The 72,089-nt window shown below is 36.6% G+C and overlaps 2 protein-coding genes across 2 annotated transcripts; both read right to left on the bottom strand.

The window, feature by feature from the left end:
- Window positions 1-21,861: 21,861 nt before the first annotated feature.
- Window positions 21,862-23,943, bottom strand: LOC141634314 (uncharacterized). The gene is made up of 4 exons (XM_074446539.1): window positions 23,668-23,943; window positions 23,510-23,585; window positions 22,556-22,654; window positions 21,862-22,436 (listed from the first exon to the last, which is right to left on the bottom strand). Exons 1-4 carry the CDS (start codon window positions 23,781-23,783, stop codon window positions 22,329-22,331), a joined length of 399 nt encoding a protein of 132 aa, XP_074302640.1. The 5' UTR covers window positions 23,784-23,943; the 3' UTR covers window positions 21,862-22,328.
- An 876-nt stretch (window positions 23,944-24,819) lies between these two features.
- On the bottom strand, window positions 24,820-26,438 carry LOC141634315 (uncharacterized). The gene is made up of 5 exons (XM_074446540.1): window positions 26,255-26,438; window positions 26,060-26,111; window positions 25,904-25,965; window positions 25,164-25,231; window positions 24,820-25,083 (listed from the first exon to the last, which is right to left on the bottom strand). Exons 1-5 carry the CDS (start codon window positions 26,351-26,353, stop codon window positions 24,990-24,992), a joined length of 375 nt encoding a protein of 124 aa, XP_074302641.1. The 5' UTR covers window positions 26,354-26,438; the 3' UTR covers window positions 24,820-24,989.
- Window positions 26,439-72,089: the final 45,651 nt, after the last annotated feature.

A 72,089-nucleotide genomic window follows, 5' to 3' on the forward strand; every position in this document is an offset into this window, starting at 1 on the left:
TTTTAGCATTAAATATGGTGATGGTGAATTAACAGATGGATGGATCTCTTACTTCACTTCCAGAGTAAAGATGGAAATGAAACGGTTTTGACCTGAATTTGTTCCATCTGATCTCGTGTTGTATGTGCAATGTGATTTTAGGATTTAATTCGTGCGTTTCTGTTTGTGTATGCGTGAGCTTGATTAGTGGGTGGTTATAATATAACACAAAATCTCATTAAAGACGGGTAATATTCGTCACAAGTTTATGACGGATACGGTTTACTCTCATAAAATGTCCATTGAAAGGTGAGTGGGAAGCACAGGGGGGTGCCCCACCTTGTCCCCTCTCCCTTTTTGTGAGAGGTCACAAGCTTGTGACGGGATTAGTCCGTCACAAGTAAGACTAGCTGATAATATAATATCCGCTTGTAATTTATTTGAAATATTAAAAATATTACTCCCTCCTATTCTACATAAGTGTCTCATTGTTAATTTCCGTCTATTCACAATAATGTCCCATTGTCTATTTTTGGTAAATTTTTATACTTATTTTAATCATTTCAACCCCACAACAATACCCACCTCAACACAAAACAATACTTATTTTAATCACTCCAGTCACAATAATACCCACAATACTTTTCTCTCTCTCTCTCTCTACAATTATCTCACTCCACCACAATACTTTACATTATTTAACTTCTTTCCTTAATCCCCGTGCCAAGCCCACAATGAGACTATTATCCAGAATAAGAGGGAGTATTAGATACGTTAATTATGATATTAGATACATTAAATACATCTCGTAAAAAGCGTATCTAGGATATAAAAAAGTGTATCTATATACTTAAAAAGTGTATATAGATTTCAGGTAAAATGTGCATCTAGGATAGAAAAAAAGTGTATTTACCTTCTTAAAAAGTGTATATAGAATTCAGGTAAAAAACATACCTAGGATATTTTAAAGTGAATCTGAGCTTTGGAAAAAAAAAGTGTTCCTAGTATATATATTTCAATGTATATAGTGCGTTCTCACCGAGTGGTCGTTCTCACCGGATCCTATATCTATATATATATAGTTGAGATCTTGTGAGTTTGGTTCCCTATGGTGAGTTTGTACTCACAAATTTGCACCGTTGAATGTGATGAAATCAACGGCTTGCATTAATTACCATAACTAAAAGCCAAAAAAATAGACCCCACGCTAAAAAAAGAAGCCCAAAACTAAACAAAATTGCTATATCACGCCCCCTGTTTTACTTGTTACGCCCCCTACTTTTTCATTTATTCCTATTTTACCCTTGGAGTATGTAACTAATTAAAGTAAAAAAATATTTCCCGTTTTTTAGTTTATGATTTTCAGAGACGGGTTTTACAAAATTATAATCGGAGACGTTTTTTAAATTATTGTTTTATAATTATTTGATTTTGGTAATATATTTTACAATAACTAATAATTATAGGGTGGTGCTCATTCATGGACACGTTTTACTCTTTCATGGACGTAAATGACCATAATACCCCTTTTATTTAAATGATTTTCGTTCTAATACCCTTCTTTCATTCTCCCTCTCTATCTTCTTCATCTACTCTTTTCTCACTCTAACTACCACCATCCAACCACCACTACCCGTCAGCCACCACCCTCACTGCCGCCTCCCTTGCGCCCCCGGTTGGTCTTGACGACCTCCTAAGAGCGGCCATCAGACGGTTTCACAGATCCGCCTCTCGCTACATATATCCCCTTCCCTAACACCATTGAAACATCATGTGCTACCACCGAGACGACGAATCATGAATAACACTTCCGGAGCACCCGAAACTGTACTCATCGTCCACCCCTTACCATACCACCACAAAACAATTAACAAAATTGAAAAAAAAAAGGAAAAAGAAAAAACGAATCACTTGAACTACAATGGCTGAACACTACTCTTGGATATACGGCTTAATTTTTTACTGATTTGTAACTCAAAATCCTCAGTGTATTAGTACATACTTCATGATAAACCAGTAAATCTAATTTATTGATAACGGTTTAAACAAACCCTAATTTAATTAATGTAAATCAATTTCTTATTTTAATATAATAAAATTAATAAAATTGAGAATTAGAATTATTACTTGATCGATACGAGAATTAGCATTCACAATTGTGTAATTTGACGGATTTGATTAATGTTGTGGATTTGATTAATTTTGTAAGGGGGAGAGTTAGAGAGAGTTTTTTTTGTCTTGTTTCTAGGTAAAGGACATAGTGGGGAAAAATAATGAAAAAAGTCCATGAAAAGAGTAAAACCTGTTCATGAATGAGCAACTACTTTACTATAATTATATTATAGTAAATGATTTTTGTTGAACTTTTCATTTTTGATTTAATTATCGCTTTGTCGTAACTGAGTTTGGGGCAATTTTTAGAGTAATTAATTTAATATGTACCCGGTCTTAAAAAGACGTATTTTCCACCAACTATTGCATTTAATTAAAATTTCACTATTCAAAAAAAAAAAAAAAAGTGGCCTTGTCTTGTGAATTACAAGACGCGGCCATGGCGGTGTCATGTGAATTACAAGACGGTGCCATGGCCATGTCGTGTGGTTTACACGACAGAACCATGGGTGTGTCATGTGGTTTACATGACAGGTCCATGGCCATGTCTTGTAAGCCACATGACAGTGCCATGGCCGTCTCTTGTAATTCACACATGTCCTTGGTCATGTCTTATAATCCACATGACGGGTCCTTGGCTGTGTCTTGTAAGCTACATGACGAGGCCAATTTTCGTATTTTTTTAAATCGTGTTATGTGTGCCGCTAAATTTTATTTTATTTTTTAAATCTTGTAATCATTATTCTTGAAACGATATAATTTTTTCATTCATTCATTCTAGACGATTTTTTTGTAACGATTTAATATCGTTTTGAATGAATGAGTACGATTTAATTTTATTTAATTTTGTAAAAAACCATCTCAAAAAATCATAAAATAAAAAACTAGAAATATTTTACATAACTAAATACGTAGTTTAAGGGCAAAATAGAAATAAATGAAAAAATAAGGGACGTAACAAGTAAAACAAGGGGCGTGATATAGCAAATCTCAAACTAACAAAATCTAAGACATCACTTCATCAATCATCCAATGTCATATCTCTCCTGATCATGAACGTAATGAGTTAACCAAATGTTCTCCAATCATCACTATCTTTGTACGTTCAAGGAAAAAAATATACGAGTACAATCTTAGAAAATTACGGAGTACTATTTACTAATATGCAGCATTTAAAAATTATAAATATGATATAAGGGATGTAAATAGGTTAACCTGATTAAAGTATGTAACATTATCTACTAAGAATAATGAACAATTTAAATTTTAAAGAAGTTTTCTTAAATTAGGTGTTGAAAGTCGTAAAACAAATGCTAAAAACATGAAAAGGCATATTAGAAATAGGGTTTAAAGAAAAATAGAGTAAAGTAATATTTGATTGGTAATTTATTTGGGGAAGATGAGTAAATACTGAGATACCGTAAACGTTAATATAGAGAGAATAAAGAGTCTAGAATATTATTATCAGTAATTGTTAGTAATATTTACTGCTATAATTTAGGGATTTTGATTAAGGGAGTGTTTGGTTCGCGCGTAGGTATGGGTTTAGAATCAGGAATCATACCCGGGTGGTATGGGTTTGGAACTTGATTCTTCATACCATGTGTTTGTTTCAATTTCGGGTGGAATGAGATCGAACTTCATCAAAGTTAAAAAAATCTAAAATACAACATTGAAAATAATTATTTTTGATACTAAAAAATCATGAAAATGAAGAGTTAATCAAATAAATGTAAAAAAAATTTCATTTAAATTTTTTTCATGTTTTTTGGTTTTATTACTTGATACCCATGGGTATCAATCTCATACCCACCTCCCCCCTTGGGTATGAGAAACCCATACCTCATGGGTTTGAGGAATGGGTATGAAACCCCTATTTTTGCCAAACAAACACTTGGTATGGGTTTGGCTCATTCCAAACCCATACCTCATACCTTTATGAGTTGAACCAAACACCCCCTTAAATGAGTTTTTAAGTAGTTGAGGATATTTAGGATAGGAATAACTTTTACTAATTAATTAATTTAAAAGGCATTTTGAGTGGGGTATGGAAGGATGGTGAGTAAGTAGAGGCTGGAAAATGAGAATGTTTAAGGCTCTTGTTTTATTATTTTTTATAGATTATAGATTATTATGTTATGAGATTAAGAGATCTAATCTCAGCCCTTCATTTTTGTTTATCCAATGGCTGAGATTTGTGAACACAAACTCACCATAAGAGCCAAACTCGCGAGATCTAATGACGTTTTTGTATATATGATGTTTCTGTTTTTCGAGGTAACCCTTTAACTTTAATTTTTATAAAAATATAAGTAATCAAAAACTTATCAAGATTATACCATTAAATTCTTTATAAAAACAGCTTTTATATTATTATGGTTTTTATTATTGCTTTAAGTACACTATCATGGTGTAACAAAATGTTGCTTATATCGCCGTAAGCGCTCCGGAATATATTGATTAATTAACATCATAAAATAGGCGATATAAATTTGCTACACCATATGAAAATTCCTGGGTTTGCCCCTGCTGGCTACATATGGTTTCAACTGACCTCATTTTTAGCATATAAATCATTTTTGATGTATTAATCTCACGTATCATGCATGTCTTTAATTGGGCTCGACTCGACCAACTTACATAAGCTAAGAGAAAATTTTAAATTTGGTTTATATGATTTGAAGAGTTTTAAACTTATACGCATACGTGAATCTATATCATACCTCATTTTTTAGCATATAAATCATTTTTTGATGTATTAATCTCCATATCATGCTTATCTTTAATTGAGCTCGGCTCGACCAACTTACATAAGCTAAGAAAAAATCTCAAATGGTTTATATAATTTGAAGAGTTTTAAACTTATACGCATACGTGAGTCTATATCATACCTGTCCCTTATTCAAACACTGAGTTAAATCATAATTCCATGTAATATTTGACTCGTTACATTAGTGGCGGAGCCAGGATTTGAGATTAGGGGGCGAAAGTTTTAGGGGGGGCGGATGAGTAATAATATAAGGTACACTCAAAAAAATTGGAAAATTTAACTAAAAACTTCGAATTCAACCGCAGGGGGGGGGGGGATCCCTTCTAGCTGCCCCTAATTCCACCACTGGTTACATATATTATATATAGGCCAAAGTGAAATCCAACAATGTTCGGCCGAACGTCGATATAACGCTATTTCTCTTTTTCCTAACAACAATCTAGCAAGTCCTTATGGCAGTCACACGTTTAAATGGACTCCAACTAATCATCACCATTTCACTTGGCAAAATTAACACCCCTATGAGAGAAGCTGAGATTGAGTAGTTATGCCCTCATCTAATCTCTAATCGACAAATATATGCAGATTAATATATTTTATTTAATTGACTCTCAAAAGTTGTTACTCCCTCTGTTCCAGTGATATATTTATACTTCCTTTATTTTTTCCTCTCAAAATTAAACAAAGTGTAAATATATCACTGCAGTCTGCAATAGAGGGAGTACTATTTATTTGATTTTGACGTCTATCTATATTATTAAAGGAAACTTTTTTCGAACGATTATAGAGACCCCAACTATTTGAAACTACCTAAACTAATTTTTTAATAAAAATATATCCCACAAGAATTACAAAAGATATATTGATTAATATATTTGAAGAGAAAATATATCACTTCATTGTTATAAACCAATCGTAGGATAAGTGTAGAGACAATGAACTTCTATTAACATTACCATTACCATGTAAAATTAAAATCACATCCAAACACTACTAATAACTTATTGTCCAAAAATGCAAAATATTTGGTGTATATATAGCCTGCAAAGAATCACTTCCCATTAACCTTTGGATGCCCCATCCCAATAAATTTATTTTGCATTAATTTTGTGAACCCGATACACTTTTATCCTATGAGATCTAATTTCGTGCTTTTTATTTTTATTTTACAGGAAACAATAACGAGAAGTCAATTTTTTTTTGGAAAGTCATTTGAAGACAATGAATTGATTCATTGCAACATCAACGATAAATTACTACGGACTCGGTAGTGTCTTACTATGATAATAATGATATTAATGGAAGTCATTAACTAACCTCCGTATTTAGTTTGATTGATGGTTTTGAATGTGTACTTCAAACTATATGTGGCCATTGACCTTTCTGATCTGATTAATACATACGTACGTTTCTTTACAGGACTGAAATAGTCAAGCAGTAATGCATAATATCAACAATAATTTCGTCTTCACGAGTTATACTTGTGCAACTTCACCTCTCCGCGAAGTCCGAAGGTGTTCGTCAAAATATTGGTAGCACTTGATAAATGATAAGTAAGACTTTATGAGCTCTTTAATTTTAGAGCTCCATTGCTAGCGTGTAGTTTGTGACGTACTCGGAATTTTTTAAATTTTTTAACATTGCGACTTTCGATTTTCAATATGTAAAGGATTTTTTTTAATATATTTGTTTAATCAATACATATATATAAAGCATAAACTTTTCGAGCGATATTAGAGAGTCCAACTTTTTTAAAATTTCTAACAAGAGTATATTTCGAAACAAATTTAATAAAATTATCCTAATAAATGTAGATTTCTTAATATTTTAAAAAATATCCTAATACAAGTAGATTAAATTTATATATTAGAGAGTCCAACTTTTTTAGAATTTCTAACAAGAGTAGATTTCGAAACAAATTTAATAAAATTATCCTAATAAATGTAGATTTCTTAATATTTTAATAAAATTATTCTAATACAAGTAGATTAAATTTATTTTAATAAGATTATTCTAATATAAGTAGGTGATACACAAATTACACAATGTAACCAATTATATGGTATATTAATAACATAAACATTATTCATATACTATATGTTAAATTTCATTAGTCATACTAACTGAAAAGTTTACTTAAACCTAAAAAAGGTGCTTAAAAGGTAATCGAAATTTAATTGATTAAGTAAAAAATGTTTGGCAAACTAACCGAAAGGTAGTTGTTTTTTCTGGTAAAATTATGCAAAGTAACATAATAAGTTCTCTATATTTAATATTATATATTGAAGGAATAAAAAAAAAAGGTAACTTTTTTCTCACTGACAAGCTTACAACAAAATTAAGATAAATGAAATTTTGGTCAAAAGCTTATTTCTTTGAAACAAAGCCTAAATATTAGATTTTTCATGATATCCCGACCTTCCTCACATTTAATTAATTACTTCTTGATGTTTTTTCTACCAATGTTTACTTGTTTTTGACTCTATTGTTAGGAGTGAATCTCAAGTTCTTTTTTTTTTAAATTTCATAATCTCCATTATAACTATTGGTTTAGAATAAATATTAGCAATAATTAAGCATTGTAACACAAGGTACATATATACTCCAAAATCATGAGGAATAGAATAAACAAGTAATTGGTTCAAAATAAATGTTAGCTTTCCACATAAAAGTAAAAATTATTGTTAGCTCTGCAATAAGAAAAAATAAATTTGATCAAAAAGGAAAATCTATCACAAGTGTCCAACTATATCGTATTTGTCTTGGATGTAGCGAATATATATAATTTTTTAGGCTCAAACTAAATTTTAAATCGAGCCAACCATGGGTGTTATATATGGGTAAAAATAATATCATAATTATTTGAGAAAGCTATAGAATAGACGAGTATATGACATTTAAATGGAACGAAACTATTTTAAGATCTCCCTAAGTTGAAGCGGTTATGGTTTTCTAGATTTTTACCTGTGACAAGTAGGGGCTATAATTTTTCTATTATATACGGGTAGGAGAAGGCCTATATCTGTCATGTCTTATCCCCCACATGACATCCTTGCTTTTAGGAGTCATTTTTTGTTTTCATTATGCGAGATTTGGTAGAGTATATTAGTTGGTGTAGACTTTAGGAGCAAGATTCATTATCTTTTAGGAATTTCACACTAAATGCATTACTTCATCCTTTTCACAATGATCTTCCATATTGCTTCTACACAATCGTCAATGCGGAAATTTGACCATGATTTTCGACATATTAATGGTCAAAGTTATAAAAGTTGACCTCTAAGAAACAAGGTGGAAGATGTTTAAGAAGGGAAGGGAGTATGATTTTTTTAATATAACTCCTCTACCAAGTGTGGTATGCCAGTTATGTTGTTGAGGAATGAACATTAACTCTGTAAGAAGATTATCTAACGGAATCTGGCTTATTATCAATCGCCTTGGAAAATTCATAGTAGAAGGGAAGATACTTACAGATTCAAAAGTCGGCAAAAGGTACTATATAGTAATGACTTCCTCGAATACAAAAATTCCTTTCGTTCATAAGGAGAGACAATATACGTTGAGACCATGCTACGTAGACGTGACAAATAGATAAGGTCGACCCAAACTTGACCCAATTAAATCTGGTGTCGTGTCCGTGTTGATCCAGTTACATTAAAGGGTCATCAAGCCTCAATCCTAACCCGTTAATTTCGTGGCATGTTTTTGTGTCATGTCAATATTTGGAAAGTGCAGGTTTATTTATGTGAGGATCAAGAAAAGTTGGGATTAATTTAGTAAATAGGTTATTCGTGTTGGGTTCATGTGTAGAGTTCTCAACCCAAGCCTAGCCCAATTAAATCTCGTGTCGTGTTCGTGTCGACCCACTTGCATAGATGGCCGGGTCATTAAATGTCAACCCAAACTCGTTAATTTCATGTCGGATTCATGTCGTATTTTCGTGTCGTGTTATTATTTGTCGGCTCTAATGCTACGCCATGACAATAAACAAGAGTTAGGGACAGTCACTAAATCATGTTTAAAAACCAGTTCATATTAATGGCTAGCTTTATGTAGAAACATCAAGAATAACGTCGTCCGAGAGATTAAGGTTCTACATCGATGATAGAGACCAAATGTATCAAGGCCACAAGAAGGACATCGTTTAGAGAGAATTTTTCACAATTTACCAAATTAAGATGTCGTATTATATATTTTGCATGAAGTTTTTAAGGATAAGTAGTCAAAGACTATTTCGGTTAAAAATTGATGGTGCTAAAATAATAAGAACAGTAACTCTATAATCCAACTATATCTTTGAATGTTAGTATACAACTAATTTAGTTAAATATCAAACGCTACAACACTTTCGTTGCATTTTTAATTTGTTATAGGAGCTGATGATTAATCTGCCCTCATATAAATCACCCCCGAAATTTTGTTTGCTCCCATTTTTAGCATAGTTTGACTTTATGTAAATTTTAATAGTTATTTATCACCAGACTATGGTAACGTAAAATCACGTTTTCAGCGATGCCATAAAATATTTACTACTAACTGACATTATATATTATACTAACTTGATAACCCAACTATTTTTTTAAAAAAAAATGACATAAACTACTAACTGATATTATCACAGATTATACTACTAGGTGCCCGTGCATTCTATGTAATAGAATAATCAGAGGTATTTTGATTGTGTTTAAAGACTACTAATTCTATTGGAATTCAGTTCGGATTCGATTTTGCGAGATGTTTATGAGGAGTAAATACTCTTAATTGTAAATAGTCAAGGTAAAATTATGTTGTAAGAGATCTAACATTTCTCTCGCACTAAATATATGTAATTATGATACTTGCTATTTTTTTGTAACATCATTGAGTTTTACGTAATTGTAAAATAATTTGCAAAACTCATAAAGACATGTCTTCGTTATTAAGGGTTCATATTGGCGAGCTCCACCATGTTTATAAAAAGAGCGTTTTGTATTTAATTAAAAACTGATTGTGCCTGTAGGCTGTAACAATGAAAAAGCTAGCTACATACTAAGTACAATATGTTGGAGCTTGTGTCCTCCACAAATTAGTGTGATAACATTTGTAAATCTCTTACAGGTTCACAAGAGTATACTTCGTATATTTAATCAGTTGCTTAACGTTTACCTAATAACGGTTGGCTTGCTAGAAAGTTTGACGTTATTATCATACAGATGGCGGTGATCAACTGGTCCCTAAAGGTCACACCTATAGGATGTGTTTGACAAATGTGGTTATAGAAATATAATCACATTGATGCCCAATATGACTAAAAAGTTAGTCAATGTGTTGATGAGGTAATTATTTAATGAAAATTAAATAATATTAGTTGAGACGAATTAATCATCAATTAAATAAATTAAATATAATAAGTTATATTTAATTAAATGTATATAATGTTAGCTTGGACGAATTAATCTGTTAATTCGTAATTAAATATAATCAGTTATATTTAATATCAACAAGATGAATGTGTCATAGTGGTAATAGTGAGGGTACATAAACCAAGAGGTATTGGGTTTGATCCTCACTAGATGACAATTCAACACATATTATATATTTTTGGAAAGACCAAAAATAAGGAGCTGATAGTCCTTATTTCGGTCTGATGGCCGAAAATTAGGAAAGTATTATTCTTTCTTAATTAACTCGATAATTCGGTCAGTATAAAAAGAAAGGGAGAGAATTATTTTGATATTGTTCTTAGGCCAATTTTACTAGGACTGAAGGTTAATTCTAAATCCTTATACTTTGTTTATGTATTTTGTTTATGACCTTTAATCATCATTGTTAAATTCGTTATAATCCTTCTAGTTTAAGGGAAGTATACAGATTATTTCCCCACAAGTGGTATCAGAGCACTAGGCCACGATTTTAATCTTGACGATTTTCATAAATTTGTATGTGAACAATAGGATTTTCGAAAAAAGAAAAAAATTTTAGGGTTTCGAATTTTTTTTGTGGTTCGAAATTTTTTTTTTTTTTTTGCCTTTTTTTTGCCGTTTTTTTTCTTTCAGTTTGATGATATTTTTCCATTCTATTTTTCAGATTATAGTTTATAATCAGTTAAAATTATCATATGAAGAATTGGTAGTTTTTGATTTAATGCAGATTAAGTTAAAATTAAATGGGATCGTCATGTTTATGATAAAAAGATTATTTTTGCTATATAGTTTTTGGCATATAAATTAATCATGTATATTAATTCATATGCTAATCATGTTCTAATAGCAAAGGTAAACAATTTAGTCATCAAATTTTGTTTTAGGGCATATTGCCGCAAAAGAAAAAAAAAAGGAAGGACGGTTCTAGGGTTTGCCGTAGAGAAAAAAAAATTAATTTTGTTTTTTTTGGTAAACCGAGAAAGAGAAAAAAAACAGGAAAGTTTTGTTTTCTTGTTTTTTTTTTTTTGCCATATTGCTGAAAAAAAAATATGGTAAGTTTTTTTTGTTTTTTCCTAAATTGCCAAAAAAAAACAAAAAAAGGGAAGGCTGTTTTTTTTTCGGCCGTGTAGGAGCTGAAATAATAAAAAAAAAAATTGTTTTGTTGTTTATTTTCAGCCGAGACCAATTTTAATTGGTTTTTATTTTTTTTTATTTTGGCCAATTAGTTATTGTGAATCGGTTCCCAATTTAAAGATACCAAGTTATTTTAAAGCGGTTTAAAATTTAGACGGATAGAATTCATATTACAAGTTTAATATGGATTAAGTATGAAATTAATGTGATTAAATTGCGGAATTGTCACTTAATTTAATTTAAATAGGTGGTTTGGATAAATTAATCAACATAATTAATGTATTGTGTTATGTATGTTTAATTTATTTTAGTTGATGCTTTGAATTTTGTTGAATGAATCGAATGAATGAATTTTATTTACGTATTTATTTTTGCAATCGGTTGTAATTTGTAATACTTAGTGTGGCCTTAGTCAAATTATGTTTTCGTAATGAAGGAAACATGATTTCTTATGTAATTATGAGATCTCGAATCTCCTTTATTTTAATTTTGGATTTTTGAAATTAGAATGTAATTAATAGGTCAATTATGTAATTTTATTTATTGTAATTTCAAAGAAGACTAAAGATGGAGATTGAAGCTCACTCCCGCTACATGGATCAAGATGGAACATCAAGACAAGGTTCTCGGGTCCAAGATGGATTCCAAACTTGTATTTATTGTTCATTTTGATAGGATAGGCCACACTAGGACTTTTACTGTTTTTACGTTTTTTCATTCTTATTGCTTTTCATTCACATGTTAGTTTATGCATCATATTCCACCTAAAACCAAACCACCTACTACTAAAATGCATGAAAATTGACTCATATAGGTTGTATGTTAGTTTTCATGGACATGCAGATGTCACAGTCTATAAGCCATCACCTTAGTTTATTCATTCTCGCATGCTAGTTTTTAGTTCACTTAAAATGAATTAAAATAAAATTGATGGGATCTTCCTCTAAGACGGAAATTGAGATTAGTCTTTATAAGGGCAAACATCTATGAATCCCTTCTTCGTCGCTAGGCCTAATATGACCCCTTCTACGTTGGGTAAGTAGTTGTGTTGACTTAGTTTAGCTCAACAACATAGTCCGAAGAGTTTCTCGTGATTGTGATGGACTAAAGATAGAATTTACAGAAATTTATCGACCAATAATTCTAACGGTAGAATTAGCTAAAAGGTTAGCTTATCAATTTGCAGAGAATTGAGTCTTGGCACTACTACAGATACAGGCTATAACAACGGTCAAAAACCGTTGTTATATAAAAAAAGCGGACGTTGTTAAAGCGTCCGTTGTAGAAGGTTTTAACAACGGTTAGTTTTCTTAAGGAAACCGTTGTTAAAACTATTAACAATGGTTTTATGTATAAAAACCCGTTGTGGAAAGTGTGACTCAATTTTGGGGGGAAAGTTATAACAACGGGTTTTAATATACAAAACCGTTGTTATAACTAAAGACAACGGGTTGTTTTAAAATAACCGTTGTTGTTTGTTCTTAAAAAATAAAAAAATTAAATTAAATATTACTAGATGCATGCATAATTACGGCCTGTTAGAATTCCGATGCATGCATTATTACTGACATCACTGTACATATGAACGGATAATATGGAATGAGAAGGGTTAGTAATAAGATTTGAAGCAGCATTATTGAGAGATATGATGATGATTATGGCACAACTTCCTAACATATATATTAATTAAAAAGCAACTCAACCCACACATTGCTTAGTATAAATACATTGCATATCTCAACTAACATTTCCATTATCTCAATATATTCATCTCCAAACCCTAACTGCTAAAACAAACTCTACTTAATCTTTCAAAACAAACTCAAAAAACTCCAACAAAATGAATGATTTCATCCTTAAGACTCTTACCATGATCGAGAACAACAACAACTTCATCCGCCGGTTCCTCCATATTGAGGAAAGTTTCAGGAGCTACCTTGCGGATGCTCGATCCGCACTAAAGCACGCCAAAGAAGATGGCTTGACGGAACAGCAGCAGTTGCAGTTATATGACGATATAGCAACTGCTGAACGGAACCTCCAAATAGCCAAGGAGGAGAGGACGGATACGATAGAGCAGAATAAGATCCTCTATGAAAATATAAGAATTGCATTTTTACATATGTAATTTTTTTTTTAATTTATGTATTTATAAATTAATATATATATATATATATTAATTATGTTTATCTTACTTCTTCATCTTGCTTCTTCATTGTTTTACTAACTAATTATGCGAACAATACTTAAACAAATAACATAATGGTCGATACAAACACATACATGCAAAAGAAATAAATAGAAAAAGAAAATAATGACGATGAAACTAACAAAAGGACGGTGAGATTTACCTGATAAATACAGAAACGTAATAGACGATGAAATCACAAAGTGTGGCGAGAAGATAAAGCGACGATGAGAAAGAGAGAAAGAGAGAAAGAGAGAAAGAGAGAAAGAGAGAAAGAGAGTGTGTATGTGTTTTGTGTTTGTTTTTCTGATGTGTTTGTGTTTGTGTATTAATAAGGGTTGTGTTTTGTGGCTGCAGCAGACTTCTGTTTGTGTGGTTTATAGTATGGAAGGTATTGACAACGGTTATTAAACAACAACCGTTGTGAAATATGTTTTAACAACGGTTGTAAAAAACACCCGTTGTTAAATAAGTTTTAACAACGGTTTTCAAAAATAACCGTTGTTATTACTTTTCACTAACTTTGCGCCAATTTTGCGCCAAATTATTAACAACGGTTGTGCATGTGTGACCCGTTGTTAAAACTAATAACAACGGTTTTTATAACCATACCCGTTGTAATTTATTTTAGTAAAATTCGCGCCATACATTCTACAACGTCTATTGTGATTTTCGTGAATGATCGTTGTTAAAGGGGCGTTGTAGTTGCCTAGATTTGTAGTAGTGTAGGGTCATTTATATAATTCTTGAGGGAGGTCAATTGTATAAATGTTTTGAGTCTTCGCGTTATGACATTAGTTCATTAGACTTAAAATCAAAACGATGCACATGCTTATTATTTTTATTCTTCGTTCGCAGTGTAGAACACGTTTATTATCAATAATACTGTTACAACAAATGGCTGGAAATAACGCAATCCCAATGCCTAGTGCCACACTAGATCGTTCATCCTGGCTAAAAGTGTTCATGGACCAAATGAATCAGTCCACGCGACTGAAGAATGATGGGTCCAACTTTACGGACTGGGAGGCGGCACTACGCAATGCTGCCATTGCTGACGGTAAGCTCAGGTATTTAACTGAGCCAATACCGGTCAACCCAGGCCCAAATGCAGGAGTCAACGAGTCACTCGCTTATAGTGATTTCGTTATGGAAGCGGGTGCGATAAAGAACGTACTCATCTTTGCAATGGAAACCAATTTGCAGAGACGCTTCATTGCCCAAAGTGCAAACAAGATTTTCACCACGCTCACTAACGAGTTCTTAAAGGCACCGAGAATCGTTATATATGAGCATACCTGTCGCTTCTTTGATGCGAAACTCCAGAAGGGCCAACCAGTTAGCCCACACATTCTTCACATGATTGAGAATGTCGAGAAGCTAGAGACACTGAATTGTAGAATCAGTGAGAGCATTGTCATTGACCGAATGCTTCATTCTCTTCACGATGGTTTTGCCCTTTTCAGGGCGAACTACTACATGAATGACTTGAAAAAGAGTCCTCATGAGCTACACTCCCTTCTCGTACAGATCGAGAAGGATATGAAATTGAGTGGGAGCATGAAGCAGGATGTTCTCACGATTCACAACAAGAGTAAAGGTAAGGGCAAGACTCATGGCGACCTAGCTGTAGGTAAGCCAAAGTTCAAGAAGCCAGGAAACGGTAAGAGTGCGCCTGGTGAGACTAGTGGCTCACAGGGCAAGACAAAGAGCAAGGGCGGTGACATAGAGTGCCACCATTGTCACAAGACTGGACATTGGAGGAGGAACTGTCCCGTCTACCATGAGGACATCAAGGCAGGCCGCGTCGTTCCTGTTGGTATGTCATCTTATATTCATATGATTGAGATTAACCATGCAAGTTTCGGAACTTGGGTACTAGATACTGGTTGTGGTTCTCATCTGTGTAATCATTTGCAGGGCCTAAAGAACATCATACCTCTCGAAAAAGGTGATGTGGACCTGCGAGTCGGGAATGGAGCACGAGTTGCTGCTGCCTCGAAGGGAACATATATGTAATCCAACTCCCTAGTGGTTTTGAGTTATCTTAAAATAACTGTTACTATGTACCCAGTTTATCTAAGAATATTATTTTTGTTTCCGTACTTGCTAAAGACGGTTTTACATTTTCAATAAAGGATAATAGTTGTATTTTCTCTTTTAATGAAATGATTTATGGCAAAGCAGTTTCCATGAATGGAATTTATATCTTAGATCAAGCCACGGAAATATTACACATGAATAATAAGAAATTAAAGGTTGGTGACAAAGATCAAACCTATCTATGGCATTGTCGAATGGGACACATAAATGAGAAACGCGTGAAAAAACTCGTCGATAATGGGACTATTCCCGCATTCGATTTTTCTACATATGGCACGTGTGAATCATGTCTCATTGGCAAGATGACTCGAATTTCCTTCAAAGGTGTTGGAATGCGCGCTAGTGACCTATTAGGACTCATACATATGGACGTATGTGGACCTATGTGGACCTATGTCAATTACCGCTAGAGATGGCTATAGATATTTTATCACTTCACGGACGATTTGAGTAGATACGGATATGTCTACTTAATGAAGCATAAAAGTGAGTCCTTTGAGAAATTCAAGGAATACCAGAATGGGGTACAGAACCAACTGGGTAGAAAGATTAAAGCACTCCGTTCAGATCGGGGTGGCGAATATCTTTCAAATGAGTTTGATCAACACCTGAAAGACTGTGGAATCGTTTTGCAGTTAACTCCACCTAGAACACCTCAATTGAATGGTGTGTCTGAACGGAGAAATCGAAACTTACTTGATATGGTTCGATCCATGATGAGTCACACGGTAGTGCCTGATTCATTATGGGGTTATGCTCTTTTGTCAGCAGCTCTTATACTTAACCGAAGTCCGTCTAAAGCTGTCGACAAGACTCCATATGAAATGTGTAAGGGAACGGTCCCTAACTTGTCCTTTATTTGGGTTGGGGCTGTGAGGCTTATGTCAAGTGGAGACACGAGGATAAGCTCGGCCCGCGATCGGTCAAGACATACTTTATAGGTTATCCAAAAGGAACATTTGGTCATTACTTCTATTCGCCTACCGAACATCGAGTTTTTGTTGCGGCTAGTGCACGTTATTAGAAAAAGAATTTCTCGAGAACAAGACGAGTAATAGAACCTTCGAGCTGTCGGAGATTCCAGAACCAACGACCGAGGAACGGATGGAGGAAGTGTTTCCTCCAACTGATGATACGGTTAATATTCCTGAGGAACCTAGGAGGTCGGGTAGAGACTCTCATCCTCCGGACAGATACATTGGTATGGTCGAGAAGAATGACGTTTTACTTCTAGAAAGTAATGAACCCGCAACCTATAGAGGTGCTATGGCCTGTTCCGACTCAAAGCTATGGCTCGAAGCCATGCAATCCGAGATGGACTCCATGTATGAGAATAACGAATGGAATCTAGTTGATTTACTTAATATGGTAAAACCTCTACGGTGCAAATGGCTTTACAAAATAAAGCGTTCTGTAGACGCGCAACCAGATACCTATAAGGCACGACTTGTGGCAAACGGTTTCACTCAAGTGCAAGGATTGCATTATGATGAGATTTTTGCACCTGTAGTCATGCTACGTTCCATTAAGATAATCTTAGCGATTGCCGCATTTCATGATTATGAGATTTGGCAAATGGATGTGAAAACCGCCTTCTTAAACGGTTATTTGGAGGAAGAGTTGTACATGGTGCAACCTGAAGGTTTCATAGATCCTGAGCATCCTAAGAAAGTATGAAAGTTTAAGCGTTCCATTTACGGACTTAAGCAAGCTTCTCGGAGTTGGAATCATCGTTTCGACCAAGTGATAAAAGAGTATGGTTTCACTCGATCGGTCTAGGAACCATGCTTATATATCAAGTCGAGTGGGAGCAAGATTGTATTCTTGATATTGTATGTCGATGACATACTCTTGATTGGGAATGACATTCCTCTCCTTTCTTCGGTTAAAGAGTGGTTGAAGAACCATTTCCAGATGAAAGATCTGGGTGAGGCACAACGCATTTTGGGAATCCTTATCTACCGAGATAGATCACGACGGACTTTATCACTTAGTCAGGAGTCTTATTTGGATAAGGTTCTTGAGAGGTTCAGCATGACCAACTCCAAGAAGGGGAACCTTCCTATGACGACGGGATGCGCTTGAGCAAGTCTCGATCACCCATGACGCCTGAAGGGATTGAGCGCATGAGTCGTGTTCCTTATTCATCTGCAATAGGATCGATCATGTATGCCATGATATGCACACGTCCAGACGTGGCATATGCATTGAGTATGACGAGTCGGTACCAAAAGACTCCAGGTGAAACACACTGGATAGTAGTCAAAAATATCCTCAAGTACCTACGGAGGACTAAGGATTGGGTATTGACTTATGGAGGCGATACTAAGCTATGCCCAACCGGTTACGCAGATGCTAGCTTCCAAACGGATCGAGATGATTCAAAATCTCAGTCCGGGTTCGTCTTCACTCTTAATAGTGCTGCGGTCACCGAAAGAGTTCCAAACAGAGTTGTAGCAGATTCTACTATCAATCCGAGTACTATGCCGCTTCGGAGGCAGAAAGGAAGCGATATGGATGCGTCAATTCTTACAAGGGCTTTCGGTAGTTCCTAGTTCGAATGACCCGATCACCATCTATTGTGACAATAGAGGTGCCATCTTCCAGGCTAAGGAGCCAAAGTCTAGCAACAAATCTAGACATGTATTTCGGAAAGCTCACCTGATCCGTGATTACGTGGAGCAAGAAGAGATAGTGATTGACAAGATTGCGACGGATGATAACATCGCGGATCCTCTCACCAAACCGTTGAATTATAATAAGCATGTAGGGCATGTTAACTCCATGGGAATTAAACATGTTCCTGAGTTGTAGTACTTGATTATGGATTTGATACATTATCTTTTTCATATACTATTTATAACTTCATCGTTTTATATATATAATATTTTGTTTTTCATGTGGATTGTACTGACAACATTGAACGCCACAAAGTAAACTGAATTACATTATATTTGTTTTGGTCCGTAATCCCCAATGTGAGCTGATAACTCCGGCTATTATATTGTGCAGTCGATTGATGGTGGGTTCAACGAGCCATAAGTTAAACGGTTGACTAATCGATCACAGATACGAGATTATGACGATACCTCGTAGGACAACTTTTTGTGACAACGTAATGGAGTCCTAAATGTTTAATAACATTCGGTGCCGGGTCGTGGATAGGACATCCATTGTATTCCTAGAGTCGATTCTTTTGACTATTAACTGTCTCTTGAGATTAAGGCAGTTTTTGGGTGACTTTGGTTTATTTCTCACGGCCTACCGTAACTGGGGCTAAGTAGATTTTTTTTGGGTCATTTCATACTGTGCTTACATCTGCAGGATTCGAGTTGAGGAAAATATCCAACCCTTATCAGGTATAGTTATTTCTCAGGGCCACTCGAGGAGTTGTAACTGAAATGCATGGCCATGCTCGAATGTTGATTCGTTTATCAGTTAAGTTACTCTCTAGTCGGGGAAACCACTCTTGATATTGATCGCTTGTAAAATACGACCTTTGTTAATTCGGATTTGCAAATTGGTTTACATTGAGTGGGAGAAATTTTATAGGATATGAGAATCGGTTATCGCACATACACTTGTGAGGACAAGTGGGAGTTTGTTGAAGCTTGTGTCCTCCACAAATTAGTGTGATAACATTTGTAAATCTCTTACAGGTTCACAAGGGTATACTTCGTATATTTACTCAGTTGATTAACGTTTACCTAATAACGGTTGGCTTGCTAGAAAGTTTGACGTTATTATCATACAGATGACGGTGATCAACTGGTCCCTAAAGGTCACACCTATAGGATGTGTTTGAGAAATGTGGTTATAGAAATATAATCACATTGATGCCCAATATGACTAAAAAGTTAGTCAATGTGTTGATGAGATAATTATTTAATGAAAATTAAATAATATTAGTTGAGACGAATTAATCAATCAATTCGTAAATTAAATATAATAAGTTATATTTAATTAAATGTATATAATGTTAGCTTGGACGAATTAATCTGTTAATTCGTAATTAAATATAATCAGTTATATTTAATATCAACAAGATGAATGTGTCATAGTGGTAATAGTGAAGGTACATAAACCAAGAGGTCTTGGGTTCGATCCTCACTAGATGACAATTCAACACATATTATATATTTTTGGAAAGACCAAAAATAAGGAGCTGATAGTCCTTATTTCGGTCTGATGGCCGAAAATTAGGAAAGTATTATTCTTTCCTAATTAACTCGATAATTCGGTCAGTATAAAAAGAAAGGGAGAGAATTATTTCTACCCTAATGCTTTTTCTTGACCTTGCCTCCTCTCTCTCATCACAAAACACAAAAAAACTAAATTTTACAGAAAATTTTAGATCGATTTCTAACATAATCAAAGGGCATATCTCAGATCGTCTTGGGTGCAACTAATAAGCGAATATCAATTTTGATATTGTTCTTAGGCCAATTTTGCTAGGACCGAAGGTTAATTCTAAATCCTTATACTTTGTTTATGTATTTTGTTTATGATCTTTAATCATCATTGTTAAATTCGTTATAATCCTTCTAGTTTAAGGGAAGTATACAGATTATTTCCCACACAATAACTATGTCACTTGATGTTATATTAATCGATGACAAAACTTTTATGTTAAAAGCACTAATACTTCATAGGTTATCATCTACACCAATTACATAATTTTTTTTTTATCAATGACAATATAGTAGGACTTTTTTTTATCAACTTAAGAATATATTTTTACAGATAATCCTAATGGAAGACCCGTGAATCGCACGGGCTTTCCAACTAGTATATTATTATTTGTGAATGGTGTGTATTAGTGTTTAATATATGTGGTGCCGCGATTATAAAAACTACATATTGATGTTTAATTTGCATGGTTAACAGTTGCTTATTCCTGCTATCTCTTTAGTCTTGATAGAGAAGATCATTGATGATGTCTATTATTTCTCTAATAACGACGGATATGTCCGTCACAAATGAGAATTTGTGATAAATATTAGGAGAATGTTGTTGTTAATCAATTTGAGGATCCTAAATAAAAAAGGACGTCTTAGTACTACTCCATTATTCTCTTTTTTGTAACACTTGTGTTTTCTCGAGACGGAAATTTGAATGTATTTTCCGGTAAAGCTGCATATTACATCGTTGTGAACTAATGATGATGATTCCAACCGCGAAACTAGCTTGCAGGGCATTATTCTACCATCACGAGAATATAATTAGTGTGTAACATTATTATTTTTGTTGTTCTTTTGTTTCTTTACAGATTTAGTTTGTAATAAGACTTTAGATATATTTAATTTAATACTCCTATAAAATATACACGATGTGAAAAAGATCAACTTAGAAAAATGTTCAAAAAAAAATACCAACACTTTTAACAGACATTTAGGCTTAAATTCTAAGACCTAAGAAGACAATTTTAAAACCACTACTATTTAAAGTTTAATTAGGACTCGAGATAATTATTATGCGAGTGAAAAAAACTTTCAAAAAGCAACATTACTTTAAATCCACAAGTGACTTTGAACTATTCGATATTATGATGTATTAACTTAAGCTATAGTCGAAACAATGAGGTTTCCTTTTGATCTCTATTATGTGTCCTGAATTTCAATTCAAGCATGAGTTTTACTTTAACTACGATGAGAACTTTAGACTTCAAATAAAGAGAGGAGGAGGGAATTGTAATTTATAAATTATGTTTGTTAAAAAGTGGTCATAATTGATTCTCATGTACATAGTGTATTTCTATTTATGGTTGACCATTTGTTCTTTCGACATTTACGCAGAACTACATGCCAAATAGGTTTATTAAGGAGACGAGGTATTGAAAACTTTACAAATGAAAAAGATAGCAACGTGCCAGCATGTATCAAGTTTTCAAATGTTATGTACTATCGGGTGATACCGTAATATATACACACACGTTTCTTCAAGAAGTTTTTTTCGAGCGATTATAAAGAGTTCAGCTTTTATACACTACTACAATTCTAAGCTAGGAGAACGGTCACTAACCGTTCTTAAAACACCTTTCAACCGTGCTGTGGCCAAGCGTTCTCTTTGACATAAGAGAACGGTTAACACGAAGTCAAACCGGTCTCTTTGTAACTACAACGAGAACGGTTCTATACTACAACCGTGCTATTATCATATTAGAAAGAGAACGGTTACATATGGACCCGTTTTCTTTGTAAAGACAGAAAAAGCGCCAATTTGGTAAAATGAAATTTGGCGCCGCGCCAGTTATTTTTTTCAAATTTGGCGCCATTATAGTATTTGAGGTTCAAGGAGAACGTGTATTGCATGAACCGTTCTCTTTGATTTTTTTATTTTTTTTTAAATATTTTTTTTCGAAACCCCTACACGATTAAATCGTATAGCTTATAGGAATTCTATATATACGTGCAATTCAGAAACTTCACAGCATGTATTACGGAACAAAAACCAAACTTTTTTATTTAATTTGAATTCATGACTATAATTCCTTACAAAAATTGACAAAATCCTATCCAAGTGCAAAAATAAGTATACGTATAAATATCGAAAAAAATGTATAAATAAAAATCTTTCAATCCGCATCACTTATTCCTATCCAAGTGCAAAAATAACTATAAGTAACTGGTAATCATCGTCTTCATCCACCATTACTTGTCGGCTTAAAATTGAGTGTGAATTCAGCCCAAATATTTCGCACCTCGTCAATTTGCTCAACCGTATATGTCATTGGGGCGGCTAACATGAACTGTATATATACACCCAAAACTTCAGTTAATACTAGCTTGTTACGTAAAATAATTACCAAGACGGAAAGAATAAAACAAAGAGATGAAAATGATTGAAATGATAAGGAAAAATACATACATTATGGGCGACATTAACATATCTTGCTTTGATAAGCTCCAACATATATCGACAAACATAATATCCGCATAATACGGTCCCAACCGGCTGCCGAGGACACTAAATTAAAAAACCACAATGAGTTGATGAGTTCTTTGCAAGTACATGATCAAAAGTTCAAGAAAATGTCAGAAAATCCAAGAGAAGGACGCTTTTCCAATCAAGTCTAATTCAAGGCATATAAGTTTCAAATACCAACAGTGGAAGAAAAAGGTTCCAGTAGAGATTTGGTATTGCAAGAGATTTGGTCATATGGAAAAGGAGTGCAGACAAAAGCAAAAAATGAGACCAAGACACAAGCAAGCCAACTTCTCAAGTATGAAAAACTTCCCACAAAGAACAACGTAATCATAGACTTGATTTGTAACTAAAATTATACTCCCTCGAGTCCCTCCATTTGATTGGATTCACTAGCTTTCTGCAAATACATGGGGGAAATTTCGGAAATGCAAAGTGAATCCAAATACAGAGAGGGATTTACTAAAAACAAATTCATATGAAGTTGTGAGCTACAATAGCCATTTCTGGTTTCAATTGAAGTAAAAATGGCTTTAGTATTGCTAGCCTAATACTTATACGCATCAAGAATTCAAGATTTATAATTAAAATAACTAGAATGAGCGATTCAGTTCCCTTCACCTACCAAACAAACTAAAAATTTAATAATGCAACCATCTCCATCGCCAGGATCCCTACTTTTTATCATTATACACTTGTGCAACAAAAGGACATATTCCAATTCACCTGAAATTTAAATTTGAGAAACCCAGTTTGTAGAACATCGAACAATAAGATTGAACTAATCAAATGAACTTATATAGAAACAACAATGGGGCTCTGAATATAATCAATCAACTGTGCGGCTCATGTTGTGGTATAGTCAATAAATAAATATGCACATTATAGAAGATATACCTTAATAATTTTCCAAGAAAGCGGTTTTGCGTCGAACCCGACAAGTGGATCAACTGAGTTTCTTTTCTCGAATGCTCTGTATTTCAATTAACTAAAATAAGTACTTACTTCAAACATAATTCAAACCACAATAAGTAGTGTCTCAACCATTTTCTAACCTAGTAATTGTGTCCACGAAAAATCGGCGAGGCTCCGTATATGCAGCAGGATCACACCAATACACAATAAGTAGTGTCTCAACCATGATTGTAAAAAATGAAGGAGGAAAATACATTTCGAATTGGCAAAGAGAAGTGACAATCAGATTTTGCAATTCATCTAACTCTGCAGAATCAATAACTTTGTTGCATATGGCATTGAAGAAAAAACAGAACCTAGTTATGGCATATCGAACCTTTTTAGGTAAAATGGAACGAATGGGCACTGCTATTAACTATTGCATCAAAACATGACAATCGTGAGACTTTAGACCACTCACCGAGATCTCGCATTGACACGAGGCTACTAATATTTGAAGAATATCCCTCAGGCACTTTAACACTATGCAAACACTCACAAAACTCTATTTTTTCCTTTTTGGAGAGTGTATGGGCAAATGAGGAGGCAAATAAATCCGTACTCCCTCCTCTTGCAGGCCAACTCCGGTTATTACACTTCTTTTTCTTTGCTTTTTCTAGCTGATAATATGAAGGTTGTTAATCAAAGTTCGAACATCCAGGATAGGTTGGAAAAAAGTTAGAGATCCCACACATACCGCTCTTTCAAAGACTTCTCGATGACCTCAAGTTCAAAGCATAATTGACAACCATTTTAGGTTCTACCAAAACAAGAAGGTATGTAAGTCAAACAATAGCAACAAGTAGTCAGCAGATGAGCAGTTGAATGAAGTCAATGAACAAAATCATGCAACTAGAAAAAGAAATGACATTGACGAAGAAACTAAGTCGGACTAGTTCCAAAGCAGTATGAAAGACTCATTCGAACGAAGAATGCCATTTCGAATTTCGACTTCAGCAGCTTTCCCATTCCATCTGAAACAAAACCAACGAATATGAATGATCAGCAAGAATATACTAAATAAACTTAAGATACTTTAGAAAGACTCTTCCCGATACCGGTCTTTATGGTCAGCCTTTCTAAAGATGAAAACCCGATTGATTAATGAAAAACAAGAGTCAATATAGGGTTATAGCTCTTCTAACATATCATTCACCGTGTAATAAGCCATGTTCTTATCCCTTAGGAATTAATTACAAGCAACACTCAATCTACATAGACACTACTTCCACCGTCTTTATCATATCAAACTATTATAGTTTGCCTAAAAAGAAGCTGTATAAATACATTTGTCACTCCTGCCTAAATCCTAATACATCAGCTATATATTTTCATAGATTTTACTATAGACTCTCACACAGCTCGTTGAAGACTGTCAAGACTCTAAACAAAGGAGAAAAAGAAAGACAAAAAGAAAACATTACTAAACAGAGACGGAACGAAAGAAAACATTACTGGGACAAGTAAGCATAAGACATACTTTACACTTTTCCAGGTCATCCTTGGTCTTCTCAAGACTGATGAAGGGAAGCAAACAAGTTAGTGCGTTAACGACATAAAAACAATTCAACTGAGCAAATTCTTTAGACAAAATTACCTCTCACGAAGGGACAATATCATTCTCGTTGCCACACCAGGAGCCATCTCTTCCAATTCAGATTTTGCCTAAACAGAAGATACAAATAATTTACACAAAGAAACTAAAGATTCAAAACACTCACTCGAAAAAAGATAGGTGCCTTTGTAGATGAAGAGCACTACTATTATGGAGGTAGCTCATAATAACGAACCAACTTGCACATACCTCACCACTAGCATCAAAGTCACGTCACCAACTCCCACCCCAACTAACATCACTTCCCCGCCAAAAGTCCAAACACGACTTAGAAACTTGCCTATTACTCCATGTAGTACAGCTTTGTCACTAAACAAAACATCTGGAAATCAGTGGCGTTGGGGTTACAATCAGAAGTCATATTCCCTCTAACTCAACACATTCTTTACGTTTTATTAAAATAATTCTCACGAAAGAATAAAAATTTATTATTAACCTAAATGTTAGTCATTGAGCCAGCAAGCTGCCTAATAAATCCATTCCCTACCACAAGTTCTTAATTCAGCTTTATAGACTAAGACTATCTATGTAAAACAATGGCAATTAACAACCACACAATTTGCACCGGTAAGTACTCTCAAATGCCAACAATGGCTCAAAATCTAAATGTAATTAAGATTCTAGACGATTTGCAATACAAAGTACAGGTCTCAAGCAAAAGCATATAGTCCACAACTACAAACTATAGGGTAAAAAAGACAGTACTTAATGCAAATAGAGACCTTTTTCGACCCAAAAATATCGTCTTCTTCATCATCAAGCTCCCCAAAGCTCCGCTTACTCCCTAAAACACAAAAACAAACACTTCATTCATCAAACATATAAAACCCCACATAAACATTACCAATTGAATAACTAATCAGCTAAAAAAACAAAACCTGAGCGTCGATTGCTATTATTTTCAATGAAATCGGCCCCAAAATCATCATCCTAAATCGAACAACGCCAAATTAGATAAATTCAATCGCAAATGCCAAAAACAAAACAATAATAAATGCAATCAAAATAAACAAACACGAATTGCTAGCCCTCTAGTTCCGCCACTGACAAACAATAGAATGAAAGAAAATTACGTCGTCGAGATTAGAATGATTCGCCATTGAAAGAGGATTGAGAGTAAAACGAAACCCTAACGAATAGCTGGATGTTCGAACTTTGATTACAACCTTCATATTGGCCAATTATAAGGAAGAAATTGAGAGTGACGATTGGATTGGAATGACGGGAAGAAGAGCGAGGTTTTTTCTTTTGTAATTGAGAGGGTTTTTTCTTTTTTTGAGGGCAAGACAGACAGCAGCCTACGGGCCTTTCTTTTACATCTAGTCCGGTTTTGTCATTGGGCCGTTCTCTTTGTTGTATCAATGAGAACGGTTTCATGACTTAACCGTTCTCTTTATAATATTAAGACGGTTCGTCAAACTAACCGTTCTCGTTGTTAATCTACCAGCACGGTTGGAATCAATCACCGTTCTCTTGTGAAGTCATATTTGCGCGCCCATAACAAAAATAAGCAAGAGAACGGTTCCGTTATCGACCGTTCTTTAAGTGGCGTTCTTATAGCTTAGAATTGTAGTAGTGATAAAACGCTTTTTATTTAAGAAATTATTTAAATAAGCAACAACAGTGAATTCTTATCTAAATGTGAATTCTTATGTTAAATGTACGAAGATACTAAATCCCATGCAAATTGTACTAATTCTCCTTATCCCTCATACATGCTTGGCTTTCAAAATGTTGACCAAGGATTTAGGGATAGATAAATACAAACTAATATACTCTTTACGTTTAAGTGTTTCTTTCTAAGAGGGATATTAGGTTTATCAAAATGTTCATACGTCTTAAGGTAAATGAGGATGAGTAAAAGAAGGACAACTACATCTACGATCAATAGCGGAGTTGGATTCGAGAACAACGAGGTCCACAATTATGAAAATAAGAATGAAAAAAGGCTTTGTAAAGGCTAAAACTCGGGTCCTCGATCACTTTTAAACATGGACCAATTACAAGCATAATGTAATTAAGTTTAATATAAACGGTGAGGCGAGAAGGAATTATATTTAAGCTGTTATAAGTTTAGTTCAAATTTTATAAGTTCAGTTATGAAAAGTAAGCTCAATTCATACCTACTTTTCTATAAGCTAAGCTCATATATGTCCAGTCCAGTTTCTATAAGTTTCGTTTAGAAAAATTCAGCTCCTTTTGATTTAGTTCGACTTTTATATATTCAGTTCAGAAAAGGTAAACCCCTATAAGTTCAGTTCACTTCATTAAAATTCAGTTCAGAAAAGGTAAACCCCTATAAGTTCAGATCAATTCATTAAAATTAATCATAAGATATTACAAATTGGCCCGGGCATCGCCCGAGCATTAAATCTAGTATAATAATAAAAGTGGTGGTTTTTATGTCACGGTTACTTAAAAAATAATCTTTGGCTAAAATAATGACGAAAAATGAAATTAGTTATTACCTTATTCCATGAGATAATTGTTGTTATTAGTATCATGCATTTTCGTTTATCTCATCTTATCTTTATAAAAGCAAGATCATTTATCCAGTGAAGGGTCTTCATTTCTAGTTGATATTGCTCAGGTCATGCTATGCTGACATAACTGTGGGCCCTTTAGCTTTTCTTGATTTTTTTTTTCTCAAGTTAGTTACACAAGTATAATCTTTTCCTGGGAAAAAAGAATCACATATGGAAGATTTAATTATTTTTTAAAATTTTCAATCCAACAAAATGTTAAAAAAAATTCACTTTTCTTAGGTTAAAAAATTACCAGTTTGACAAAAAATTCAAAATGGGAAATAAAACTGATCACCTCTATATGAAGGAGGAAATTCAGTCGTCTTGCCCAAAAAATGGGACGCGTACACACGAAAACAGTGAAGAAATCATCACTCCAAGTAATAGAAAAGTACTACTTGAAAATGACACTAGACTTCCACACGAACAAGAAAGTCCTTGAAGAAGAAGCAATCATCACTCCAAAGAGAAGATAAATTATACGAGTAATATATAATTTCATAACATAATATTTCTTTACAAAAACAAAGTCGTTTGAATTATTCTGCAAAAATATAGAATTTTGGAGCATATGAAAAATAAAGTCAGATAAAAAAAATCAATACATCATCCTATGTCATCTTACTCAAATTATTATAAACAAAACGCGGGTGAATTCTTTTATTCTAAATCCAAAAATTACATCTAAAACTTTTAAAAGTCATAAAGCTCAACATGCAAAACATTAAAAAAAAGGTTAGTAATTTGTTTGATGATAAAAAGAATTCAGAAAAATGAGGAACTTAAAAAAAAAATTCTGAAACCGACTACGAGTACTAGACTTGGAAATTGTTAGATAACTACATGCATAACAAAAACAAACTCAATTGATCGGATTATAACAACAATTAACACACTAAAATTACATGATATTTCGATCAATTTATCCGGTAAGCAAAGGCAGATGTGAGATGGAGAGCGTCAGAGCGATGATAAATTTTTAAGGGAATTCGGAGAGATGGAGAAAACTAGAGAGGCATAAAGGTAGTCAGGTAATATTGCACTGTTGCAGCGAAATTAAGAGAGTTGGGGTATGAAAAGGGTTGGTCTGATGGTAATTATAATGGGCTTTAAGCCTTTAATAATATCCAAATTCAATTTGTTGATCAACTATTAAACATTTCAATTATTCAACTCCATAAATATGTACTTCGTATAATATCTTTAAGTTCTCAACTAATGTTCCAAATAATTCATTTTTTACTTTTTTGTACAATTAATCTCAGTTAATACGGTTTTAACTTAAGACATCGATAAAATGTCAATTATCATAAAAGTGACTATTTAACGATAAAAAAAAAAGTTCAAACTAGAATTCTCACCTTTAACAATAAACTAACGGTAATATTTTATCAACAAAAGTTCACATTTTATCCGTCTTAATTTCAGACTTCAGACATCCAAAATGAGAATTGCGATTTTGGTAATGGGCGTGTTTTACTTTTACTTTTTACAACACAAATACTATTATACTCCAGTTGTATAATGAACATAATTTTTTACTGGCCCATTCTTTACAATATATATTGAACCCACCAGTATTATAGAGATTACAAGTATTTTTGACGGGTAAGCGACAGCACATACGAACACAAATATTAAAGATATATGTCAAATGGGTTGATCTAGGCTTGGGTCCTGAGTATGGTCATACAAGTCATCAATTCGTATACAGGTTGGGTTACACATGTAAAGGACCGATCAAGGACTTGATAGGTATAAGAAATAGTAGATGAAGTCATGAACATTTACGTTACCAATTTTAAAATGAGATTTTTTTATTTAATATTTTTATATGAGACCTATCTTTTTAAATTAGTACGGAGTAATCTATCTATATAAACTTATAAAACAATAACCATACCACGTCATACCATACACGTGTCTTGCTCTCATGAATTTTTTTCCCGCCTACTCCAAAAGCCCTAAACGAATGCTCCTATTGTTCATTCGCAGTAGCCGTCATCTTTATATACAAACTTACGCTACTTTTATAAATTGCTTTTCATATGTTTCATCCAGAAATTTCCTATTTACATGTTCTCATATCACAAATTATTTTTCCCCCAAAGGAAATTCGACCTCTACTCTAATTCGCAATGAGAATTATTAAATGTTCCACCCAAAATCTGCTAATTAAAAGGTGATCTTTTCAATTTATTAAGTTATGATCTTTGTCTATTTCTAGATTTAAATTTTGCGTGTTTTCAATTTATTAAAAGGTGATCTTTTCAATTCGCAGTAAGGCAGACTATGCCTAAATTGCAACATGCCTATCATCTTTAGATATGAATTTATCGAGATTTAGATTTTATGACATATAACAATTACATGTTTGGTCGTAAGTTCTTTCAATATTTTTTGATGTAATGTAATTTGCTGTTCCTATTATTTGTTGCTCAATTCAAGTATTTGATTCAAGTATTTATAAAGATGTTGGTATTGTGCTCAACCTAATCAACTTCTTTATGTTAATCCATTCATTTCAATTACTGAATTGATTTCATCAGCGAATTCAATTTCGAAGTAGTTGACCGACTTTCATCAACAGGATCAGTTTTGAAGTACTTGGCCTCTTAGTTTTTTTCCCAAATATCATCACTTTATAATTTGAAGGAAATTGACGGTTTAATGTGTTAGTTCGATGAGTTTGTTATATGTTTACTATGTGACATAATTATATAGTGGGCTTTGTTGATGTTTGTCGTTTATGTTCTGATTCGTTCATCATGAATTTTGTTTGATTTTGGAATTGCAGGGGTATGTTTCAGTTTTTCTATGGTGATCCTGAATCAGAAAGGTGAATTCTCTATTAGTTTAACAAAGGCTGTTTTTCCCTAAATTTATTGGTCGTACTGTTGTCAAGTTTAGTTATCTCATCCAAAGTTCAATTTTGTTATTCTGCACCAAGGTATGTGTGTTTTGATTAGTGATATTTTTATATTACTCATTCTATACTTCCGTTTAGATTTATGACAGAGTTTTTGCGCTACAACATGCTATATATCCATAGACAAAAGGTTTGAAACAGTTATTGATACCTTGAATTTGGACACCAAGTCACTGATTATACTCTGTACTTTCTAATATAGCTTACTTTTGATTTGCAGGATGTAGAAATTCAAAGATGTCGGGAATTTGTTATTGCTAATTACAGTAATTAGCCATGTTATGTCGTTGGGGTATGTCTAAACTCCTAATAATGATTATGCGTTATCCTAAACAAAGTTACCCCGTGTTGTCTTACTCGTGAGTTTCTTGAATCATGATGACAGGTGCTCGAACTTTGCATCTCTTTGAGAGAAATTTTCAAGGGCGTATACATGATATAACCAGGTGTGTATAACCAGGTGCTCGAACTTTGCATCTATTAATTTTTATCTATTTACTCGTGATTATATTATTTAGTCATATAGGAGATTAGGAGGCATCCAGGACTCCTTATTTTGATACCATATTTTGGTGCTGTTTGGCCTTACTTGTGTGAAAGAGCTTCTCCTTTTTAGAAGGAGTTTTTTCACAAGCTACTTTTTGAAAAAAATTTATTTGTTTGGCCATACTTTTGTAATAGCTACTTCTTATCAAATTTATATGTTTTGCCTAACTTTCCATCTAATTTTTTTTTTAAAATACTCGTTTTGTTTGTAGGATCATTATTTGAATAAAACAAATTTTTAAAAATTTACTGTAATCACTCGAGAATTGTACTTAAAACATATGATTACTCTTCAAAATAGTTTTATACACCTTTGTCGAATCAAAATTACGCCGATAAATAGTTGGAGTTGATGATTGATTACATGCTACTTTAATGGTGTGTATGTGAGAGAGACAAAGGATTGTGCAGAAGAGAGTAAATGAAAACACCAATAACACGGCATATAAAGGGGTAAAGATTTTATAGAGGCAAAAAAAAAAAAAAAAAAAATTTGGCGCAAAACATTTGGATTTTTTGGTGCTTCCTTGAAAAGTAGAATGAGAAGTAGAAAATTGTTACTTCTACTTTTTGGGGCCTAGAATGAGTTTTTGACTTTTCAAAAGTAGTTTTACATTTGTATAAATTATACTGTTTGACATGGCTTCTCCTTTTCCAGTTAGAAAAGTACTTAAAAAGCTTGGCCAAACAGGCCCTTTATAAAACAATTTCATTATGAAATCCAAAAGTGTGGTTGCGCATGCGCTCCTTGAAAGTAGAGGATTTGATTGTGGACCGTAGAACTTATCATTTATCAATTTACTCAGTAGGTTTTTTTACAATTCTTTCAATTATTTACTGCTAAACATCTATGTTATGATAAGTGTCACGAGAGTAATTTTGTTGGTTGGTCTTTCTTAATTTGTCATCCAAGGATCACAAGTTTGTGAAATTCTTGGTTCCCATCTCTCTTATGCGTCAGAAATTCCTCTTTTTCATTCCCTTATCATTTCGAGCACTTATTCTTTATCCGATGTTCTCTCTTCTGCAAAATGTTTTTCATACTCATTTCCTATTAAATGTTCCATGTCTTGCATTGAAGTTCACCTCTAAAGAAGGCCAGTTTTGACATTGTTATACAGCTTTGGTAAAATCGTAAAAGTCTAATCAATTTGTTACTACTATTTATTTTAAGTTGAGTTTTATTTATGCTTATTTAATCATAATTTTTTAAATTACTTTATTATCTCTTTTGCTGACATTTCTTTTTGCTTGGGTCCAATAACTTATGTTGCATATAATTTTAACAAATTTTTGATCGCCTTAAATGAAAGAGGGTTTAACATTAGGTAGACCATATACTCCGTAGAAAATAGGGACATATAATGAGATAGAGCATTTTTTGCTTAATTTATCTTGAGCCATTGAAAATTAGCTATATTTATCTAGCTCCCCTTATTTAGTGTTGAATCAAATCTTCTATTCAAGTTGCTTTGTACGGAGACTACATCCATGTAGTTATGGTGACATATTAGTACTTTTACTTGCACTGAATGGAAACTAACATAATTTGTTTCACTCTTACTTTGACCAAAGCGTCTTGCTTGTGATGGACACTATCCATCACAAGTTGAAGACGGATAATGCCCCTCTTACAATAAGATAAGTGGGAGGGCAAGTGAGGGGAAATGGAGCACCCCATAAATAGTGTCACTTGCATATTGTGAGAGGGGCACTATCCATCTTTAACTTGTGACAGATAGTGCCCGTCTTTAATGAGAATTTGTGTACTTTGACTTTATACATAGTATTTCAGAATTAATTTTATGTAATTTCCTCTTCGTGTTCTAATTACATACGAATAGTTCATTTATGATATTTACGCTCATCATTCACATCTTTGCTAATGATCTCCTTTTATGAAATTTGAGTTTTTGGCAGTAATTAGAAGGCAATGCATCTGAAAGGATTTAAAGACAAGAAGGCAATGCATATATACCTTGATTATTGGCCCCTTGGTGCAGCATAAATACTGTCCATTGACATAGCATAATTAGGAGATTCGCAGTTTTGTGGGCGTAAATAATTGTACAAATGAAGGTTGAAGCTAAGGAGACTAAGTTAGTCTCTTTAATTATACTGTTGTGCGGAAGCGTGAATATCCCGTGTTGGGCTTCTGCTGCATATGTGTCCACAACCCATAATAGTACGATATTGTCCGCTTTGGGCCAAGCCCTCACGGATTTACTCTTGGGCTCCTTCCCAAAAGGCCTTGTACTATTATATTTTCTGGACACTTATAAAGATGATCTTCCATCTTTATTCTACCGATGTGGGACAAGGGTTTGCACCCTAACATATACTTCCTCCGTTTTTATATGATGTACTCATTTGTTGAATATATAAGTGGAGTATTTTAATAAAATGGTTACATCATATGAGAATGGAGGAAGTATATGGTTGTTTATATCATAGTTGATCTATGGTGAATTAATTATTGAGTTTTAAATTGATTCTTTACTAAACTTACATGCTTGGGCTATTTTTTTTACGTAAGTTGTTGAAATGTCGGGCATCACTTTTCAATGTTTATCTTATCTATGTATTGTCATTGATGAATCTTTTTAAAGTTTACAAAGAAGAAAATGCAACTAAACAAAATCTATGTGCGCTATGCGAGTGAATGTAGTTTGAGCGTTGGCGAAATCAATTATCGAGTTTTAAAAGTGCGGGCTATAAGCGCTCCAAAATTAATTTTATGTTCTTAATGACCTAATATAAACGCAAAAAAATTAAATCAAATAGCAATACATCGTACCTATATATTAAAATGAATTTTTTTTCGTGTTACCTTACTTATATATATATATATACTCAATGACCTAACATAGACTCAAAACAATTTAAAAAAATCTCTCATATTTTTAACTTAATTTCTTACGTCAATGCTCATTGTTATACACTTAAAATAAGATAATATTAAAACAAGAAATTACACAAGGCCTAAATATATACCCGTGCAACTTTGCACGGGTTCTAAACTAGTTTATTATATAAAATAAAATGTTATAATTTTCAGAAATATTTTCTCGGAATCATATCAACCTACATGGCCATGTTCAGACTACAACAAAGTACAAACACTCAAAACACATAAAAATATTGATCAAAACTTTCTGACGAAAAGTAAGAGCGATTGATAAACAGTTACTATCATACTTAACTCTTTTATGTGATAAATCATATAACACAAAAACCTTAATATATACAGAGTAGTAACATTTTCGTTAAAAAATAAGTAAAATCGCAATTTAGATAAAGCATGTCCGTGCAATTTGCACGGGCTTAAAACTAATACCTAAAACTAATACCTAGCTTAATTACAATGTTTAATACGCACTAAAATTTCATCTCATCATCTAAAAAAGCACATATGTTTGACCTGGGTCGCCAATCGCTATGCTTTATTACTCTATTTTATGGTTGGAGTCTATATATGGTATAGGAAATTAAAATTTGAGTATTATTAAGTAAATGTATACAAATTTCCATGCAAAGACCACCCTACAAAAAAAGCTTATAATAACTCCGATTTTTCATTTCAGTGGACTAATACTGTTAGCTATTAACCTATCCATTTTTCACATCTATGTCAACAACTTTACAAACCGATTAAACGAGAAGAAGTAATACTCCACCTTTTGTCCTTAGTTTCGTACTTTGATTGTAGTTACTATATTACACAGCACAAAAAGAAAAAATAAATCACAATCATAGGGTAACAAGTAAGATCAGTGTTCAAATAAAAATATGTTAGAAAAAATTATAATTTAGAACTTCATGTCAAAAATATTGTAATTCCTATTTGTAGTATATAGTGAAAGATCATATATCCTAAATAGACACTCTAATTAAATGTCAAATTATCTCATAATTTGTGTTTATGTGATCTATGTAACATGCATACAATATTAAAGCATATTAATATAAAAGATGAGGAAAATAATTTTCCTTACATTGAAAAATGGTATATTTGGGCACAACCAAGATCACCATCTTGGTTGTTCTTGAGCTTAAATAAATGGCAAGATCCTCCATCTTCAAGTGTCCAAGGTAGAACACCTCCTCTCTTAAGCGCCCAAGAACTAACCCCAAAATCTTACTAATATTAACTAGATATTATGTAAGATTACCATTGAAAATATGTACAAGTCTATTACTAACACTCTTAGTAATTTTATTTTGAATTATTAACATTTAATCTTTGATTTTTAGGGAGAAGAACAATGATGATTTTTCCACATGTAAGACAAGAGTGAAAAATTAGCAACACAAGTGTTGTCATCAAGAAGGGAGGACGGTTGGTAGAGGAGAAAGTGGAGTGTTTTTCTTTCTTATTTTATTCCACCCAATGCTCATGTGAATGGGTTAGAACAAAAGTAATAATGGTAAAGTAAAATGTGTAAGAGAAATGATGGTGTTTAAAGCAACACGCACACACTACCACATGCACTTACACAGTCCAAAATGACCTATTTACGGGTCTATTTTGGTTCTTACATTTATCGCACAAATACGTGTAAATTTTATTTAAACATCATTTTATGTTTAAATGCTTCCCGATTAATATCGTCTAAAGCACTCCGTAAATATACATGTACAGCTACACATATATTTTACGTACCAATACTAATCACATTGGTCAATTAGTACTAATGTAACAATTAACTACTTAATCATTAATTCCCGTCTCAAATAATTTATTATTTAATTATCGCATAATTAAATAATAATTTCCGTGCCTCGAGTTGACAACTCGGTATCTTTCTAAATTAATTAATCGACTAACTCTTAGTCAATTTATTAAGGGACTAATTAAATTGTATCTCATACAATTAATTAGTTTTCGTGTTGGGGCTCGTTCCTTTAGGTGTGACTGAAAGGGATCAGATTAACACTGTCGTCTCACGACAGTAACGTCAAACACTAGTTGGCCAACCGTTACCGATATACGTTGATCAGCTGACTAGTATTGCCAATGAATATCCTATTTATATTCCTTAATGAGATTTAATAATATTATCATGCACTATTGTGGAGGACAAATACTCCAACAATCTCCCACTTGTCCGAGACAAGTTGTGCAATGATTATAACACACAATTGTGGATAACTCCTTATCCCAACATTATCCTGCTTGTACTCTACAAGGGTGTGTTACCGATTCTCTTGTCCGTTTTAACAACAATCTCCTACTCAATGTAAGGTGTCTTTCAGGTCGCACTTGCACATGAACATATCGTGAGTGGTTTTCTCGATCGGGAGTGTGACTGCAAGACCGGAAAAATCTACCATAAATTACTTCTGAGCGTGGCCACGCATTTCTCAATTACAACTCCTTGAGTGGCCTAGAGATGTTTAAACCCAACATGGGTGGACAATTCCTGTCTGCCCTATCTATCCTTTTGCACAATACAGATCACCATGACCCAGTAGATGTCCTTTGACCTCCTTTCACGGCACGACCTAGGACAAAAACCAAAGTCACTCGGAAACTGCACAGACTCAGATAATAGTCTCTAGTTTAAAGAATCGACTCATAGGAATATCATAGAAGTCCCTGCCATGACCAGGCGTCTGTAATAGATATAAGGGACTCTATAAATGTCACTGCCTGGCAAAGTGTCCCACAGTCTGTCTATGTAAACAACTAGTCATCCTTATGACCTTATAGTGCTGAACCTACCATCAGTCGTCTTACAATCTAGTCACTCCGAGACGTCACCTCATTAAGTGACTAGGGGTTTATACAATGTTCATCCTATTCACTTGAATTGGGGTTCAACATTGTCTCCACAACCAATTCGGATAAACAAGATATTCATGTTTTCAGTCAAACTGAATAATTGAGTTCTTAAAGAGACTCAAACAATGAATGTGATCATGACTTACGTAAATATTAATACTCTATCCAATATTTACATAACAATCTTCAGCAATTAAGGTATACTCCTCAATCACATTGAGATGACATAACCATCACGTCTACCTTATGCCAACGGCTTTGGTTAGAGGATTAGCAACAGTTGCATCACTCTAATTTCCATTGCTATTTTCCTTTTGTTCTATACAATCTTTTCATCACATAGAGCCTTTCTGAGTACATGTCTAAACAAGTTTTTAGACTCTGGTTCTAAAGCCAGTCAAACACTCCCACTGTTTTCACAGTCTCTCGGGAGGCGATATTCGGCTAACAGAACTACTCTAGTTCCATTAAACTCCGGATATCAACTGTCTCTTATACAACATCAAATGTTGTAATGTACTTAGCTTTCGTTCATGATTTGTACGTATAACACTTATACATACACATCCTTTATATAACATTTTTTATGTATAACTTCTTATACATACATGTATAACTTCTTATACATATTATTCTTTATGCACATAACTCTTTTACATGCTAATCATTCCTTAACTAGGCCCATAACATCTTATAAGTATAGGAATGTTTCCGTGTAATCCTTTGACACGAAATTCATAAATTCCTCCAAACTACAAGAGTAAATTCTCAGTGCTTCTCAATTACTCAAGGATTCTCTTGATAATCATCTAGTGACACTCACTAGGAAATTATTGGTAATGACTTCTCGTATTCTCAATGATAAGTCCCGACGAGAGCAGCTTTTAGCATATTTAATAGATCCTGCAGCGGAAGCATAAGAGATCATATTATTGTTCAACAACTTGAACGAGTCAAGAATCTTATCACATAAGTCTCTTGACTAAAATGCTAATATCCATGAACATCTATCTCATTAGATCCGCTATTCTCAAGTATTCACCCGAGAATATTTCTAGTCACTAATATGTCAAACACATATTTAGACTAAGAAACTGTGGGAAATAATCTGTATACTTCCCTTATTATTAAGGATTATAACGAATATAATGATGACGATCACTAGTCATAAAATTAAAATACATAAACAAAATATAGGATTCGGAAATAACCTTCGGTCCTAACAAATACGGCCTAAGAACAATATCAAAGTAGATATTCGCCTATCAGTTGCACCCAAAACGATATGAGATATGCCCTATTAATAATGCTAGAATCGATCTAAAATTTTCTGTAAAATTTAGTTGTTTTGTGTTTTTCTTCTGATGAGAGAGGAGGCTAGGTCAAAAAAAGAATTAGGGTAGAATAATGATCTCCCTTTTTCTTCTTATGGTGACCGAAATATGGGAGTGAATTAGGGAAATATAATCTTCCCTAATTCGGCCCATATAACCGAAATAAGGAGTGTAATCTCCTTATTTTTGGTCTTTCAAAAAATGTATAAAATGTGTTAAATTGTCATCTAGCGAGGATCGAACCCATGACCTCTTGGTTTGTGTACCCTCACTATTACCACTATGACACATTCATCTTGTTGATATTAAATATAATTGATTACATTTAATTACGAATTAACAGATTAATTCGTCCAAACTAACATTACATACATTTAATTAAATATAACTTATTATATTCAATTTACGAATTGACAGTTAATTCATCTCAACTAATATTATTTAATCTTCATTAAATAATTGTCTCATCAACACATTGACTAACTGTTTAGTCATATTGGGCATCAATGTGATTATATTTCTATAACCACATTTCTCAAACACATCCTATGGGTGTGACCTTTAGGGACCAGTTGATCACCGCCATTTGTATGATAATAACGTCAAACTTTCTAGCAATTCAACCGTTATCAGGTAAACATTAATCAACTGATTAAATATACGAAGTATACCCTTGTGAACCTGTAAGAAATTTACAAATGTTATCACACTAATTTGTGGAGGACACAAGCTCCAACAAACTCCCACTTGTCCTCACAAGTGTATGTGCGATAACCGATTCTCATATCCTAAAATTTCTCCCACTCAATGTAAAACAATTTGCAAATCCGTATTCACAAAGGTTGTATTTTACAAGCGATCAATACCAAGAGTGGTTTCCCCGACTATAGAGTAACTTAACTGATAAACGAATCAACATTCGAGCATGGCCATGCATTTCAGTTACAACTCCTCAAGTGGCCCTGAGAAATAACTATACCTGATAAGGGTTGGATATTTTCCTCAACTCGAATCCTGCAGATGTAAGCACAGTATGAAATGACCCTGAAAAAATCTACTTAGCCTCCAGTTTCGGGAGACCGTGAGAAAGAAACCAAAGTCACCCAAAAACTGCCTTAATCTCAAGAGACATTCGATCGTCATAATCTCGCATCTGTGATCGATCAGTTAACCGTTTGACTTATGGCTCGTTGAACCCACCATCAGTCGACTGCACAATATAATAGCTGAAGTTATCAGCTCACATTGGCGATTACGGACCAAAACAAATATAATGTAATTCAGTTCACTTTGTGGCGTTCAATGTTGTCAGTACAATCCACATGAAAAACAAAATATTATAATAAAACGATGAAGTTATAAATAGTATATGAAAAACATAATGTATCAAATCCATAATCAAGTACTACAACTCTCGAACACGTTTAATTACCATGGAATTGACGTGCCCTACATGCTTATCATAATTCAACGGTTTAGTGAGAGAATCCGCGATGTTATCATCCGTCGCAATCATGTCTATCACTATCTCCTCTTGCTCCACGTAATCACGGATCAGGTGAGCTTTCCGAAATACATGTCTAGATTTGTTGCTAGACTTTGGCTCCTTAGCCTGGAAGATGGCACCTCTATTGTCACAATAGATGGTGATCAGGTCATTCGAACTAGGAACTACTGTAAGTCCTTGTAAGAATTGACGCATCCATATCGCTTCCTTTGCTTTGCCTTGAAGCGGCATAGTACTCGATTCGAGTAGTAGAATCTGCTACAACACTCTGTTTGGAACTCTTCCACCGACCGCAAAGACACCATTAAGAGTGAAGACGAACCCGGACTGATATTTTAAATCATCTCGATCCGTTTGGAAGTTAGCATCTGCGTAACCGATTGCGCATAGCTTAGTATCGCCTCCATAAGTCAATACCCAATCCTTAGTCCTCCGTAGGTACTTGAGGATGTTTTTGACAGCTATTCAGTGTGTTTCACCTGGAGTCTTTTGGTACCGACTCGTCATACTCAATGCATATGCCACGTCTGGACGAGTGCATATCATGGCATACATGATTGATCCTATTGCAGATGCATAAGGAACACGACTCATGCGCTCAATCCCTTCAGGCGTCGTGGGTGACTGAGATTTGCTCAATTGCATCCCAGTCGTCATTGGAAGGTTCCCCTTCTTGGAGTTGGTCATGCTAAACTTCTCAAGAATCTTATCCAAATAAGACTCCTGAGTAAGTGATAACGTCCGTCGTGATCTATCTCGGTAGATACGGATTCCCAAAATGCGTTGTGCCTCACCCAGATCTTTCATCTGGAAATGGTTCTTCAACCATTCTTTAACCGAAGATAGGAGAGGAATGTCATTCCCAATCAAGAGTATGTCATCGACATACAATATCAAGAATACAATCTTGCTCCCACTCGACTTGATATATAAGCATGGTTCCTCGACCGATCGAGTGAAGCCATACTCTTTTATCACCTGGTCGAAACGATGATTCCAACTCCGAGAAGCTTGCTTAAGTCCATAAATGGAACGCTTAAGCTTACATACTTTCTTAGGATGTTCAGGATCTATGAAACCTTCGGGTTGCACCATGTACAACTCTTCCTCCAAATAACCGTTTAAGAAGGCGGTTTTCACATCCATTTGCCAAATTTCATAATCATGAAATGCGGCAATCGCTAAGATTATCCGAATGGAACGTAGCATGACTACAGGTGCAAAAATCTCATCATAATGCAATCCGTGCACTTGAGTGAAACCTTTTGCCACAACTCGTGCCTTATAGGTATCTGGTTGCGCGTCTACAGAACGCTTTATTTTGTAAAGCCATTTGCACTGTAGAGGTTTTACCTTATTAGGTAAATCAACTAGATCCCATACGTCATTCTCATACATGGAGTCCATCTCGGATTGCATGGCTTCGAGCCATAGCTTTGAGTCGGAACAGGTCATAGCACCTTTATAGGTAACGGGTTCATTACTCTCTAGGAGTAAAACGTCATTATCCTCGACCATACCAATGTATCTGTCCGGAGGATGAGAGACTCTACCCGATCTCCTAGGTTCCTCAGGAATATTAACCGTATCATCAGTTGGAGGAACAACTTCCTCCATCTGTTCCTCGGTTGTTGGTTCTGGAATCTCCGACAGCTCGAAGGTTCTATTACTCGTCTTGTTCTCGAGAAATTCTTTCTCTAAGAACGTCGCACTAGCCGCAACAAAAACTCGATGTTCGTTAGGCGAATAGAAGTAATGACCAAATGTTCCTTTTGGATAACCTATAAAGTATGTCTTGACCGATCGCGGGCCGAGCTTATCCTCGTGTCTCCACTTGACATAAGCCTTGCAGCCCCAAACCCAAATAAAGGACAAGTTGGGTACCGTTCCCTTCCACATTTCATATGGAGTCTTGTTGACAGCTTTAGACGGACTTCGGTTAAGTATAAGAGCAGCTGACAAAAGAGCATAACCCCATAATGAATCAGGCACTACCGTGTGACTCATCATGGATCAAACCATATCAAGTAAGGTTCGATTTCTCCATTCGGACACACCATTCAACTGAGGTGTTCCAGGTATAGTTAACTGCAAAACGAATCCACAGTCTTTCAGGTGTTGATCAAACTCATTTGAAAGATATTCGCCACCCCGATCTGAACGGAGTGCTTTAACCTTTATACCCAGTTGGTTCTGTACCCTGTTCTGGTATTCCTTGAATTTCTCAAAGGACTCACTTTTATGCTTCATTAAGTAGACATAACCGTATCTACTCAAATCGTCCGTGAAAGTGATAAAATATCTATAACCATCTCTAGCGGTAATTGACATAGGTCCACAAACGTCAGTATGTATGAGTCCTAATAGGTCACTAGCGCGCATTCCAACACCTTTGAAGGAAATTCGAGTCATCTTGCCAATGAGACATGATTCACACGTGCCATATGTAGAAAAATCGAATGCGGGAATAGTCCCATTATCGACGAGTTTCTTCACGCGTTTCTCATTTATGTGTCCCATTCGACAATGCCATAGATAGGTTTGATCTTTGTCACTAACCTTTATTTTCTTATTATTCATGTGTAATACTTTTGTGGTTTGGTCTAAGATATAAATACCATTCATGGAAACTGCTTTGCCATAAATCATTTCATTGAAGGAGAAAATACAGCTATTATCCTTTATTGAAAATGCAAAACCGTCTTTAGCAAATACGGAAACAGAAATAATGTTCTTAGACAAACTGGGTACATAGTAACAGTTATTTAAAAATAACTCAAAACCACTAGGGAGTTGGATTACATATGTTCCCTTCGAGACACCAGCAACTCGTGCTCCATTCCCGACTCGCAGGTCCACATCACCTTTTTCGAGAGGTATGATGTTCTTTAGGCCCTGTAAATGATTACACAGATGAGAACCTCAACCAGTATCAAGTACCCAAGTTCCGAAACTTGCATGGTTAATCTCAATCATATGAATATAAGATGACATACCAACAGGAACGACGCGGCCTGCTTTGATGTCCTCACGGTAGACGGGACAGTTCCTCCTCCAATGTCCAGTCTTGTGACAATGGTGGCACTCTATGTCACCGCCCTTGCTCTTTGCCTTGCCCTGTGAGCCACTAGTCTCACTAGGCGCACTCTTACCGTTTCCTGGCTTCTTGAACTTTGGCTTACCTACAGCTAGGTCGCCATGAGCCTTGCCCTTACCTTTACCCTTGTTGTGAATCGTGAGAACATCCTGCTTCATGCTCCCACTCAATTTCATATCCTTCTAGGTCTGTACGAGAAGGGAGTGTAGCTTATGAGGACTCTTTTTCAAGTCATTCATGTAATAGTTCTCCCTGAAAAGGGCAAAACCATCGTAAAGAGAGTGAAGCATTCGGTCAATGACAATGCTCTCACTGATTTTACAATTCAGTGCCTCCAGCTTCTCGACATTCTCAATCATGTGAAGAATGTGTGGGCTAACCGGTTGGCCCTTCTGGAGTTTCGTATCAAAGAAGCGACATGTATGCTCATATGTAACGATTCTCGGTGCTTTTGAGAACTCGTTAGTGAGCGTAGTGAAAATCTTGTTTGCACTTTGGGCAATGAAGCGTCTCTGCAAATTGGTTTCCATTGCAAAGATGAGTACGTTCTTTATCGCACCCGCTTCCATAACGAAATCACTATAAGCGAGTGTCTCGTTGACTCTTGCATTGGGGCTTGGGTTGACCGGTATTGGCTCAGTTAAGTACTTGAGCTTACCGTCAGCAATGGCAGCATTCTATAGTGCCGCATCCCAGTCCGCAAAGTTGGACCCATCATTTTTCAGACGTGTGAACTGATTCATCTGGTCCATGAATACTTTCAGTCAGGACACGCGATCAAGTGTGGCACTAGGCATTGGGATTGCGTTATTTCCAGCCATTTCGTTGTAACAGTATTATGAAAAATAATCGTGTTCTACACTGCGAGAAGAAGAATAAAATAATAAGCATGTGCATCGTTTATATTTTTAAGTCTAATGAACTACTGTCATAACGCGAAGACTCAAAACATTTATACAATTGACCTCCCTCAAAAATTATATAAATGATCCCAAGACTCAATTCTCTGTAAATTGATAAGCTAACCTTTTAGCTAATTCTACCGTTAGAATTCTTGGTCGATAAATTTCTGTAAATTCTATCTTTAGTCCATCATAATCACAGAAACTCTTCGGACTATGATGTTGAGGTAAACTAAGTCAACACAACTACTTACCCAACGTAGAAGGGGTCATATTATGCCTACCAACGAAGAAGGGATTCATAGTTGTTTGCCCTTATAAAGACTAATCTCAATTTCGTTTTTAGAGGAAGATCCCATCATCTTTATTTTAATTCATTTTAAGTGAACTAATATCTAGCATGCGAGAATGAATAAACTAAGGTGATGGCTTAAAGACAATGACATCTGCATGTCCATGAAAACTAACATACAACCTATATGAGTCAATTTTCATGCATTTTAGTAGTAGGTGGTTTGGTTTTAGGCGGAATATGATGCATAAACTAACATGTGAATGAGAGGCAAAGAAATGAAAACGTAAAAACAGTAAAAGTCCTAGTGTGGCCTATCCTATCAAAATGAACAATAAATACAAGTTTGGAATCCATCCTTTGGACCCGAGAAGCTTGTCTTGATGTTCCATCTTGATCCATGTAGCGGGAGTGAGCTCCAATCTCCATCTTTAGTCTTCTTTTGAAAATTAATTTAATAACCTAATTAGACACGTTAGGGTACATCGACATAGCTTTAAAAATCAACTGACGATTCTGTAACTTAATTGAATGCATCTCTCTCTTTCACCTAATTTCTCGTTAGTATAAGAGTGCGTGATTAGCACCTTCTTATTAACACTCGACGAGTTAATTTAATTAGCGAACTTGACCTAATTTGACCCCTTTAGACCGTGTAGAATACACCTTGGCGCGACATCATCTCAATCTATCAACGTCGTTTCTAACTTGTTGCCTAACCCGTTTCGCAATCATCTATCTAACCTAATGAATCTAACCTAAGAATTAGGGTAGGCTAGAACGTGTAGGCCGTGTTTGGCCGTGTCCTTGTGGTCCTTTTCTCGTTATTTTCTTATCTTTATCTCGTTATTTCGTATCTTGTAATTACTTTGTTTATCGAGTCATGTTTGGTAGTTTCTTGTAATTAGTTTTACTTTTATCGAGTCAAAACCTCTTCTAAAAACCTTAGTCCTGTTTGGTTAGATGGTTGTGCCCCAATGCAAGTAAGAGCGTAGTAAATCGCATGTTGTTTAAAGTAACATGGCCCGATTTATGCTAATGCATGCTTTGGTGTGTGACCCAATGTCTAATTCGATAAGATTAAGTGAAAGCACACATTACGAGGAGTGACCCAAGGCCGTGAGTCATGTAAGCCGTGGGCCACCCCCCCCCCTTGTGCACGTTTCCCTAGGCTGAATTGGCCGTGTAATGTGTCGTGTACGGTTTTGTGTATAGCGTTGTATTTTAGATCGAGTTGTATCTTTAATTTATCGTTGTGTCGGCATGAAATGCCTGGGTTGTAATAGGATAGATCCCAACGGCTCCCCCATTCCCCCTAAGCCTTGTTTGCTTTGTTTTGTATGTAGTTAGATCAATCAACCCACATGCTAAATTACAACTTTGACAAAGTTAGTTTAGTGGCATCTAAATCGACATAGAAACTTCACATGTTAGGGTTTTGAAAACGATGTTTGCATATCATATATCGTAGTAGCTATGACCTTGTTTGAAATCCGACACTTGACTTAGTAGAGGCCGTTATTGACGGGTCAAGGTTAGGTGTCCTTATGGGCTTCCTAACACGTACCCTCACCCCTTACTCAAGATCTATGGTTTGTGGATCCGTCTAAATACCATTGGATTACGAGAGTCATTCAAATCGAGTGATATAGGGTACAAGTCTTTATCTTTAATCACTCGTAGTCGATTGGCTTTATGCTTTTCGATGAAAGGTGTAAAGTTGACTTGAACGGTTCCAAGTTCCCAAAAAACTTGGTGGCGACTCTAATTTGTCTTAATTCGATTCGAAAGAACCTCGAGTCGATTATGCCTAGTGTGGATCCCGAGGACGCAGTTCCCGAGGGCCTTGTCCACGATTTGGCGACTCACTGGGGAAAAGAGGACTAGTTACACTTTGTTTCTAGGGTCTTTTCCTCCGAGGTGAAACTTGAAAAGAAAGTATTGGAAAGTAAAACATTACTCATAGTGCTACGATTCATGCATAAACCCTTAAGGACTTTCCCGGGCCGTCCCAGCGTTTCTTTGTGATGCGTGGGGGCGTCCCCACTATGCCAGAACTTGCACATTGCTTGCTTCCGCTCCTCCTCGTCGTGGTTCTTGATGGTGGGGACGCTCTTCTAGGTACTCTACCTAAAGGCCCTTGCTCTATAAGACCCAAAAAGGATGGAGAGCATAGACCTTCTTGTAGAAGACTTGCCGAGACTTAGAGATGTCTAGGAGCATACATCCTTATAACATGAGAATGACAATGTGCGAAATGAATTTCCCGAGTCTTTTCAAATTTTCCATGTCCATTTCAAAACCGAACTTTTTAACAACTTACTTTCAAAACTAGCATGGTTTTAAAAACGCGGAATGCTGCCCAAATAGGACTAGAATTTTCGGCCAAAAATAAGCTTTTATAGCAGCATGTCTTTGCCATTTCAAATCTCATTTTCAAATCAATTATTCGTTTTTTCCAAATTCAATCCAAAATGTTTCTCGAACCTCAACCAAGCATGAAATGCGTCAAGTCGTGTCCGGGTCATGGCCGTGTTAGGCCAGGTGTGTTTCGTTCTAAGAGTCTAGAACACGACCTTGTTGGGTCACCCAAGCTCACCTCTTGGGCTTTGAGTCATGTTGGTTGACCAATTGGTCTAGGATAGTCCACAGAAACGCCCAAGCTAGGCCATTTAGGGTGTTTCACGTGAACCTAAGGACTATGTTAGTCCAATCACAGGTTTAGTCACACCGAGTCCAGTTTAGAATCGAGTTATGACAGCTTGAGTCATGTCGTTTTGTCGAGTCTAAAATGAATCGAGGTCTAAATTCAACCGTGATTCGAACCTTTTGGTTAGTCAGTCATAAGTCGAGTCTTTGTTTGAGTCAAGTTGGTGTCGTGTCCTTAAGTGTGTAGGGGCTCTTACATTTGAATATTGACTCAGTTCGGGGTTTTCTTGTAGAAAGGCCGCCAAAAACCCGACTTCAAGCAATGGAAGATGCTGTTAACAAACTCACTGAGGCCGTGAACCTCATGATGGCCAGAATGGATGTGATCGAATCCAAGCTGGGTGAAGATTCCTCTTCATCTACCCCACCTCTGACTGATCTGGAGAAACGGTTCAAGTTCATTGAGGATCGTCTGAAACTCTCCCAGGGGAAGAACATCCATTACGAAAATGCTAGGGCCTATGCCCCAATTCAGGATAAGTTGCCCACAAACATGGTACTCACCGATATCCCAAAGTTTAAGGGCACAGAAGATCCGGTCCACCATGTTAAGGCCTATAAGGGGTACTTAGCACTGAAAGGAGTACCTGCTGAAATGCTCTCTGAAATTTTCGCTCAATCTCTGGATGAACATCCGAAGGCGTGGTTCTACAATCTTGACCTTAAGAACTTCCCCACTTTCGAAGATATTACGGTGGAGTTCTGCAAGCACTATGCTGATAATGTCGAGATTCAAACCAACATAAGAACATTGGAGGAGATGACGCAGAAAGACAAAGAAGGCTTTACTGAATTCCTTGCAAGATGGCGCGCTGAAAGCATGAAATTAGCCAAGAAGCCTGACGAAGTTGAAATGGTAGATAAGTTCGTAAAGAATCTACGACCTATTTACCGCAATGCTCTGAAATACCAGAATTTTGGCTCTTTCAAAGAATTTATAAGAATCGGGATAAAGGTAGAAGATGATGTCATAAGGCGGGCCGAAAAGCCGAAAGGGTACCAAGGGGCCTCATCGTCTAAGGCCAAGGCCCCAGCAACGACCCATATTGATGAAGCCATCAATCTCTTAGAAGGGCAATCGAAGAAGCCGCAGCGCCAAGCTCCTAAGGCATTCACCGATATCGGATGTACTTATACATACGCTCTCCAAAGGCTCATAGCCCAAGGAAAGCTGAAGCCTATTGGTCCAACTCCGGACCCTCCCGCTGATCAACAAGGTAAATGGTATAAACCAAATGCCTACTGTGCCTTTCACCAAGGGAAAGGCCATGATACTGAAAGGTGCTATCGACTGAAGCACGAAATTCAAGACATGATTGAGAATGGAACACTCCCGATCCCAACTATTAAACCGAATAACATCACCAATCCATTTGGCGATCACGCCAACTTTGTTTCTGTTGAAGACAATGTCGATTATTCCCATCTTATCCGCCCGTGTCACTTGAAAGGGGTGTTTATCGGGAAAATATTTATGGATTGCTTTGAATTCTTGCCAAACCCGAAGAATGAAATTCAAGTCGGGAGTCTCGCTCTAGAATGTACTCCTCTCATTAACGAAGTTAATAAAAGACAATTCGATTCACCAACCTTCATCACTGGCGTAGATCCTCAGAGGACTACCTCAGGATGGAGGCAGACCATCAAAGGGATCAAGGACTAGAACCGAGCATCTAAGCTGACAGCTGAACAAAAGAAAGCTCAAGACCAGATTTGAAAAATTATGAGTCGGGATCTGTTTTCTTTCCTTAGTCGAGTCGAGTCTAGAACTTTCTTTTTTTTGAATTTGAGTCGTTTGTTCCGCGATGACCTAGGATGTGTCCTAGGAATCGTTTCTTCGAGTCTATTAAGCATTTCTCATTCCAATAAAAGTTGCAGTTTCGTTTCCAAATATGTCTTGTCTCCAATCCTCAATCATTCCGAAAACATGATAAAATGCACAACACACTCAAAGGCATCCCTGGGGTGGAAGTATGTCCCGTTTCAAAATGTAAGGATACTTTAGGATCTCATGTCTGTTTCCTTTACCTATTCCATGTCTGGTGGTAGAAAACCTCCATCTGAACCAATGTTTGTGACAAGCTTTTAGATGATTCTATGACAAACCCGGACTAGCTCCTTGTTTCCCCTATCGATGATGGAAGGCAAGCCTTTTCCCCAACAAAATCATCCCATCTCGAAGAGAGAAGATTTCAACTCGTTCTAACAAGGAATTGTTAGTTCCTACCCAAATTAGTTGGCGAAGCCCAGTTTTCAAGGTGTATCCATTTATGACTAAGAGAATGAATAGAAGATCATTTTCAAAGAGAGAAAAAAGATGAAAAAGATTGAAAAATGAGAAAAAGAGAAAAATTGGAAAAATGAAAAAAAAAACAAGAAAAAAAAAGAAAAAAAAAAGTGATGAAAGAAAAAGGAAAAAAGAAAAAAGATGTTGAAGTCATTGCAGAACGCTTTTGGTTGAATGTCGAAGTTACGGAAGCCAGAAGTCAAGTCAAGTACCCATAGTTGAAGTTCAATGGGCGAAGCCCAAAAGCTTAAGTAGTAACCTCTTTACCCTCTAAGTCCTTCCTGAGACAGTTACAAAGGGATGGTCGGGAATTTTGAGAATCATTCCGCTTGTGCTGTTACACCCAGCCTTTAGGGTCCAGATATGGAAATTTGAACCCACATCGATTCCCAACCCATTTGTACTCGGGTCTCATCAAACCTGAGACACCATTTCCAACCACAATGTAAGCCGTAACCCATTGGCCTTAGCACCAGAAAATGAATCTTCAGAATGACGGTCCACTATTCAAGCCTTTTGTTGCCAAGCTCCACATCCCAAAGAACCACAACCTTTTGTACCAACCCTAGACACAGGATTTAACGGTACTTTACAGGCTAGAATGAGATACGACATGATACCTTAGGTGAAACCTTTGAGTGTGTACACACAATCAAAATGCCATGTTTATGCACCAAGATCGAACTACGTCGGATTTGATTTCGCTCCACGCGAATACGTAGGCAGTCCTTCAGAATAAGGGATTCAATCCATCCATCATCCAAGTTGTCATCTTGTCGGTTTCTTACGGGTCTTAACCAAGTCCAAATGAAGCCACCTTTGTTTGAATTGGTCTTAGCACTCGATGTAGGCTAGGATAAGGATATAGGTTCAGATGAGTAGTGTCAAGTCTCGGAATGAGCTTTATCTAATGGTTTAGGCAAAGATGCTGAGTCACATAGATGTGGGTTTGTGATGGGAACAGAAAATATGAAAAACCCGCTGAAAAGAAAGAAGGCGTGGAAGAAAAATAGTAAAAGCCTGCTGAAAAGAAAGAAGGCGGTGGCAAGAAATGATGAATACTCGCTGAAAAGAAAGGAGGCGAGGAGAAGAGTGGCAGAATGTTCCCAACAAGAGTGATGTGTGATGTCCAACTGTTCTCATAAAATCAGTCTCTGGTTAGTGTCTAGGCGAAGCTAATGTTGTTGCTCCGCGAGTTTAATCCACCTTGTCCATGCCAAGTGATCTTGATTCCCATGTGCCCTTGGGATCACGCCCATGTCATACGATATCTCTGTCTCAAGTCCGATGGCCTTGTGATTCCAATTTACCATCTTTTGGCGCCAGAATGGCCAATTTACATTTCTACCCCCAACAAGTCAATAATTGAATTAAAACCCGTGCACACTTACGGTTTTATTTTACCTTTTGTTTTACGGTAGCGGGCTACGCCCACGTTATTTACGGGTCATACAGAGTGTCTGAGTCGTATTTACTGCTCACCCAACAAGGTTCGATTTCAAAAAATTTCAAAAATTCAAAATTTCAAAAACTTTTTGCGAATTATGGGATAGATGATCCAAGTAGTGGTACATTTCAAGTCAAGGTTCAAATCTCAAAATTCAAATCAAATTTTGGGTCGACGACCCAACATCCAAATGATTCGTTTCAAATTCAAATTTCGGGTCGATGGCCCAACATCATAAGGGATGTCAAATTCAAAATTTGGGGCGATGGCCCAATTATTCAAAATCTTCAACAGGTTCAAATTTAGGGTCGATGACCCAGTCTTTCAAATTCAATTTCAGGTCGACGACCCAGCATTCCAACACTTCAACTTCAAACCTCGGGTCGATAATATTCTAAGTGATTCAAAATTCGGGTCGTTCGCCCAATTATTCAAGATTTTCAACGTGTTCAATTTTCGGGTCGTTGACCCAATCGTTCAAATGATCCAATTTTAAGATCGATGATCCAAATGTGCTTATGTGATGATTATTGCTAGTACGTTTTTGTGTTTCAAATATAGCAGGATATGCTTCAACTGGGGGCTCTAAAGTCTTCGACTTTAGAGCCATTAAATCAGTAGCTCGAAGCCGTTGGCTTCAGAGACCATTATCAGGATGTAAAGGATGACATCCACCAAGAATTCAATTCAATACAAGAGTATGAAATGGAAGAATTCCGTAGCTGAAAGCAAATGATGAGAGTGGCGGCAACCTCCTCGGAAAGTCCCGTCCCATTCGGGCAAGTGTCAGCCGATGATGAATTTTGGACAAACGCCAGCAGATGATAAACTTTGGGCATGTGTCAGCAGTTGCCGAACTACGACGCGGGTTTGATTCTGTCAGAAAGGGACCTGGGGTATACTTTGACTTTCGCCTTGTCCAAGCCTCAGTCAAAGTGGGGGCTCTGTAGATACCCGTATCCGTCGATATTGGAATTTATAGAGAACCCGACAAACACCCGATGATGATAGGACACATGTATTTATTAGTTGTCATTGTCATTATTTGGGTTCGTTTTACGATGTAGAATGAGCGTTGTCGACGGAGTATTTTAATTTAAATGATATTTAAATTAAAGCTTTTTTAAAGGTGAATTCATTTTACTTTATTCGGAATTTATTTTCTCAAATTTATTTTATTGAAAATAAAATAAATATTTGATTTGAAAAATCATTTTATGAGTATATTTGATTTGAAAAATCATTTATTTTAATGTGTTAATTGATTTGAAAAATCGATTTAAAAATCGAAAAAACTCGTTTTAAACACGCGTTTTGGAGCTTGATTATAGCTCGGTTTTTGAGCCCGTTTTCTTTACGAGTTGGCACGAATCTCGAGTACACTAACCAACCTAAGCCTCTACCCATCCAACCCCAGTTCGAACCCCATAACCACGGCCCAAATCCCTTCCCAAATACTCCCCAACAGCCCGCATAAAACACAAGCAGGCCCCCTGTTTTGCGTGCTAAATCCCGAGCCCAAAACCCGCTCCAAATACCACCAAAACCCGTGCCCATTAACCCTAACCAATACCCTAGTATCCTACCCATATTACCTTAGCTTAACCATCAAGAAAATCCCTCACAAAAGCTGCTGGACAGCAGCTATGTGCAAACCGAGCCCGTCTGCCTCTCCCCTCTAAAACCCTACCTTAACTCCTTATAAATACCCCCCCTTCACCATACATTGATTCCTCTAAGTTCTCCATACATACTACCGTCATTCACAAACTTTAAACTCCAGAAACAAACCCTAATTGCCTCCCAAAAACCCTCGACAAAACTGACTTACAAACTGAGAATCAGTTTGTGTGTCCTCTTTGAAACCGTTTGTTCAACCATCAAACCTCCATTAAAATTCGAGTTTCTTGTTCCAAATTAACCACAAAACATCCATCTACATCTTAGACAAAGATTTACGAGCCAAATTTCCCTTGAGAGTACACGAATTCCCTCGAAAAACAGAGTGTTATACACTCTGTTTTCGCGGCTTTTCCTGTCTGTCCAGTTCTGTTTGTGCTCGTTTTTTGTGCCCAATATCTCAAAACGAGCAGGGATTGTTTTAAGATCTCTTTTATCCTCTCTTTCTAGTTTTCAAAACATCTTTTAAATCAAATTTTCACCGTGAAACGAGAGAGAAATCGCAGTTTGAAAGTTGCTGTCCAGATTTGCAAAAAACGTGTTGTTTGCTTTGTTTCTTCGTCGACGACGGCCTCTCGAGATAAAATATACCATCGATTACGACCAAAGACGGTGTCAACGATACATGTAGGTTGAGGGTGCATCAAATCCTCCTCTTTCTCCCTTTTATTTCGTTTTTTTATGTTTGTTTTTTACTGTTTCGTTTTATTTTGTTTATCGATTGTTATCATTAACTATGAAACTAGTTTAGTCCGAGTATGAGTTAAAGTACCACCATGAACACCCGCGTTGACTTGAGATGGGAAAGAAACCGCTACATCAGTCGGTCGTAACCCCCGTCTCATTTACATATCCTCGTGTTCAAGGTAGGGCATTAATAAAACGAATTCTAACTTCGCTCTTCGCTTTTGACCCCTCTTTTGTTTCGTGTGATTCGACCCACCTTAGGACCATTCACATGTTAGTTCGACCTCTGATTGTTAACATATAACTCATTTAGATGACATTAGATCAATTTAATAACCTAATTAGACACGTTAGGGTACATCGACATAGCTTTAAAAATCAACTGACGATTCTGTAACTTAATTGAATGCATCTCTCTCTTTCACCTAATTTCTCGCTAGTATAAGAGTGCGTGATTAGCACCTTCTTATTAAAACTCAACGAGTTAATTTAATTAGCGAACTTGACCTAATTTAACCCCTTTAGGCCGTGTAGAATACACCTTGGCGCGACATCATCTCAATCTATCAACGTCGTTTCTAACTTGTTTCCTAACCCGTTTCGCAATCATCTATCTAACCTAATGAATCTAACCTAAGAATTAGGGTATGCTAGAACGTGTAGGCCGTGTTTGTCCGTGTCCTTGTGGTCCTTTTCTCGTTATTTTCTTATCTTTATCTCGTTATTTCGTATCTTGTAATTACTTTGTTTATCGAGTCATGTTTGGTAGTTTGTTTGTAATTAGTTTTACTTTTATCGAGTCAAAACCTCTTCTAAAAACCTTAGTCCTGTTTGGTTAGATGGTTGTGCCCCAATGCAAGTAAGAGTGTAGTAAATCGCATGTTATTTAAAGCAACATGGCCCGATTTATGCTAATGCATGCTTTGGTGTGTGACCCAATGTCTAATTCGATAAGATTAAGTGAAAGCACACATTACGAGGAGTGACCCAAGGCCGTGAGTCATGTAAGCCGTGGGCCACCCCCCCCCCCTTGTGCACGTTTCCCTAGGACGAATTGGTCGTGTAATGTGTCGTGTACGGTTTTGTGTATAGCGTTGTATTTTAGATCGAGTTGTATCTTTAATTTATCGTTGTGTCGGCATGAAATGCCTGGGTTGTAATAGGATAGATCCCAACGGCTCCCCCATTCCCCCTAAGCCTTGTTTGCTTTGTTTTGTATTTAGTTAGATCAATCAACCCACATGCTAAATTACAACTTTGACAAAGTTAGTTTAGTTGCATCTAAATCGACATAGAAACTTCACATGTTAGGGTTTTGAAAACGATGTTTGCATATCATATATCGTAGTAGCTATGACCTTGTTTGAAATCCGACACTTGACTTAGTAGAGGCCGTTATTGACGGGTGGGGTTAGGTGTCCTTATGGGCTTCCTAACACGTACCCTCACCCCTTACTCAAGATCTATGGTTTGTGGATCCGTCTAAATACCATTGGATTACGAGAGTCATTCAAATCGAGTGATATAGGGTACAAGTCTTTATCTTTAATCACTCGTAGTCGATTGGCTTTATGCTTTTCGATGAAAGGTGTAAAGTTGACTTGAACGGTTCCAAGTTCCCAAAAAACTTGGTGGCGACTCTAATTTGTCTTAATTCGATTCGAAAGAACCTCGAGTCGATTATGCCTAGTGTGGATCCCGAGGGCCTTGTTGTAATAGTACAAATATTTTGAGTTATTATTTGTATAACTTGTGATATGATTGATACGGGTGATAATCATAAATGGATAATTGTGTTGGATGGTAGTCGTTATGAGAAATTTTATAAGTGTTCTTGTAGTAGTTATGGGCGAATTTCGGGACGAAGTTCATTTTAAGGGGGGAAGACTGTAATACTCCGTATTTTAATAATAATTTATAAGAATAATTTATTTAATTTAATGATTGATTAATTGACATTTCTAATAATAAATACAAGTAAGACGTTAATTAAATAATAAATTAATAATTCAAGTCATGAATTGGGTTCGGCTAATATTTGTGCTTTGGGCTTAGTTGGTAATCGAGTGTTGGACTATGTGGTATTATTATATGGGCCAAATTTATTAAATTGGTATTAGTGTAATCGGGATTTATATCGGGAATTAATAATAATATATCAAGGTAATTATGATTATAATAATAAATAATAAAGTTATGGCAATAATAAATTAGTAAGTATTATATGAGGAAATCATAGTTATGGTAGGATTAATAGTATATGATAAATAATAATGATATAATTATAATGACAATTCCTACTGTGGACAAGGCCCTCGGGAACTGCGTCCGCGGGATCCACACTAGGCATAATCGACTCGAGGTTCTTCCGAATCGAATTAAGACATATTAGAGTCGCCACCAAGTTTTTTGGGAACTTGGAACCGTTCAAGTCAACTTTACACCTTTCATCGAAAAGCATAAAGCCAATCGACTACGAGTGATTAAAGATAAAGACTTGTACCCTATATCACTCGATTTGAATGACTCTCGTAATCCAATGGTATTTAGACGGATCCACAAACCATAGATCTTGAGTAAGGGGTGAGGGTACGTGTTAGGAAGCCCATAAGGACACCTAACCCCGCCCGTCGATAACGGCCTCTACTAAGTCAAGTGTCGGATTTCAAACAAGGTCATAGCTACTACGATGTATGATATGCGAACGTTGTTTTAACCCTATCATGTGACAACAATTTCTATGTCGTTTTAGATGCAACTAAACTAACTTTGTCAAAGTTGTAATTTAGCATGTGGGTTGATTGATCTAACAACATACAAAACAAAGCAAGCAAGGCTTAAGGGGGAATGGGGGAGTCGTTGGGATCTACCTATTACAAACCAGGCATTTCATGCCGACGCAACGATAAATTAAAGATACAACTCGATCTAAATACAACGCTATACACACGACGCAATACACGGCCATTCGGCCTAGAAAACCGTGCACAAAGGGGTGACTCACGGCCTACATGACACACGGCCTTGGGTCACTCCTCGTAATGCGTGCTTTCACTTAATCTCATCGAATTAGGCATAAGGCTACGCACCAAAGCATGCATTAGCATAAACCGGGCCATGTTGCTTTAAACAACATGCGGTTTACTACGCTCCTACAAGCATTGGGGAACAACCATCTAACCAAACAAGACTAAGGTTTTTTGAAGAGGTTTTGACTCAATAAAAGCAAAACATGCTCGAAAATTACAACTCGATAAACAAATTACAAATTACAAGCAACGAAACAACGAGGAACCAAAGGTATAAAAAAACGAACCAAGAAAGACAAAGAAGACGGCCAAGCTCACGGCCCAAACCACGACCACCCTCACGGCCAAGACAAGGCCATCCTAGTTCCTAGGTTAGGTTCATTGGTTAGATCGAATGATTGTGAAACGGATTAGAAAACGAGTTAGAAAACAAGTTATAAAATAGGTTGATCGATTGAGAAGAAACGCGCGAGTGTGTATTCTACACGGCCTAAAGGGTCCAATTAGGTCACAATATCATAAGATTAATGCTTACTCGTCGAGTGTTAATAGGAAGGTGCTAATCACGCACTCCTATGCTAGCGAGAAATCAAGTGATAAGAAAGATGTATTCAATTAGGTTATAGAATTGTTAATCGATTTTAAAAGCTATGTCGATGCCACCTAACATGTCTAATTAGGTTATTAAATTAATCTAATGTCGTCTAAATATGTCATATGTTAACAATCAGAGGTCATACTAACATGCAACGGGTCCTAAGGTGTGTCGAATTGGCCGAGACAACAAAGGGTCAAAAGCGAGGAACGAAAGTTAGAAATTCGTTTTATTTATGCCCTACCTTGAACACGAGGATATGTAAATGAGACGGGGGTGTACGACCGACTGAAGTAGCGGTTTATTTTCCCATCTCAAGTCAACGCGGGTGTTCATGGTGGTACTTTAACTCATACTCGGACTAAACTAGTTTCATAGTTAATTTAAACGATAAACAAAAGCGATAAACAAACAAAAATAAACTATAAGAAAAACAAACATAAAAGACGAAATAAAAAAGGAGAAAGAGGAGGATTTGATGCACCCTCAACCTACATGTATCGTTGACACAGTCTTGGGTCGTAATCGATGGTAGATTTTATCTCGAGAGGCCGTCGTCGACGAAGAAACAAAGCAAACACACGTTTTTGGCAAATCTGGACAGCAACTTTCAAACGATGATTTCTCCCTCGTTTCACGATGAAAATTCGATTTAAAAGATGTTTTGAAAACTAGAAAGAGAGGAGAACAGAGATCTTAAAGCAACCCCTGCTCGTTTTGGGTTATTGGGCACGAAAAACGAGCACAAACAGAATGACAGACAAGAACAAACCGCACAAACAGAGTGTATAACACTCTGTTTTTCGAGGGATTTCGTGTACTCTCAAGGGCAATTTGGCTCGTAAATCTTTATCTAATGTGTAGATGGATGTAATGTGGTTAATTAGGAACAAGAAAATCGAGTTTTGATGGAGGTTTGAGGGAGGAACGAATTGTTTTTCGAGGAGGACACACAAACAGTTTCAGTTTGTATGTCGGTTTTGTGGAGGGTTTTTGAGAGGCAATTAGGGTTTGTTTCTGAGGTTTAAAGCTTGTGAGTGATGGTAGGATGTGGGGAGAACTTATAGGAATGAATGTGTGGTGAAGGGGTGGTATTTATAAGGAGTTGAAGTAGGGTAAAAGAGAGGGAGAGGCAGTCGGGCCTGCTCACGCATAGCTGCTGTCCAGCAGCTTTGGAGAGGGTTTGTGACGGGTTTTCTTGGTGGTTAAGGTAAGGTAATATGGGTAGGATACTAGGGTATGGGTTAGGGTTAATGGGCACGGGTTTTGGTGGTGTTTGGAGCGGGTTTTGGGCTCGGGATTTGAGCTGCAAAACAGGGGAATGGACCGTGTTTTATGCGGACTGTTGGGGGTGTTTGGGATGGAATTTTGGGCCGTGGATAGGGGGTTCGAACTGGGGTGGATGGGTAGTGGTCTAGGTTGGTTAGTGTACTCGAGATTCGTGCCAATTCGTAAAGGAAACGGGCTCAAAAACCGAGCTAAAATCGGGCTAAAAAACGTGGGGTTGAAACGAGCTTTTCTCGATTTCTAAATCGATTTTCAAATCAATTAACACATTAAAATAAATGATTTTTCAAATCAAATATACTCATAAAATGATTTTTCAAACCAATTTTTATTTTATTTTCAATAAAATAAACTTGGGAAAATAAATTCAAAATAAAATAAAATAAATTGAATTTACCTTAAAAAAGCTTTAATTTAAATATCATTTAAATTAATAAAATGAACTCACTTAAAAAAGCCATAATTTAAATATCATTTAAATTAATAAAATACTTCATCGACGACGCCCATTCTACATCGTAAAACGAGCTCCAAATAATGACAATGACAACCAAAGAATACATGCGTCCTATCATCATCGGGTGTTTGTCGGGTTCTCTATAAATTCCAATATCGACGAATACGGGTATCTACAGAGCCCCCACTTTGACTGAGGCTTGGACAAGGCGAAAGTCAAAGTATACCCCAGGTCCCTCTCGACCTGAGGATTCTTCGGGTCGTTTATAGTCCATTAGACTTGCGTATATAAGCTCGCCAGCCATAAGAAGAGATCATACCTGAAACTTCGTCGGGGATTAACTCTTGCTTCTGTTGCGTCAAATTATCATCGTTGGTCATCGACCCGTGAATTGCCTATATGGTGGGTTGAGCCTTATCCTCGGGCGCCTACGTATCCGTTTCTGACGGAATCAAACCCGCGTCGTAGTTCGGCGACTGCTGACACATGCCCAAAGTTTATCATCTGCTGGCGTATGTCCAAAATTCGTCATCTGCTGACATTTGCCCAAAATTTATCATCTGCTGGCACTTGTCCGAATGGGACGGGACTTTCCAAGGAGGTTGTCGCCGCTTTCATCATTTGCTTTCAGCTACGGAATTCTTCCATTTCATACTCTTGTATTGAATTGAACTCTGAGTGGATGTCATCCTTTACATCTTGATAATGGTCTCTGAAGCCAACGGCTTCAGAGCCCCCAGTTTGCAATGGCTCTAAAGTCGAAGACTTTAGAGCCCCCAGTTGAAGCATATCCTGCTATATTTGAAACACAAAAACGTACTAGCAATAATCATCACATAAGCACATTTGGATCATCGATCCTAAAATTAGATCATTTGAAAGATTGGGTCATCGACCCAAAAATTGAATTTGGAAATTTTGAATAATTGGGTCATCGACCCGAATTTTGAATTTGACATCACTTGGAATGTTGGGTCATCAACCCGAAATTTGAGTTTGAAAGACAGGGTCATCGACCCGAAATTTGAACATGTTGAAAATTTTGAATAATTGGGCTATCGACCCAAATTTTGAATTTGAAATGAATCACTTGGATGTTGGGTCGTCGACCCAAAATTTGATTTTGAACTTTGAGATTTGAACCTTGACGGGTGAGCACGAAATACGACTCAGACACTCTGTATGACCCGTAAACAACGTGGGCGTAGCCCGCTACCGTAAAACAAAAAGGAAAATAAAACCGCAAGTGTGCACGGGTTTTAATTCAATTATTGACTTCTTGGGGGTAGAAATGTAAATTGGCCGTTCCGGCGCCAAAAGATGGCAAATGGGAATCACAAGGCCATCGGACTTGAGACAGAGATATCGTATGGCATGGGCGTGCTCCCAAGGGCACATGGGAATCAAGATCACTTGGCATTGACAAGGTGGATTAAACTCACAGAGCAACAACGTTGGCTTCGCCCAGACCCTAAACACAGACTGAATTTATGAGAACAGTTAGACATCACACATGACTTTTGTCGGGAACATTCTGTCACTCTTCTCCTCGCCTCCTTTCTTTTCAGCGAGTTTCATCATTTCTTGCCACCGCCTTCTTTCTTTTCAGCGGGCTTTTACTATTTTTCTTCCACGCCTTCTTTCTTTTCAGCGGGTTTTTCATATTTTCTGTTCCCAACACAAACCCACATCTATGTGACTCAACATCTTTGCCTAAACCGTTCGATAAAGCTCCTTCTGAGACTTGATACTATTCATCCAAACCTATATCCTTATCCTAGTCTACATCGAGTGCTAAGACCGACCGACTCAAACAAAGGTGGCTTCATTTGGACTTGGTTAAGACCCGTAAGAAACCTACAAGATGACAACTTGGTGGATGAGTGGATTGAATCCCTTATTCTGAAGGACTGCCTACGTATTCGCGTGGAGCGAAATAAATCCGACGTAGTTCGATCATGGTGCATAAACATGGCATTTTGATTGTGTGTACACACTCGAAGGTTTCACCTAAGGTATCATGTCATATCCCATTCTAGCCTGTAAAGTACCGTTAAATCCCGTGTCTGGGGTTGGTACAAAAGGTTGTGGTTCTTTGAGATGTGGAGCTTGGTAAAATAGGTCCGCAAGGTAAACCATCATTCTGAAGGTTCATTTTGTGGTGCTAAGGCCAATGGCTATGGCTGCTGATATGGTTGGAATGGGTGTCTCGGGTTTGATGAAACCCGAGTGAAAATGGGTTGGAAAATGATGTGGGTTCAAATTTCCATGTCTGGACCCTAATGGCTAGGTATAACAACACAAGCGGAATGATTCTCAAAATTCCCGACTATACCCTTGTAACTGTCTCAGGAAGGACTTAGGGGTAAAGAGGTTACTACTTAAGCTTTTGGGCTTCGCCCATTGAACTTCAACTATGGGTACTTGACTTGACTTCTGGCTTCCGTAACTTCGACATTCAACCAAAAACCTTTTGCAATAACTTCAACATCTTTTTTTCTTTTTTTCTTTTTCTTTCATCTTTTTTTTTTTCATTTTTTTTTCTTTCTCTTTGAAAATGATCTTCTATTCATTCTCTTAGTCATAAATGGATACACCTTGAAAACTGGGCTTCGCCAACTAATTTGGGTAAGAACTAACAATTCCTTGTTAGAACGGGTTGATATCTTCTCTCTTCGAGATGGGATGATTTTGTGGGAAAACGCTTGCCTTCCGTCATCGATAGGGGAAACAAGGAGCTAGTTAGGGTTCGTCATAGAATCATCTAAAAGATTGTCAAAAGCACTGGTTCTGATGGAGATTTTCTACCGCCAGACATGGAATAGGTAAAGGAATCAAACACGGAATCCTATTGTACCTTACATTTTGAAACGGGACATATTTCTACCCCAGGGATGCCTTTGAGTGTGTTGTGCGTTTTATCATGTTTCGGAATGATTGAGGATTGGAAACAAGACATATTTGGAAACGAAACTGCAACCTTTTTTATTGGAATGACAAATGCTTAACAGACTCGAAGGAACGATTCCTTGGACACACCCTAGGACATCGCGGAACAAACGACTCAAATTCAATAAAGGAAAGTCCTAGACTCGACTCAACTAAGATTAGAAAACAGATTCCGACTCATAATTTCAGATCTGGTCATGAGCTTTCCCTTGTTCAGCTGTCAACTTAGATGCTTGGCTCTAGTCCTTGATCCCTTTGTCGGTCTGCCTCTATCCCGAGGTAGTCCTCTGAGGATCTACGCCAGTGATGAAGGTTGGTGAATCGAATTGTCTTTTATTAACTTCGTTAATGAGAGGAGTGCATTCTAGAGCAAGACTCCCGACTTGAATTTCATTCTTCGGGTTTGGCAAGAATTCAAAGCAATCCACAAATATTTTCCCGATAAACACCCCTTTCAAGTGACATGGGCGGATAAGATGGGAATAATCGACATTGTCTTCGACAGAAACAAAGTTGGCGTGATCGCCAAATGGATTGGTGATGTTATTGGGTTTAATAGTTGGGATTGGGAGTGTTCCATTCTCAATCATGTCTTGGATTTCGTGCTTCAGTCGATAGCACCTTTCAGTATCATGGCCTTTCCCTTGATAAAAGGCACAGTAGGCATTTGGTTTATACCATTTACCTTGTTGATCAGCGGGAGGGTCCGGAGTTGGACCAATAAGCTTCAGCTTTCCTTGGGCTATGAGCCTTTGGAGAGCGTATGTATAAGTGCATCCGATATCGGTGAATGCCCTAGGTGTTTGGCGCTGCGACTTCTTCGATTTCCCTTTTAAGAGATTGATGGCTTCATCAATATGGGTCGTTGCTGGGGCCTTGCCCTTAGACGATGAGGCCCCTTGGTACCCTTTCGGCTTTTCAGCCTCTTCCCTTATGACATCATCTTCTACCTTTATCCCGATTCTTATCAATTCTTTGAAAGAGCCAAAATTCTGGTATTTCAGAGCATTGCGGTAAATAGGTCGTAGATTCTTTACGAACTTATCTACCATTTCAACTTCACAGTTTCTTGGCTAATTTAACGCTTTCAGCGCCCATCTTGCAAGGAATTCAAGAAAGCCTTCTTTGTCTTTCGTGTCATCACCTCCAATGTTCTTATGTTGGTTTGAATCTCGACATTATCAAAGATAGTGCTTGCGAACTCCACCGTAATATCTTCGAAAGTGGGGAAGTTCTTAAGGTCAAGATTATAGAACCACGCCTTCGGTGTTCATCCGTAGATTGAGCGAAAATTTCAGAGAGCATGTCAAAGGGTACTCCCTTCAGTGCTAAGTACCCCTTATAGGCCTTAACATGGTGGACTGGATCTTCTGTGCCCTTAAACTTTGGGATGTCAGTGAGTACCATGTTCGTGGGCAACTTATCCTGCACCGGGGCATAGGCCCTAACATTCTCATAGTGAATGTTCTTCCCCTTGGAGAGTTTCAAACGGTCTTCGATGAACTTGAACCGTTTTTCCGATCGCCGAGGTGGGGTAGATGAAGGGGAATCTTCACTCGCCTTAGATTCGATTGCATCCATTCGGGTCATCATGAGGTTCACGGCCTCGGTGAGCTTGTTAACAAAGATCTTCCATTGCTTGACGTTGGGTTTTTGGCGGCCTTTCTACAAGAAAACCCCGTACTGAGTCAATATTTAAAGTAAGAGCCCCTGCACACTTAAGGACACGACCCCAACTTGACTCAAGCAAAGACCCGACTTGAGAATGACTAACCAAAGGTTCGACTCACGGTTGGATTTAGACCTTGGTTCATTTTAGACTCGACAAAACGACATGACTCAAACTGTCGTAGCACGATTCTAAACTGGACTCGGTGTGACTAAACCCGTGATTGGACCAACATAGTCCTTAGGTTCGAGTGAAACATCCTAAAGGGCCTAGCTTGGACGTTTCTGTGGACTATCCTAGACCAAATGGTCGACCAACATGACTCAAAGCCCAAGAGGTGAGCTTGGGTGACCCAACAGGGTCGTGTTCTAGACTCTTGGAACAAAAAAACGCCTGGCCTAACACGGCCATGACCCGGACACGACTCGACGCATTTCATGCTTGGTTGAGGTTCGAGAGGCATTTTGGATTGGTTTTGAAAAAAACGAAAGATTGATTCGAAAATGAGATTTGAAATGGGCGATGCCTACTATAAAAGCTCATTTTGGGCCGAAAATTCTAGTCCTATTTGGGCAAAGATTCCGCGTTTTTAAAACCATGCTATTTTGAAAGTAAGTTGTTCAAAAGTTCAGTTTTGAAAAGGACATGGGAAATTTCGAAAAGACTCGGGAAAACAATTTGCACATTGTCATTCTCATGTTACAAGGATCTATGCTCCTAGACATCTCTAAGTCTCGGCAAGTCTTCTACAAGAAGGTCTATGCCCTCCATCCTTTTGCGGTCTTATAGAGCAAGGTGTCTTAAGGTAGAGTACCTAGAAGATCGTCCCCACCATCAAGAACCACGCGAGGTGAAGTGGAAGCGAGCAATGTGCAGCTTCCTAGCATAGTGGGACGTCGCCCCCCACGCATCACGAAGAAACGCTGGGACGGCCCGGGCAAGTCCTTAAGGGTTTATGCATGAATCGTAGCACTATGAGTAATGTTTTACTTTCCAACACTTCCTTTTCAAGTTTCACCTCGGAGGAAAAGACCCTAGAAACAAAGTGTAACTAGTCCTCTTGTCCCAGTGAGTCGCCAAATCGTGGACAAGGCCCTCGGAATCGCGTCCATGGGATCCACACTAGGCATAATCGACTCGAGGTTCTTTCGAATCGAATTAAGACATATTAGAGTCGCCACCAAGTTTTTGGGAACTTGGAACCGTTCAAGTCAACTTTACACCTTTCATCGAAAAGCATAAAGCCAATCGACTACGAGTGATTAAAGATAAAGACTTGTACCCTATATCACTCGATTTGAATGACTCTCGTAATCCAATGGTATTTAGACGGATCCACAAACCATAGATCTTGAGTAAGGGGTGAGGGTACGTGTTAGGAAGCCCATAAGGACACCTAACCCCGCCCGTCGATAACGGCCTCTACTAAGTCAAGTGTCGGATTTCAAACAAGGTCATAGCTACTACGATGTATGATATGCGAACGTTGTTTTAACCCTATCATGTGACAACAATTTCTATGTCGTTTTAGATGCAACTAAACTAACTTTGTCAAAGTTATAATTTAGCATGTGGGTTGATTGATCTAACAACATACAAAACAAAGCAAGCAAGGCTTAAGGGGGAATGGGGGAGCCGTTGGGATCTACCTATTACAAACCAGGCATTTCATGCCGACGCAACGATAAATTAAAGATACAACTCAATCTAAATACAACGCTATACACACGACGCAATACACGGCCATTCGGCCTAGAAAACCGTGCACAAAGGGGTGACTCACGGCCTACATGACACACGGCCTTGGGTCACTCCTCGTAATGCGTGCTTTCACTTAATTTCATCGAATTAGGCATAAGGCTACGCACCAAAGCATGCATTAGCATAAACCGGGCCATGTTGCTTTAAACAACATGCGGTTTACTACGCTCCTACAAGCATTGGGGAACAACCGTCTAACCAAACAAGACTAAGGTTTTTTGAAGAGGTTTTGACTCAATAAAAGCAAAACAAGCTCGAAAATTACAACTCGATAAACAAATTACAAATTACAAGCAACGAAACAACGAGGAACCAAAGGTATAAAAAAACGAAGCAAGAAAGACAAAGAAGACGGCCAAGCTCACGGCCCAAACCACGACCACCCTCACGGCCAAGACAAGGCCATCCTAGTTCCTAGGTTAGGTTCATTGGTTAGATCGAATGATTGCGAAACGGATTAGAAAACGAGTTAGAAAACAAGTTATAAAACAGGTTGATCGATTGAGAAGAAACGCGCGAGTGTGTATTCTACACGGCCTAAAGGGTCCAATTAGGTCACAATATCATAAGATTAATGCTTACTCGTCGAGTGTTAATAGGAAGGTGCTAATCACGCACTCCTATGCTAGCGAGAAATCAAGTGATAAGAAAGATGTATTCAATTAGGTTATAGAATTGTTAATCGATTTTAAAAGCTATGTCGATGCCACCTAACATGTCTAATTAGGTTATTAAATTAATCTAATGTCGTCTAAATATGTCATATGTTAACAATCAGAGGTCATACTAACATGCAACGGGTCCTAAGGTGTGTCGAATTGGCCGAGACAACAAAGGGTCAAAAGCGAGGAACGGAAGTTAGAAATTCGTTTTATTTATGCCCTACCTTGAACACGAGGATATGTAAATGAGACGGGGGTGTACGACCGACTGAAGTAGCGGTTTATTTTCCCATCTCAAGTCAACGCGGGTGTTCATGGTGGTACTTTAACTCATACTCGGACTAAACTAGTTTCATAGTTAATTTAAACGATAAACAAAAGCGAAAAACAAACAAAAATAAACTATAAGAAAAACAAACATAAAAGACGAAATAAAAAAGGAGAAAGAGGAGGATTTGATGCACCCTCAACCTACATGTATCGTTGACACCGTCTTGGGTCGTAATCGATGGTAGATTTTATCTCGAGAGGCCGTCGTCGACGAAGAAACAAAGCAAACACGCGTTTTTGGCAAATCTGGACAGCAACTTTCAAACGATGATTTCTCCCTCGTTTCACGATGAAAATTCGATTTAAAAGATGTTTTGAAAACTAGAAAGAGAGGAGAACAGAGATCTTAAAGCAACCCCTGCTCGTTTTGGGCTATTGGGTACGAAAAATGAGCACAAACAGAACTGGACAGACAAGAACAAACCGCGAAAACAGAGTGTATAACACTCTGTTTTTCGAGGGATTTCGTGTACTCTCAAGGGAAATATGGCTCGTAAATCTTTATCTAATGTGTAGATGGATGTTATGTGGTTAATTAGGAACAAGAAAATCGAGTTTTGATGGAGGTTTGAGGGAGGAACGAATTGTTTTTCGAGGAGGACACACAAACAGTTTCAGTTTGTATGTCGGTTTTGTGGAGGGTTTTTGAGAGGCAATTAGGGTTTGTTTCTGAGGTTTAAAGCTTGTGAGTGATGTTAGGATGTGGGGAGAACTTAGAGGAATGAATGTGTGGTGAAGGGGTGGTACTTATAAGGAGTTGAAGTAGGGTAAAAGAGAGGGAGAGGCAGTCGGGCCTGCTCACGCATAGCTGCTGTCCAGCAGCTTTGGAGAGGGTTTGAGAGGGTTTGTGACGGGTTTTCTTGGTGGTTAAGGTAAGGTAATATGGGTAGGATACTAGGGTATGGGTTAGGGTTAATGGGCACGGGTTTTGGTGGTGTTTGGAGCGGGTTTTGGGCTCGGGATTTGAGCTGCAAAACAGGGGAATGGACCGTGTTTTATGCGGACTGTTGGGGGGTGTTTGGGATGGAATTTTGGGCCGTGGATAGGGGGTTCGAACTGGGGTGGATGGGTAGTGGTCTAGGTTGGTTAGTGTACTCGAGATTCGTGCCAATTCGTAAAGGAAACTCAAAACCGAGCTAAATTCGGGCTAAAAAACGTGGGGTTGAAACGAGCTTTTCTCGATTTCTAAATCGATTTTCAAATCAATTAACACATTAAAATAAATGATTTTTCAAATCAAATATACTCATAAAATGATTTTTCAAACCAATTTTTATTTTATTTTCAATAAAATAAACTTGGGAAAATAAATTCAAAATAAAATAAAATAAATTGAATTTACCTTAAAAAAGCTTTAATTTAAATATCATTTAAATTAATAAAATGAACTCACTTAAAAAAGCCATAATTTAAATATCATTTAAATTAATAAAATACTTCATCGACGACGCCCATTCTACATCGTAAAACGAGCTCCAAATAATGACAATGACAACCAAAGAATACATGCGTCCTATCATCATCGGGTGTTTGTCGGGTTCTCTATAAATTCCAATATCGACGGATACGGGTATCTACACCTACTACTAATTAGAATAAGGAAAGTTACATGGTTTCCTAATTGGCCTCGTATTCTCTAAATCTTACACTATAAATACCACCTTAAATCTGATAAATAAATTACAAATAAAAAGAAGAAGCTTTAGGAGGCGGAAAGAAAGAAGAATTTACAAAATCAATTGGTCGACTTGAGGTAATTAACTCAGCTTAAAGCGGTTTATATTCTTTTCATGCAAGCAACTTTAGATCGATAGTATGACTTATATAGACCACCATAGGACTCGGGAATTGAACCTATAGCGACATTGGACTGCCAAGTTTATAACCTGACCATTGTTGACCGTCATTGACCGTGGTAGGGTGGCGTTTAGGGCGGCTAAAGGTGGCTGGTCAGGGGGGGTTATACGGGTTGGTTGTGGGTGATTAGAATGAGTAATTGAACCCCTAATTGACCTCGACTTGACCTGGGTATAGAGGGGTTGTGATGGGGGAAGGTGGTCGGTCCTTTTGGTGGTGGCGGAATGGTGGCAGGTGGCGGTTTATGGCGGTGGTGGCGAAAACAGGGGAAGGACTCGTGTTTTGGGCAGGCTGTTTCGAGGGGGTTTTTAGTGGTTGTAAGAGGCCTGGATTGGGGTGGTTTTGGGTGGTTTTTGTCGAGGGTAGATTGGTGAGTTGATTAGTGGTTGTAGGTGGCGGTGAAGGTGGTGTTAGGTACTGGTTTTGGGACGGGTTTTATGGGGTGTCAGGTGAGTGTTGCGGTTGGTGTCGTGTGATAGGGCGTGGGTTTGTGCGTTGTTGGTGGTGGTTTAGCTGGTGGTTAAGGGCGAGTTGGATGCGTGGGGTTGCAGGCTAGGGGTGTCGAGGTTGGGTGGTGGCTGTGGTGGCTTGTGGTGTCGGGTTTGGTAGGTTTTAAGAGAGGTGTTGGCCATGGTTTATAAACCATGTTAAGGTGGTATGTGTTTGTAGTGTGACGGGTTTTAATTATTTAATTAGCTCGGGTGAGTCGGGTTAAGTAGTTAAATCGGGTTTTTAGTTATCATAAACCTTTAATAATTATAGTAAATAATTAATTTGAATTATTGAATAAAAGGAATAAATAAATAAACAAATAAAGTTAGTAATTATAATTGTTGTAATTGTTATTATTATATAGGTGACGGAAATTGTGAAGAATTATAATCGGATTGGATTTGCTTTATTTATTTGGATTGCGTAATTGGAGTGCTTGCTTGCCAGGTAGGATAATCTACTCAACTATATCTCATTATCGTGTTTAACGCATGGATGTTATTGGAAGGGTGATTGTTTTATGATTGCTTATTTAATTAAGCTAATTGAGTGATTAACTTTGTTAATTGTTGGAGCTGTGTATATTTTATACGATTATGATATATGGTTGACGGGCAATTTAATTTGTGATGTTATTTAATTGGATGGTTTATATACATGATTGTCGTGTTTAAATTACGAGAATGGTTTATGAGAATTGGACCGCCCCGGGCTTAGTCTCCGTGGATAACGTGAGTGGTAATTGGACCGCCCCCAGGCTTAGTCTCTGTGGATAACGTGTGTGATTAATTGGAAGGCCCCAGGCTTAGTCTCTGGTGGATAACGTGTGTGAGTATTTGACCGCCCTGGCTTAGTCTCCGTGGATAACGTGGATAGTTGATGTTGAGATGTGACATGTGAATCAGTTGAGATTGGAATATTGACAGTTGTGAAAGATTGGTTGTTTTAATATATTTTATCCTACTCAACCATTGGTTGACGTGTTTGCTTCTGTGTCAAAATAAAATTGATGCCTGCTTTAATTGATGGCATCCTGTGGTGAACCATTTAATATTTCCGGTTAAATGGGGAGCAGATTTAAATAGCAGGTTTTGAGTTAGCTGGATATGGGGAGCTTGGGCGTGTGAGCTTTCGGACCTGCAGGAGTCTAGATCACAAATGTAGTTATATCACTTATTTAATTTCCGCTGCGAGTTGTATTTATTTTTTTATTAGTTGATTAAAATTGTAAAACATATGTAATCATTAAAGTTTTTATTTAAAGTACTTTGGTATTGTTATACTTTGTTATTCACTACCTCGGGAAACCGAGATGGTAACGGTCCTATTTATTTGGGAATGTCTAGCTAAAGGTCCCGAATAAATGGGAGTGTTACAAAGTGGTATCAGAGAAAAACGATCCTCAGGCCTAACCAATGAACAATAATGAACATAGGATGTGTCTAATAAAATGAACCCGGGTAGAAACTGTTAGGAGCCACTTAAGGCTTGGGATGAGTAGGGCCCCTCAAACCAAACTTCCGGCCCTTTCAGTTTTGAACCGGTAACCCTGAGGGAATATTTGAGAGTGTGGGGTAATCTAAAATGAAAAACCGTTTGTTTGCCTTAATAGTTTTGTTTGCCTTGTTTGAATATTGTTTTCATTGATGACTGTGGTTACGGGGACGTAACTTTGCCTTTAGGAAGAGGGGATGTGATATGGTTTTAAGCATTGATATATACATGTGATTATGAGATAAATATGTTGGCATGTGTGATTAACATGTGGAGTATTAAGGGAATTGTGCGAAATTGTAAAGAACGTAATTTTAGTTGATTTCCCGGAATTTTACCCTTGATTATTTTGGCTGCCATTTACTACCTGTTTAAAATTCTCGTATGCAAATTTTATGAGTAATATCTTTATGAGTTAGCTTTCATATGCCACTGGTCTCATGTTCAAATAATATACTGTTTAGGAGAAATAAATATTTTAGTGGACAGTAGTCGAAATGTTCCTATACAGTGATGTTTTCGCGCCATGTTTTTGTAAAATTTGTCATTTAAAAACTACATAATTAATTGTTATAATTCCAACGCCAATGTTTAATAGACTCATGTATGTTTCTAAATTGGTAAGCCACGTTATAAGAAAATATTTTGACAATTTATGGTGATTTTTACAAGTTGACCTAAGTTTCTGACAAGTTGCTGTAAAATTTCTGTTTCGATCAAGTAGTTTGTAAAATGCATTATAAATCGATCCTATGAGTTTTTGACTTGATTCTTTTTCTAATGGTTTATTAACTTTCTTTATTTTTCTAAAAAGTATATGTTCTCAATAAGTAGTTATGCTATTATATATTAATGATTGTTAGGAGTGATAACATGTTTTCCTAGCCTTGAAGATTGTTAGAAGTTATAACATGTAAAATGTATAACAAGTTTTGTTTTTGATCTCTTGAACATTATGTTTGATGTTGTCAATTATGTGAGGTATAATAACATGTCTAGTGATATGCGGAATGTGTTGCCTTAAGCCATATATATGTTCACGATAATTACATCCAAGTTTAAGTTAGATATCATTATTAAGAAAAGACTAAACAATTGTCTGTATTTTGTTATAGATTGTTATTTATCTTGGCAACGTATTCATCGGTAGTTAAGTAAAGTAGTTGAGTTTAAATAAAGTTAGTTCGAGTATACTGTATGTTGTGGTTTTGCTATTTAGAACTAAATCAAAGATTTTGTTATTCATTTAGCCATTAATGGGTATTGTGTTGGAAATAATAATTGTCTTATATTACAATGTGTGTTTCATGTTTTGGTTACGTTACAACAATGGTTTGGTTGTTCCTATTGTTTGTTATTCCGAACTTCGAGGACGAAGTTTATTTTTAGGGGGAAGGAATGTAATAGTACAGATATTTTGAGTTATTATTTGTATAACTTGTGATATGATTGATACGGGTGATAATCATAAATGGATAATTGTGTTGGATGGTAGTCGTTATGAGAAATTTTATAAGTGTTCTTGTAGTAGTTATGGGCGAACTTCGGGACGAAGTTCATTTTAAGGGGGGAAGACTGTAATACTCCGTATTTTAATAATAATTTATAAGAATAATTTATTTAATTTAATGATTGATTAAATGACATTTCTAATAATAAATACAAGTAAGACGTTAATTAAATAATAAATTAATAATTCAAGTCATGAATTGGGTTCGGCTAATATTTGTGCTTTGGGCTTAGTTGGTAATCGAGTGTTGGACTATGTGGTATTATTATATGGGCCAAATTTATTAAATTGGTATTAGTGTAATCGGGATTTATATCGGGAATTAATAATAATATATCAAGGTAATTATGATTATAATAATAAATAATAAAGTTATGGCAATAATAAATTAGTAAGTATTATATGAGGAAATCATAGTTATGGTAGGATTAATAGTATATGATAAATAATAATGATATAATTATAATGACAATTCCTACTACTAATTAGAATAAGGAAAGTTACATGGTTTCCTAATTGGCCTCGTATTCTCTAAATCTTACACTATAAATACCACCTTAAATCTGATAAATAAATTACAAATAAAAAGAAGAAGCTTTAGGAGGCGGAAAGAAAGAAGAATTAACAAAATCAATTGGTCGACTTGAGGTAATTAACTCAACTTAAAGCGGTTTATATTCTTTTCATGCAAGCAACTTTAGATCGATAGTATGACTTATATAGACCACCATAGGACTCGGGAATTGAACCTATAGCGACATTGGACTGCCAAGTTTATAACCTGACCATTGTTGACCGTCATTGACCGTGGTAGGGTGGCGTTTAGGGCGGCTAAAGGTGGCTGGTCAGGGGGGTTATACGGGTTGGTTGTGGGTGATTAGAATGAGTAATTAAACCCCTAATTGACCTCGACTTGACTTGGGTATAGAGGGGTTGTGATGGGGGAAGGTGGTCGGTCCTTTTGGTGGTGGCGGAATGGTGGCAGGTGGCGGTTTATGGCTGTAACACCCCCATACTCCGAGTGCCTTACCAGGACCACTCAGGTATGAAGACATCACCATCTCGGTTGCCCGAGGCATGATAATCAAA

The sequence above is a fragment of the Silene latifolia genome, chromosome Y, assembly GCF_048544455.1.
Source record: "Silene latifolia isolate original U9 population chromosome Y, ASM4854445v1, whole genome shotgun sequence".
Taxonomy (NCBI): domain Eukaryota; kingdom Viridiplantae; phylum Streptophyta; class Magnoliopsida; order Caryophyllales; family Caryophyllaceae; genus Silene; species Silene latifolia.

Excerpts from the sequence above, each read along its gene's own strand:
- LOC141634314 (XM_074446539.1), bottom strand. The coding sequence starts at position 23,783 with ATGTATTTTCCTCCTTCATTTTTTACAATCATGGTTGAGACACTACTT. Across the intron at positions 23,586-23,667 it reads TTCGTGGACACAATTACTAG|AGCATTCGAGAAAAGAAACT; the intron begins GTTAGAAAATGG and ends ATTGAAATACAG. Across the intron at positions 22,437-22,555 it reads ATGTTAATGTCGCCCATAAT|TTCATGTTAGCCGCCCCAAT; the intron begins GTATGTATTTTT and ends GTATATATACAG.
- LOC141634315 (XM_074446540.1), bottom strand. The coding sequence starts at position 26,353 with ATGAAGGTTGTAATCAAAGTTCGAACATCCAGCTATTCGTTAGGGTTT. Across the intron at positions 26,112-26,254 it reads ATCATTCTAATCTCGACGAC|GATGATGATTTTGGGGCCGA; the intron begins GTAATTTTCTTT and ends TGTTCGATTTAG. Across the intron at positions 25,084-25,163 it reads ATATTGTCCCTTCGTGAGAG|TCTTGAGAAGACCAAGGATG; the intron begins GTAATTTTGTCT and ends TCCCTTCATCAG.